General features: G+C 37.0%; 9 protein-coding genes and 1 pseudogene across 11 annotated transcripts; 4 read left to right on the forward strand and 6 right to left on the reverse strand.

Annotated features, from left to right (window-relative positions):
- Positions 1-667: 667 nt before the first annotated feature.
- LOC125194410 (cytochrome P450 81Q32-like) lies at positions 668-2,934 on the reverse strand. Its single transcript, XM_048092604.1, has 3 exons — positions 2,400-2,934; positions 1,706-2,072; positions 668-1,364 (listed from the first exon to the last, which is right to left on the reverse strand). Exons 1-3 carry the CDS (start codon positions 2,891-2,893, stop codon positions 750-752), a joined length of 1,476 nt encoding a protein of 491 aa, XP_047948561.1. The 5' UTR covers positions 2,894-2,934; the 3' UTR covers positions 668-749.
- Positions 2,935-15,575: 12,641 nt separating this feature from the next.
- LOC125196540 lies at positions 15,576-17,477 on the reverse strand (annotated as a pseudogene).
- Positions 17,478-27,742: 10,265 nt separating this feature from the next.
- Positions 27,743-30,120, forward strand: LOC125196148 (U3 small nucleolar ribonucleoprotein protein IMP3). Its single transcript, XM_048094540.1, has 4 exons — positions 27,743-28,019; positions 28,092-28,199; positions 29,022-29,096; positions 29,682-30,120. Exons 1-4 carry the CDS (start codon positions 27,886-27,888, stop codon positions 29,911-29,913), a joined length of 549 nt encoding a protein of 182 aa, XP_047950497.1. The 5' UTR covers positions 27,743-27,885; the 3' UTR covers positions 29,914-30,120.
- A 135-nt stretch (positions 30,121-30,255) lies between these two features.
- LOC125196147 (proline-rich protein 4) lies at positions 30,256-31,852 on the reverse strand. Its single transcript, XM_048094539.1, has 2 exons — positions 31,482-31,852; positions 30,256-31,383 (listed from the first exon to the last, which is right to left on the reverse strand). The coding sequence occupies exons 1-2, from the start codon at positions 31,636-31,638 to the stop codon at positions 30,545-30,547; spliced, it is 996 nt and encodes a 331-aa protein (XP_047950496.1). The 5' UTR covers positions 31,639-31,852; the 3' UTR covers positions 30,256-30,544.
- Positions 31,853-34,228: 2,376 nt separating this feature from the next.
- On the forward strand, positions 34,229-35,264 carry LOC125195130 (cytosolic sulfotransferase 5-like). The gene has a single exon (XM_048093324.1). The coding sequence runs from the start codon at positions 34,229-34,231 to the stop codon at positions 35,177-35,179; it is 951 nt and encodes a 316-aa protein (XP_047949281.1). The 3' UTR covers positions 35,180-35,264.
- Positions 35,265-39,262: 3,998 nt separating this feature from the next.
- On the reverse strand, positions 39,263-47,981 carry LOC125195808 (AUGMIN subunit 5). Its single transcript, XM_048094042.1, has 10 exons — positions 47,193-47,981; positions 46,426-46,962; positions 45,474-45,615; positions 44,999-45,175; positions 42,994-43,203; positions 42,311-42,496; positions 41,497-41,656; positions 40,891-41,086; positions 40,555-40,687; positions 39,263-39,742 (listed from the first exon to the last, which is right to left on the reverse strand). The coding sequence occupies exons 1-10, from the start codon at positions 47,654-47,656 to the stop codon at positions 39,623-39,625; spliced, it is 2,325 nt and encodes a 774-aa protein (XP_047949999.1). The 5' UTR covers positions 47,657-47,981; the 3' UTR covers positions 39,263-39,622.
- A 3,717-nt stretch (positions 47,982-51,698) lies between these two features.
- On the forward strand, positions 51,699-55,462 carry LOC125195862 (E3 ubiquitin-protein ligase At3g02290-like). 2 transcript variants are annotated; one of them, XM_048094124.1, is made up of 5 exons: positions 51,699-51,849; positions 52,444-52,778; positions 53,127-53,556; positions 53,921-54,030; positions 55,156-55,462. In XM_048094124.1, the coding sequence occupies exons 2-5, from the start codon at positions 52,662-52,664 to the stop codon at positions 55,180-55,182; spliced, it is 684 nt and encodes a 227-aa protein (XP_047950081.1). In that variant the 5' UTR covers positions 51,699-51,849; positions 52,444-52,661; the 3' UTR covers positions 55,183-55,462. The 2 variants fall into 2 exon arrangements, with proteins under 2 accessions (XP_047950081.1, XP_047950082.1); XM_048094125.1 differs by having other exon boundaries at positions 51,844-51,978.
- A 139-nt stretch (positions 55,463-55,601) lies between these two features.
- On the reverse strand, positions 55,602-57,769 carry LOC125195861 (uncharacterized protein YwbO). 2 transcript variants are annotated; one of them, XM_048094123.1, is made up of 8 exons: positions 57,649-57,769; positions 56,846-56,987; positions 56,612-56,731; positions 56,487-56,530; positions 56,281-56,406; positions 56,102-56,186; positions 55,978-56,034; positions 55,602-55,889 (listed from the first exon to the last, which is right to left on the reverse strand). In XM_048094123.1, exons 1-8 carry the CDS (start codon positions 57,693-57,695, stop codon positions 55,809-55,811), a joined length of 702 nt encoding a protein of 233 aa, XP_047950080.1. In that variant the 5' UTR covers positions 57,696-57,769; the 3' UTR covers positions 55,602-55,808. The 2 variants fall into 2 exon arrangements, with proteins under 2 accessions (XP_047950080.1, XP_047950079.1); XM_048094122.1 differs by having other exon boundaries at positions 56,846-56,990; positions 57,649-57,756.
- A 1,467-nt stretch (positions 57,770-59,236) lies between these two features.
- Positions 59,237-60,000, forward strand: LOC125194324 (non-specific lipid-transfer protein 2-like). Its single transcript, XM_048092487.1, has 2 exons — positions 59,237-59,678; positions 59,793-60,000. The coding sequence occupies exons 1-2, from the start codon at positions 59,332-59,334 to the stop codon at positions 59,800-59,802; spliced, it is 357 nt and encodes a 118-aa protein (XP_047948444.1). The 5' UTR covers positions 59,237-59,331; the 3' UTR covers positions 59,803-60,000.
- A 4,483-nt stretch (positions 60,001-64,483) lies between these two features.
- Positions 64,484-67,550, reverse strand: LOC125194323 (protein COBRA-like). Its single transcript, XM_048092486.1, has 6 exons — positions 67,237-67,550; positions 66,639-66,718; positions 65,875-66,331; positions 65,516-65,675; positions 65,163-65,443; positions 64,484-65,081 (listed from the first exon to the last, which is right to left on the reverse strand). Exons 1-6 carry the CDS (start codon positions 67,313-67,315, stop codon positions 64,798-64,800), a joined length of 1,341 nt encoding a protein of 446 aa, XP_047948443.1. The 5' UTR covers positions 67,316-67,550; the 3' UTR covers positions 64,484-64,797.
- Between the last annotated feature and the right edge of the window lie 1,993 nt (positions 67,551-69,543).

The raw sequence follows: 69,543 nt of genomic DNA on the forward strand, positions 1-69,543 counted from the left end.
GCGCATAGGCTCCTAAAGTGGGGCAGAGGGAATATAAACGAATCAAGCTCCATTTCTTAATCTAGTCAAATGTCATTTAATTAGTGTTTCGCTGTTAAAAATAAATAGTTCCGTAAAAAATGGATCAAATTTGTTTCGTTTTTATTTGTTCGGGACTCAATAATTTAAAAGATAATATTTTGGACCACCTTGGCTTTTACTCCAATATTAATAGTGGTGTAGACTCTACATTATTAAAATTCCGTATCCTCAGTTGGATGAAAGACATGAGTTTTAAGGCAAAAATAATATAGTATGCATGATAGAGAAAAGAAAGTTGGAATACCGTTTTGAAGAATTTGGTTCACTTCATCAAAGAGCTACTAAACTTAAAAAAAAAAAAAAAAAGATACTGTAATTAATATTTGTGAATGATTGAAAATGAGAAAAAATATGTGACCATGAATCATGTACAAGTGGAAATATTTACAATTACTAATGATGTCTATTAGTTACATGTGAAATCCTACGAGTTACGTTCACACGATGAGGACCAAATGAAATTGATATGAAGTAAAAATACTTTATTCTTATGTTCTTCATCTAAAAATAATAATGCAAATCGTCCGGATAGAAGAATTCCACCAGAGAAAGGGAGAGGATTATGGAGCTAGAGACAATTTTCGAATAGCAACAAATATTCAACTCTGTCATCCATTTATTTGTTAACCACCAAAGAGCACATAGACAAAGGGACAAAATGATCACTCCTATAGCGCAAGAACGCGTCCAAGCAATGGGCGTGCTCTACACTTAGCTTCCAAAGGCACTTGTTTTGATATCGACACCCCTACTTTCCCTTCCCTCATATCAACCAATCCCTCATCAACTCTCTCCCAATAAAAGCACTGCACAAGGCATCCCAGCGTCAGCCCCACGATCCGCTGGGCCAACACATTCCCGGGGCACGACCGCCGCCCCATCCCGAACGGGAGCAGCTGCGGGGCCCTCGGATCCGCAGCCTCAAACCGCTCGGGTTTGAAGCTCTTGGGGTCGTCCCAGACGCGCGGGTCCCTGTGAATAGCCCATGCGTTCACCTGCAGGATCGTGCCACGCGGGATGTCGTAGCCGGCGATCTTGCAGTCAGCTGCGGCCTCGTGTGGCACTAGCAGCGGCGCGGCTGGGTACAAACGGAACGTCTCATTGATGATGTTTTGGAGGTACGGGAGCTTCGGCAAGTCTGACTCGGTGAGGAGACGGTCGCTTCCGATTACTCTATCGATCTCTTCTCTCGCCTTCTCTGTTTTGTCGGGGTTGTTTAGGAGAGCAGACATTGCCCACTCTATCGTTACTGATGATGTGTCCGTCCCAGCAAGAAGCATCACCTAAAAGGGAAATTGGTCAAAAAAATACTCATAAATTATGCGGATTTTCCACAACAAAGTTTCCAGCATAAATTTTGCATATGTAGCTTGCCAGACGCTACTTCTCGAATGTTTATATCATCATCAGTCTCATCTTCCTCACAAGATAGAATATAGCTCTGATTATTACACGTAGGTTTTTGGCATTCTACCTAGGTAAAGTTTATGTTGGAAACTTTACTATGGAAAATCCGCACAATTTAAAAAACTGGTGATTTATAAGACCATTTTTAGAGATTATGTGAAATATCAGATTTTTGTGAAAGTTTTCTTGCCACGTTGATTTAAAGTAAAGAAGTTACCAGTATGATTGACTTGATGACTCCATGAGTATAGTTTTGAGGCTCCGACTCCTGCAAAGAAAGCATGTGGTCAATCATGGTGTTTCCGCCATTCTTGCTTCTATGCTCCTCAATCAATCTCTGCAGAAATGCATCCAGCTTTGTCATAATCCTACTCAAATTCTTCTCAAAATCCATGTAATCAATCCATCTCAACAGCGGCAAGAAATCCCCCGGGTTCGCAACCCCTCCGTACTTGAAAACCTCCTTCAGAAGCTCCCGGAACTCCCTCGCCTCCTCGTCATCCTCCGCCCCCTCCACCCCGAAATACCGCTTCCCCGCCACCATCCTCATGATGTTGTTGAACGTCAGCACCGACAGCAGCTGTCTGACATTAATACACAATACACGAAATCTATAACTATATAAAAGGCGCGTTTTATCCATCATTTTAAATATTCATGAGTTTTGAGTTAAATTTTTAATATTTAGGAGTTTTGGGGGGTGATTATAAAAGAGTTAAGGACGCCTTTTTTATTCAATTTTGGATCTATTTTTGTTTCTAAATATATCACACAATTTTAAAATAAAAAGTCTGAAAATAACGGTCAAGACGCTTTTTTATTTAACTATAGACCTATTTTTTATTTCTAAATATATCATCTACGACTTCAAAAAGTTGTGTGCCACATAAAAGTTACATGTTCCATGTCACCTGATCTCAACGACGCAGGAGCCTCGGCGCGCAAGGCTCTGGAGCATGAGGCGGACCTCATCGGCTCGGATGGACTGGAACACGTTGAGGCGGGCGGTGGAGAAGATCTCGACCGTGGTGAGGCGGCGGAGGTTGCGCCAATAGTCGCCGTAGGGGGCGAGGACGACGGAGCTGAAGTTGTAGCCAATGTACTTGCCCGAGATGAACTGGGGCCGGTTGGCGAGAACGATGTCATTTTTCGTGAAACACTCCTCAACAGTGGCCGGGGAGGAGACCACCACCATGAGCCGGTTGCCGAAGCGGAGGGAGAAGATGGGGCCGAGCTTTAAAGAGAGGTTGTGATAGGTGCGGTGGAGAGGGAACTTGAGGAGGTGGAGGTGCCCTACAAGAGGGAGTGTGAGGTTAGGGCTAGGTGGGATTTTTCCTTTTTGTTTGGTGAAATATTTGATAGCAATGATAAGAAGCAAGATGATGTATATCCAGCTTGTTTCCATGCTTGATATATGATAGTGTAAATGTGGATGAAGATATATATGTGTGTGTGTGACTTACCCTATTTATACGTGAAATCAAGTAAGTGGCTGTAACGCATCAATTGATGAAGTTTGTCTTAATCGTGGTGCTATGTCATTGTCTTTGAAACATTTGGATCTAGGTAGCAAAAGCTTGATTGAACAAGTACTCTCCCTTTTTAATATAATGTATTTCTTTCAGAGTTGTTCCATTTAGAATAAAATATTTCCTAAAATATAAATACTATTATCTCTATTTTATTTTTCTTTCTCACTTTATTCTCTTTATATTAGTTAACAAAATAATATTATATAAAATTTTATGCTAAAAAACAAACGTTTCATATTTAATAATACGGGAGTACGTCAATAAGCTATTGTCTATCGTGGACGAAATGTGATGATGTAAGCAGTGACGTTTGCAATTGGATATAATTTGAGTGTGAGTTATCTTTCTATATCATCAGTCTATCCTACTCTTCGGGATAAACACGAGTGTTCAACAACAAGTGAGTGGCCATTGGCCATTGCATGTCAGACCAAGTTTTTTTAATCTATAAATATATTCATATCTCCTTGTCCTTCTCTTACATTATTATGGAGTGATTAGTTTTACTTTTTACAAAATCTCTTGCATAATTTATGGAGTAATTGGTTACTACCACATTTGAGTCCATTTAATAGGAGTCCACATTTAACTCGGCATGAATTTTGAGAAATGTAATAAAAAAGTGAGATGAAAAAGTTAGTGGAGTAAGAGTCCCACTTTTATTTATTAATTTTATAATAAATATGAGTGGAATAAGTTAGTGGAAAACTTACAGTTTATAGTAAAAATAAAAATGGACTTTTATTGTGGGTCGGACTAAAATGACAAAAGTGGACTCTTATTATATAACGGAAGTAGTACTTTTTACAAATCAATCAAATGTCGGTTGAAATTTCTCAATCAATTAAATACTCACTGCGTGCAATATTAAACGTTACACTTTGACTCGACACAAATTTTATACTCCCCCGTCCATAAAATATAGACCCATTTGTGGACGGATAAATTTGATAAAGTAAGAGTGAATGAGAAAAAGCAGATAAAGTAAGAGATATATGGAGAAAAAGTAGGTAAAGTATGAGAGAGGTGAGAAAAAGTGGGTAAGGTATGAGAGAGAGAGAGAGTTTCTATATATAGAAATGAGACTATTTTTTGTAGAAAACTCAAAATGGCAAAATGAGACTATTTTCTTGAGCTGAGGGAGTAAAATGTAATAGTAGAAAGTGAATTGTAAGAGCATCCTCAATGGATGCCCGATCGCGCGTCCGATCGGCCGAGCTCGGGAGTGGTCGGGCATCCATTGCAGGCGTCGGTCACGCCCGAACGCGACCGAGAGTTCGGTCGCGACCGATCGCCCGCCCGATCGATTGGGCGTGAGATCGGGCGCCCATTGCAGAGGCGCGCCCGAGCACGAGCCCGATTTTTTCGGTTTTTTTTTTTTTTTTTTTAATTATTTAACCCTAATTTAAACCACTATAAATACTCCATTTTCTTCACTTTTCACCAAACCTTTCACTTTCTCTTCTATATTCTCTAAATATCCACACTTTCAACAATGGATCTGAGTCAATACCCAAGCCCGAATAATGTCGACGACGATATACCGATGTTTGGAGGAGGCGGCGGCGGCGGCGGCGGCGGCGCCCGGTGGCCCGGCCACGAAGACTACCGGGTTGAGACTCCCGGATCTGTAGAATCCACTTTCGTCTCCGACTCTGAGTTCGATCCGTTCTTCGGCATTGAGGAGTATCGGGTTGAGGATATGGAGCCTAGTTGTGGGCAACCTCCTGCCCCTGTGCGGCCGCCGCCGAAGAAAGGGAGGAAGAAGATGGCACGGAAAGAAAAGGCGCCATCGGTCCCAGTCCCACTCCCACACGACGAGCCAAACGAGGAGTACGCAACAGGGCGTACTGGCTACGAGTTGGATGAGTACCTGAAGGTGGCTCATTGTTGGGTCGATGTATCGGAGGATTCGATATCCTCCAACAACCAGACTTCGGCCAGGATGTGGGATCGCATTGAGGAACGCTACAACGAGGTGAAACCGAAGTGGGCGTTCAAGCGGACCAAGGTTCAGCTGCGCAAGTGTTGGGATCGGATCAAGGTCCACATCAACAACTTCTGCTATATCTACAACAGGAACAGGGACGGAAGGGCTAGCGGTGAGAGCATAGAGGATGTCGGGCAGTTCAAGCTGTACAATGTTTGGCTGATCATGAAGGACCAGGGGAAGTTCACCGGAGGGATACCGGTTGGATCCTCGGCTCCGAAGCGGACGAAGAACACCGCCGGCCCAAGCGATTACACGAGCAGCGGCCCATCTCCTGTGGATCTGAACGCTGAGCCGGAAGGGAGTTCCGGCACGCCTACGTCTACTTTTAGACGTCCCATTGGTACCAAGGTTGCCAAAGCCTAGGCCAAAAGGAAGGCGAAGGCGGGCGCGTCTGGATCAGCGGCCCCCCGCAGGCTGCGCCTCCTCCATCTGTTCAGCTCATGGACAGGGCGATCGAGGAGTTCGGAGGTTATCGCGAGGTGGTTGAGTATAGGTTTATACTTGACGCCCAAAACAGCCTTCGTCAAGAAACCGATTCGGAAGCCCGACAGAGGACTAAGAATATGATCAAGAATTTGGCGCAGAGGTTGAATTTAGATGACTAGTTTGTTTTTTTCTTTTTTTTAGTATTTTAGTTTTAATGTAGTTTTTTTTATCTAAGTATGATGTAGTTCCACTTTTCAATTAAGTAATGTATATTTTTTTTTTTTTTTTTTGTGCATTTGTGGTGTTTAAAATAATATATTTTGGTATTTTATAGTAATTAAAAACAAAATTAAAAAATGATGATTTAAAATTGAAATGAAAAGTGGATAAGAGATAGGGCATGCACTAGGGCTCCACCATTGCAGAAAGATAGGGCATGCTGAAGTGGCAACCTCTAGGGCTCTCACTAGGGCTTCCACTAGGGCATCCATTGTGGATGCTCTAAAAAATAGTAGAATGTGGATCTTACCTTTAATACTCCCTCAATCTGCCATTAGGAGTCTCATTCCTTGGCAACACGGATTTTAAGAAATGTTAAGAAAAGTGGGTGGAAAAAAGTTAGTGGAATATGTGTCTCACTTGTATATATTAGTTTTAAATGAAATGTGAGTGGAATGAGTTAGGTGAAGGTGGGACGCTATTACCATTTATGGTAAAAGTGAACCGGGACTCCTATTCGCGGACGGACTAAAATGGAAAAATGGGACTCCTATTCGCGGACGGAGGGAGTAATTACTAGTTTTATAATAAAATGTAAAGGGAATTAGTTAATGAAATACTCCCTCTGTCCCACTTTAGCAGTCCCGTTGACTTTTCTGCACTTGTTTTATAAAAATCATAAATAGTTAAAATGAAAAAATGGTAAAGTAAGAGAGAGAATAATACAGAGAAGTCTTAATATGGGACGAAGGAAGTATTTATTACTATCATTTTTATGAAACGAGTGTCATATTACCAAAATAAGCAAAAGTAAGTGTGACTTTATATTTAAGTGGTCATATAATATCCATCACGTTCAGGTCGATGTCCCTATGTAATTATTAACTAGGGGTGTGCATTCGGGTTTCGCTTCGATTTTTCGAAACCCGAAAAATTGAATTTAGGCTAAAATTGAAACCGAACCGAACCGAAAAACTGAAAACCGAAAAATTGAAAACCGAAAAAACCGAAATTTAAAAAAAAACCGAAAAACCGAAAAAAATAGTAGGAGTATATATTAATATATATATATATATATATATATATATAGAGTTCCATTATCCACAAATCCACTCTTAAAGACCGAACCACCGAACCCTACCAAATTAGGGCTTTTAGATCTAGTTTTTTATGGATAAGATACAGAAAATTTATAAATTATTTTCGCCTTCATCACGAAGAGATGTGATCAATGTATAACTAATTTTAAAGACATAACTAGAGAATAAATCTCAACCACACAATATGTCAATCCAAAGGCTAAAAATAAAGGAAACAAATCTTTCCTATTTAATTAACAAAAATAGAATAAGGGCATTATTGGAAACCAAATTTTATGGTAGAACCACACAATCTCACGCAAAAGTGCTCACACAAAATCAAACTCGGCGATGCCCTCTTCTGCTCCGCCACCGCTCGCAGCACCGGCAGACCTCCATGCCCGCGCCCTTGCCTTCTCTTGCTCCTCTTCCGCCTCCTACAACTTCTTATCCCTCACATCCATCACCGCCAGCCACTAAGAGGTCTCCGACGCCGTCGACGTGGCGCTGCGTTGCAACAACAATATAACCCCCTCTTCCTCGACTAATTTCAATGCTTCAACAAGATATAGCAAGACAGATGCTGATTTGTTGCAATCTTCATCGTTTATGCTCACGCTCAGCAATCTCCATTGTCAATTGCGAAATCTTCACTGCAAGAGCTGATTTCTTCATCTCACTTGTTGATTTCACGATCTACTATATCTGTATATCATTGCAAAAGATGGTTTCTCCATTGTCAATTGTTGACTTCATGATTTCCTAATTCAATATTTCATCACAAGAGTTGATTTCACCATCTCATGAATTGAATTATGTGATGATCGAAGATGGTGTACTTTAAGAAAAAATTAGTTCACTTTATTTCACTAAAATATCAAACATCATATTTACTTCACTACAAACAATATTTACTTCACTATAAACATCATAGCATCACTATATGATCAATATGCTTCACTGAAATGAAAAAAATAGTACTACACTATAAGGCATGCAGAATATACTTCACTATGTGCACAATATACATCACTATATACTTAATATACGTCACTGAAATGATAAAACAATGCACTATAAAAAATATTCTTCACTCAAATATCAAACATCATATTTACTTCACTATATGCACTATATACATCACTATACTTTCATTATACTTCACTGGAATGAAAATCGGTACACTATAAACAATATTATTCACTGAAATATCAAGCATCACATTTACTTCACTATAAACAACATGTTAAGTGAGTTTATTTTGTTGCAAACTTGTTTTTAGTTCACTTCTTACATACGTGTAGTTCACTGCATACTTGTTTTAGTTCACTACTATAGTTGTTCACTTCATACCAAAACTTATTAGATCACAATTTTAAGTTGTGAACTATATTTTGTTTGATAATTAACAAGTATTCATATGTGAACTAAATAGATTGAACATAAAGTGAAGTATATTGTGCATATAGTGAAGTATATTGAGTATAAAGTGAAGTATATTGTGCATGTCTTATAGTATACTGTTTTTTTAATTTTTAGTGAAGTATATTGTGCATATAGTGAAGTAAATTGAACATGCCCTATAGTTTACTATTTTTTCACTACAGTGAAGTATATTGTGCATATAGTGAACTATTATATATTTATAGTGAAGTATAATAACTTTACAGTGAATTATGCTCTGCAGTGAAGTAAATAGTCTAACATAATATTGAATTTTATTGAAACGGATGAGTTTTATATTGAACTAAATGACACATATTATGAACCATATCAGTTTCATACAAATGGTGATGAACGCTTGTAGTTTACAATCATTTTTCCACATCTGTATTCATGTTGTTGCTACATTCTTGATAATGTTTTGATGTTGTCGCCAACTTATTCAATGAATCATGGTTTGCTTCCAACAACATTAATGCGCTGCAATTCTTTGCTCTTAGCCTTTGGAGTATTCCCTTGCTGCTTCTTTTAGGAAATATATTTCCAATCTTGTTCCCGCTCACCATAGAAACAATCATCATATACTTCACTCTAAGGTATATACACTTCACTGAAATCAGAAAACACAAAATACTATAAGACATATATCGTATACTTCACTCTAAGCATAAACTGGTTCACTGCAAAGGTAAAACACTTCACTCTTAACATTTATTAGTTCACTTTAAGCTCTATACACTCTAACCACTGAATACTTCACTCTAGCCATGTTTTACTTCACTGAGACGAAAAAATAAATCACTAAAAGCATGCATCACAAACACTTCACTCTAATTATGAAATACTTCACTCTATGCACATTTTAGTTCACTGAGATGAAACAATAGAGCAATATAAGCATGGATCACAAACACTTCACTCTAACCATGAAATACTTAACTCTAAGCACGTTTTACTTCACTGAAATGAACAAATAGTGCACTATAAGCAAGGAACACAAACACTTCACTCTAAGCATGAAATACTTCACTCTAAGCACGTTTTACTTCACTGAGATGAAAAAAACAGATCACTATAAGCATGCATCACAAACACTTTACTCTAACCATGAAATACTTCATACTATGCACATTTTAGTTCACTGAGATTAAAAAATAGAGCACTATAAGCATGCATCACAAACACTTCACTCTAACCATGAAATACTTAACTCTAAGCACGTTTTACTTCACTGAAATGAACAAATAGTGCACTATAAGCAAGGAACACAAACACTTCACTCTAAGCATGGAATACTTCACTCTAAGCACGTTTTACTTCACTGAGATGAAAAAACAGATCACTATAAGCATGCATCACATGTTAGAGTTTGTATACTAGAAATCACCTTTCGAGTGATTGAATACTGTTAAAACTCTTATTTTATTTTCCAAATGAATAAACAGATTATTTTTGTCATAATGTTGTTATGTTTTACATTTAATGGATGTTTATTGCATATTTAAATGTATAAGTAACTTAACAAAGTCTAAGTTTTTGTTTTAGTAGACCGGTTGTGGGCGTCGTTCACTTTAAGGTAACACGGTCAGTTCTAAACAAAGAAAAAGAATAATTTCACAACCTAGATAGGCTTAGACTACCTATCGTGAAAGGTTGAAATGTCAGTCCGATTATTTCTAAGCCTTACTGAAATAAGATGACATTGGTGTGGTATAGCACTGAATGGATCTAACAGCGAGACAGTCTTTATGCTATCTACTGAAAGACGAGGTCTCGTAAATTATTTCTCAATCAATGTACGTTAGCATTGAGCATATGGTATTGATTATGCACTACTTTGACTTACCAAATGGTGCGGGTTTTTCGCAACCCAATAAGCCTGGTATATTGGGTAGTGGTGATTAATATCTAGCGGTGCTAGGATTGCTATTATGTTGAATCGTGCGCGAGGTGAGTCTCGTTTGATAACATCCTCAAGAGAAGCTTGAAATAAGGTTTTATTATTCGGAACCTAGCTAGTTGGAGTTTAATTACTTTATGAATAATAAATAAGATTTTCTTGCTGAGTCCTCTCTTGGAATAAATAAGATATTAATTAATTAAGTCCATAGCAGACAATGATTAATTAATGGATGTTTCTATCTTAAGCGCGGGAAATAAATATAAAGTATTGGAAACCCGAAGTACTTGTAATTTCGGATTTGGATGGGGAGTGCAATATTACTTCTGTAGTGGCTGCTCGTAATATTCCAATTTTAAGCTTATATTAAATTGAGTTTAATTTAATTAGTAAAAAGCTAATTGGAGGAGCCCATATCCAAAGCCTTCCATAGATCTCCTGTCTGGGCCCAATATGTGACTTATTATAAATAGGAGAATAAATGAGACAAAAAATACACTTGTTTTTACTCTCAAATTTTCGGCCCCCCTGCTCCTAGTAGAGGTCGAATTTTTCTCCTCCGTGGGAAGGATTTCTGTCTTCTCTATTTAAGTCCTAGTGCACTGGTGAGATCAGCCCACCCCGATATCAGTTCACAGTTCGGGAACCAGTCAGAAGATCCGTGGTTTTGTACTAAAAGATCTTCACGTGGAGAAGGCGCTAGCCATCTTCGATTCTTTGGAGAATCATCAAGGTATAATGGCTGAACCTTAGAAAAGCATGTTTTAGGTTTCAATTAATTTAAAGTATGTTATTATTTGAGTTATGAGCATGATACATGTGATAATTACGCGAATAGAATTTGTCTAAATAATCCGCTAAATAGATCTGAATTATCCGTAATTGATTTATGTGTGCGCTTCCGCTGCCAGTCCCTTCATCACAAACACTTCACTCTAACCATGAAATACTTCATACTATGCACATTTTAGTTCACTAAGATGAAAAAATAGAGCACTATAAGCACGGATCACAAACACTTCACTCTAAGCATGTTTTACTTCACTGAAATGAAAAATAGTGCACTATAAGCAAGGATTACAAACACTTCACTCTAAGCATGTAATACTTCACTCTAAGCACGTTTTACTTCACTCAAATGAAAAAATATATCACTATAAGCATGCATCACAAATACTTCACTCTAACCATTGAATACTTCACTATGTGCTAGGGGTGAGCAAAAAAACCGAAACCCGAATATCCGAACCGATCCAAGCCGAAAATTTGAAATTCGGTTCGGTTTTTTCGGTTTTTCGGTTCGGTTCGGTTTTAAAATTTTGAAATTTTCGGTTTTTCGGTTCGGTTCGGATGAAAAAAAAAACCGAAAAACCGAATTATATTTAATATATTAATTATATATATATATATATATATTACCTATAAAATACTTAAAACTCAAACCCTAGAATAATTTCTTCCGCCTCCATTCTGCTTTACTCTCTAAACCTAAAACTCTTCATCTTCAATCTCCCAAGTCCAAATCGACGGCTATCTCCTCCAGATTCCAAATCGTCGCCTCCAGCCCATCGTCTCCGCCCTACAGCCGTGTTCCAGTCCGTCGCCTCCGGTCAACAACCGTCCTCCAGTTTGCCGCCTCCCGTCTCCACATCGTCGCCTCTCCAGCCGACCATCCGTCACCTCCGCGGCTCCGCCTTTCAGCCATCCACACCGCCTCCGGGAAGGTACAAATTCAGACTTATGTTTAGGAATTAATTAAAGTGTAATATGTCCAGATTTATAAGTTTTCGATGTTGGCTATGTGTTATTTTTACTTTGATTGTTGAAATTGTGTGTTGTAATTTTGATATGTTGAAATTGAGTTTAATTTTCTCCAATTTACTGAAATTCATATGCACATATGGTCAAATTGAGAATTTTTCCTCTACTATTATTTGCATTTTCTATAATTTATAATTTATTATTATAATCTTCTTAATGTTTGTTCTTGCAGATGTTGAATAAAAGGGAGTACTTGAAGTTTGAGCAAGAAGAAGTTATGAAGTCTTTAGATTCTTGAAAAACACAGTGAAATCTCCATTAGTTAATCATGTTGCCTACATATTTATATATTTATGAAACTTTATTTTGATTGATAGTTGTAGCCTAAATATTTGTTTTTTTGTTGTTTGAGATGTTAATCTTGCTATGGTTTTGTGAATATTTGTTTTTAATTTCGGTTTTTTGGTTTTTTGAAATTTTATAGAATTTCGGTTTTTTTGGTCTAATTCGGTTTTATGGTTTTTCGGTTTTCTGAAATTTTATAGAATTTCAGTTTTTCGGTTTAATTCGGTTTTTATAGTTCGGTTTTCGGTTTTTCGGTTTTCGGTTTTTCAATTTTTCGGTTTGGTTCGGTTTTGATTTTCAAGGAAATTCGGTTTTTCGGGTTCAGTTCGGTTTGGGCAAAAAACCGAACCGAAACCCGAATGCACACCCCTGCTATGTGCACATTTTACTTCACTGAGATGAAAAAAAACATATCTCTATAAGCATGCATCACAAACACTTCACTCTAATCATGGAATACTTCACTCTATGCACATTTTACTTCACTGAGATGAAAAAATAGTGCACTATAAGCACGGATTACAAACACTTCACTCTAAGCACGTTTTACTTCACTGAAATGAAAAAATAGTGCACCATAAGCACGGAATACTTCACTTTAACCACAATATACTTCACTATATGCTCAATATACTTCACCGAAATGTAAAAACAGAACACTATAAGGCATGCATCAAATACTTCACTATAACCATAATTTGGTTCACTATAAAGGTAAAATATTTCACCGTAAACATTCACTATATGCACAATATATTACTAGTTCACCATAAACAAAATATACTACTAGATCACCTCACATACTTCACTATAAATAAAATATACATCACTATAATCATATAAGCACTTCACTGTAATCATGTTATCACAATATAGGTAAAATAGGCTTACATACTTCACTATAAACAAAATATAAATCACTATAAACAAAGAATAGGTACTTCAATTACACAAAATATACTTCAGTTTCTACCGTTAAACAAAATATAAATCACTATAAATAACTATGCATTTAGAATCACATTTTCTACACAGAAATATCGTAAATTAAAATTTAAAATAAAAAATAGGAATGACTCATGATCGAAGCCTTGGAGTATTCCGTCGAGACCTCCGGTTGCATTTTCTTCTAACGTTTAAAACCTACAAAAAATGGAATCTGAATCCGTTGAAGAAATAATAAAAAATGAATTCAAAATTGGTAGGACAACTTGCATTTTGAAAAAAAAATCTGATTTGAATCCGTTATTCGATGACGGAATGAGAGAATTGGATGTTGAGGAAAACGGAATGAGGCGACGACGACGACGGAGTGAATCGGCTTTTTGTGAGAATTTGAGGTTTAGAGAAGAGGAGAAGAGCGATGGAGGGCAAAAGGAGAATTTGGAAATGAGAGAGGAATTCAAGTTTAACCCCAATTTCATTTGTTAAATGACTATTTTACCCCCACCTTCTTATAGTGAACCAATTCATTCTTATAGTGAAGTAAAATCTGGATCAAATACATGACTAAGTATCAGCCTTTGATTTCTTGATCTTGTGGCTGAGATTTGTTCTCTAGTTATATACTTAAGGGATATAACTTAAGGGGTACTTGCCCTATATCACTACTCTATATATATATATTTATAATTTATTTTATTTTATATATACTAATAGAATATAAATATATATAATATAAAATTAATAGAATATATATAATACTATGTATTATATAAAAATATATTAAAAGAATATATATTATATATATGATACAATATACTAAAGTAATAGAAAAAATATATTTAATATTATATTTAAAATATAATTCGATTTTTGGTTTTTTTTCGCCAGAACCGAACCGAACCGAACCGAAAAATCGAAAAAACCGAACCGAATTTTAAAATTTCGATTTAGTTCGGTTCGGATATTCGGTTTTTGGATTTTTTGCTCACCCTTATTATTAACTATTTAATTCGTTATTTATTACTTATAATTTGATTTATTAGAAGTTATGATTTTAAATAATAAAAAAATGAGAAACATAAAATCTAAAATCTAGGTGAATATTATAGTTATTCAATTTTTTTAATATCAAGTGATTATAGATAGTACTAAGAACACATGAATAATACCCTCTCCAGCCATTATAAGTAATGCATGTTTAGTGGAGTAAGATTGAAAAAAATGATGTTTAGTGAGTAAATTATAAAACATAGAAAGTACTCCCTTCGTCCATAAATAATAGATCACTTTTGTCATTTTGGGACGTCCACAAAAAATAGATCACTTTCTTAAAATGGAAAGTTTATCTCTCGTACTTTTCCCACTTTTTCTTCCCTCTCTCCCCTACTTTACTCACTTTTTCTCCCTATCTTCCTTACTTTACCTACTTTTTCTCCTCCTCTCTCTTACTTTACCAATTATACATTAAAACTCGTGTCATACACAAAGTGATCTAGTGTCATACACAAAGTGATCTATTTTTTGTGACCGAAGGAGTATAAAATAGAGTAAATTAAGACTTAGAAGAGATAAAATTTAGTAAATAAATAAATAAAGTAAAAGTGTTTCTATTTGCTAAAAGAAATTATTTATAATAAGACAACCAAAAGTAGCATGATTTTAGCTCAAAAAGTTTGAATGATATTCAGTCCCATATGCTTTAATCGAGCGTTTGTTAGGTGGTAATACAATCTTGTTCTTTCTCTTTTTCGTTTTCCCACTTTTATTTTACATTTTTCCATCTTTTGTTGCGTCTTGTTGTGTTTTCCCATAAGAGCATTCACAGTAGGGCCTAAAACCAACCGGCCGCGTGCGGCAGTGTTTGGGGGCATGGGAGTGCGTCGAGAGGTGCCGCAGCCGATGCTCTTGGGCTCGGCGGTCTCAACGACGCCGTAGAAAAGGCGATAGTGCCCACCGGACCTAAAACTTTTTATATTTATTTAATTGGTCAGGAACAATGCCTTCAATTTGAATGTCGTCCCATTGGCCAAAAAAGAGGGCAAAGGGAAGGGGAATGCAACCGAGCCACCACTCGCAGCGTTGCGGCCCAACGTCAACATCCAAGTGCTGGTAAATGCATCATTGCTGAGGTTGTTGCTCGACTCCACGAGGGTTTGAAAAAAATGTACTAGCAAATGATCGAAAACCTTCACACACAATGGTGAAATAAGTTGTGGCAGATTTTAGGTTGGCGCCATTGCAGGTGCAGAGGCTCCTAATGCTTCACTTAGAATGGGGCGGATGGAGTATAAAGAAAAGAAGCTCCTAATATTACTTATCTATTGATCTTCCATCTTTGCGAGGTGTTTACACCACTACCATTACTCCATTCAGTATCCATTATTCAACCACATCCAAATATGTATCTCTTACTGGTAAAGATTCAAACTGCTAACCTGTGCAAGTCGCCAAATTATATGTTGAAATAAACAGACGCTAGTAATAAGCAATCTCAGCTTGTGTTTGAGGGGGCTGCTGCTGCTGCTGCTCCAGCCCTCCCCCAAAGCCCCCGAAAAAATCTATCACATTACATTGTACACATTTCTGCTACTTTCCCTAATCAATCACCAAACTCATCTTCATAACACAAGTAAGAAAACAAAAACAAAAACAAAAACGAAAAAAAAAAAAACTCATCTCTCCATTCCTTTTCTTCAACGTCTCAATCCCTTCCTTCAGCGCAAGAAATCAGCCCATTCCTTTTCCTCTTTAATCCTCTCCATAGCCCCATCAAATGCAATATCAAAAGCATCCTTAAAGCTCTTGATCCCTGCATTTGGTTTCAAATAGATGATCCTCGGAATCGTCTCGATCACTCTCTCCCTCTTCTTCTGAATCTCCTCCTTGCTGTACCTCTGCAGCACCTCCTTCACCGCCACCGTCCCGTTCCTCACCTCCTCCTCCTCTATAAAAACCGAGTAACTCTCCGGCTCCCCCGGCAAGAACCACTCATACTGCTCGTACGACGTCTTCACAAAGAAAACCGGGACCGAGCCAGCCACCAGGCACTCGAAAACCGCCTTGCTTGTGTAGCTCTCCCCCTTCGGCTGCAGGCAGAATTCCGATTCCAGAAGCGGAATCAGCGTTGCAGACGAATTCTTCGTGCAATCGCTCACGCCGCAGTCCACGGAGAAGCAGGAGCTTGATTCGCGGCGGCAGTAATCAGTCATGAGGCGGCGGAGGTCTTTTTTCCCCCAATTTTTATCGTCGGTTGCAATGAAGGAGAAGAGCTTCTTGCGCTTGTAATCGCGCACGAAGCTCTGCCATTGGATCAAACTCTCCGGTGTTTTGGGGTGGAATCCGGTGGGGTAGGGCACGCTGAGGTCCATGTCGTCGCCGGGATACTTCTCGACGATGAATCGGATCACTTTCTGCATCGAAGGCATGTTGAGGAAGCTGGAGCCCCAGGATTTGCCGGGATCGGTCAAACGGCGGAAATCCCAAGTGATTCGGGAGATGGTCATGAAGTGATCGGAGCCGTTCATTTTTTTCCAGTAGGGCTGCGATTTAACCCACTTCAGCATCATTTTACAATGACGATCCTTGGCTGACGTGTCGTTACCCCATAGGTGCTTTCCCACGGCGAGCCCGGCGTAGAAGGGGATGTAGAAGGCGGTGGCGAGATCCGGATCTAGGGTTCGGCAGTTGTGCTTGAGGATGCGGTGGTGGAAGAGGAGCTCCAGGGAGAATGGATTGGTGTGGTACCAGGATTTGTGGAGATCGCCGGGGAGGGTGCGGCGGAGCTCGGAGGCGGCGCGGCCGTAGCCGTGGTTGGAGATGATGCCGCATTCCCAATTCCAGAAGTCGAGATCGGTGCAATTGGGGACGACGAGGTCGCGATTGAAGGAGGGGGGAGGTCGTAGGAGAAGACGCGGCCGGAGGGGCAATCGTCGGTGTATAGAGCGGGAGGAGGCTCTGGGAGGGTGGCGGTGGTGGAGTGGATCGGGACGTAGCGGACGGAGGGGGAGGGGGAGGAGGAGGAGCGGTCGGGGAAGCAGAGGGGAGGAGTGCGGGCGATGGAGATGATTAGGGCTTGGGCCCAGAGGAAGGCGATGAAGAGCCAGAAACGGGGGTGGGAGGAGAAGTGGATCTTGATGGAATGGAGAGTGGACTTGATGAAATTGGAAGGTTTGGGGGGTTTTTTGACGGTTTGGGAATCGGAGGGAACCATCGGAGCAAATGAATGCTAAGGGGGTAGCAGAGTGGAGCAGAGAGTGAAAAGGGATTAAAGAGGGGAATGCTGAAGAGACTCGCCACCGACACAAAGTGGTTGGGTTGGGTGCTGCCCCCACCCACACCAGATTTGCCCACGATTTTACTAAAATAATTATTTTACTATATAATCTACGACTACAATCTTTTATTTAGTCTTGCTATCTATAAGCTAGCCCCCATCACGAATACTGGAAACTACAGAACATGATTTCCAAAATGGAGGAGAAATGTCAATATTTCCTTCCAATAACAAACGTTATTTTGTACTAGTACAATTTTATACATTAATACCCATATTTTATTAAAAATATAATTTACTTTTTATTAATTTTATATTATAATCTGTGATGTCCCAAAAGTCTCTATTTTTATAGAGCGAGAGAATCTGATAATATCATAACATTTCTCTTAGATTTATAATATTTTTGAAAATAACTTTATGGATAAAAGTTACACATAGATGACTTATTTAGGGGGTCATATTCTAATGCTTATAGCACTCTAATCCAAAATTAAGACCAAATCTCCATCTTTAGATTTTAAAATGAGTGGATAAGATTAAATCTTACGAATCTCAATAAATAGTAGACAAAATATCAACAAAAGGGTAATATCGTCATTAAGTTATCATATGATAATTTTCGTGAATATTTTTTTATATCAACATAGTGTATTACAAATATCAACAATATGACATATAGCCAAAAGAATATCAACATTAGTATCTGAGAAAATATCAACACATATTTATTTAGATTTTTACATGGTTTTATTGAGATTTTTTGATGTATTTGTTGATAAAAATCTGGTTATCAACATTTACGAAAACTAAAATAAAAAATATCAAATTTCATCATCCAAACGTCGTCAGAACATATGCAATTGAGATCTCGTTGGAATCCTTACAAAATTATCTTTAATTTGATATATTTTTTGCGAAAAAATAATTTAAATCGAGAAAGTTACGTAAATTTAAGTTTTAAGATGATTTTAACGAGAGAGAATTGACATTAATAACCTCTAATTTTATTTAATTTTCTTAAATAAAAATATAATCTATGTGGCATTATTTCAACCACTAGATCGTCTAATTTAATGGCTAAGATTTAATCTTAGTTTGGGATTGTTAATTAGTTAGCAATTGATCACTCCCCTACTTAGGGGTGGGTAAATATACCAAAAAAAGATATATCGCTCGTGTCATACTGAAAAATACCAAAAAATATCGAATTTTCAGTATGCCGTAATTTTCGGTACGATACGATATTGTATCATAAGTTTTTGATACAATAACAATATGAATTTTCTTTTACCGCGTTATACCAATGCATATTAAATATGCGGTATGATTGAATATTATTGGTATACCGAAATATATTAAAAATAATACTTATTGAATTTTCGGTGTATCGTACCAAACAGAACGGTATACCGAAATATCGATGCGGTAACGGTATTGATATAATCCATGCCAAAAATTGAATGGACTGGTAGCGGAAGCGTGCGTTGGTTTAATGCACAACAAATAAATCAGATAATCAAGATCTATGTAGACGATTATTTAGACAAATTCTATTCGTGCAATTATCACATGTATCATGCTCATAACTCAAATAAATCATGCTTTAAATTAATTGAAACCTAAAACATGCTTTTCTACGGTTTAGCTATTATACCTTGATGATTCTCCAAAGAATCGAAGATAGCTAGCGCCTTCTCCACGTGAAGATCTTTAGTACTAAACCACGGATCTTTTGTCTGGTTCCCGGACTGTAAACTGATATCAGGGTGGACTGATCACACCAGTATACTAGGACTTAAATAAAGAATATGGAAAACCTATCTCACGGAGGAGAGAAAATCGTCCATTTTCTATGTAGAGAGGGGGACGAAAATTATGAAGTGTAACAACTCATGTTTCTGTCTCCTTTATTCTCCTATTTATATTAAGTCACATATTGAGCCCAGACAAAAATCTATGGAATGTTTTGGATATGGGCTCCTCCAATTAGCTTTTTACTAATTAAATTGAACTACAATTTAATATAAGCTTTTAATTGGAATATTACGAGCAGCCACTACAGAAGTAATATTGCACTCCCCATCCAAATCCGAAATTATAATTAATTCGGGTTTCCATTGCTTTGTTAGAGTTTGTATACTAGAAATCACGTTTCGAGTGATTGAATACTGTAAAACTCTTATTTTATTTTCCAATAAATAAAACAGATTATTTTTGTCATAATGTTGTTATGTTTTACATTTAATGGATGTTAATGCATGTTTAAATGTATAAGTTAACTTAACAAAGTCTAAGTCTTTGTTTTAGTAGACCGGTTGTGGGCGTCGTCCACTTTAAGGTAATACGGTCAGTTCTAAACAAAGAAAAAGATGAATTTCACAACCTAGTTGGAATTTGACTATCCATCGAGAAAGGTTGCAATGTCAGTCCGCATATTTCTAAGCCTTACTGAAATAAGATGACATTGGTGTGGTATAGCACTGAACGGATCTAACAGCAAGACTTGCCTTAGGCTATCTGCTGAAAGGCGAGGTCTTGATAAATATTTATTTCTTAATCAATGTAGGTTAGCATTGAGCATACGGTATTGATTATGCACTACTTTGACTTATCAAATGGTGCGGGTTTTTCGTAACCCAATGATCCTGATATATTGGGTAGTGGTGATCAATATCTAGCGGTGCTAGGATTGCTATTATATTGAATCTTGCGCGAGGTGAGTCTCGTTTGATAATGTCCTCAAGAGGAGCGCGAAACAAGGTTTTATTATTCGGAACCTAGCTAGTTGGAGTGTGATTACTCTATGAATAATAAATAAGCGTTTCATGCTAAGTCCACTCTTGGAATTAATAAGAAGTTAATTAATTAAGTCAATAGCGGACATTAATTAATTAATGGACATTTTAATCTTAAGCGCGGGAAATGAAAGATAAACGGAAACCCGGATTACTTGTAATTTCGGATTTGGATGGGGAGAGTTCAATATTACTTCTGTAGTGGTTGCTTTCGTAATATTCCAATTATAACTTATATTAAATTGTGGGTTCAATTTAATTAGTAAAAAGTAAATTGGATGAGCCCATATCCAAAACCTTCGATAGATCTTAATATAAATAGGAGAATAAAGGAGATGGAAATAACACAATTTTCATTATTGTAATTTTCGAAAATTCCCCTCCCCAGCTGAGGAGATTTTCGAATTCCTCTCCTATTCCAAAAAGGATTTCTTATGTCTTCTTTATTTAAGTCCTAGTATTCTAGTAAGATCAGCCCACACTGATATTGGGATACAGTTCGGGAACCAGAAAGAAGATTTGTGGTCTAATACTCAAAGCATCACGTGGAGAAGAAGCTAGCCATCTTCAATTCTTTGGAGAATTAATTAGGTATTTTTCTGCTCCGTAGAAAAGCATGTTTTAGGTTTCATTATTCTTAAAGCATGATTAATTCAAGTTATGAGCATGATACATGTGATAATTACGCGAATAGGTTTTGTCTAAATAATCTGCTAAATAGATCTGATTATTATGTGATTGTTATTTATGCGCCCGCTTCCGCTGCCAGTTCCAACATGTTCATCATCACAGTCGCTCTTAAAGTCATTATGTGCGTTGAATCCCACCCCACTACGAGCTAGGATAGTTGAGAGAGAGTAATAGTTCTTCTTCCATGCTGTGATTTTTGACTTAATGTGTGGTTCTACTTTAATATCAGTGGTAGAAAATTCACGTTTCAGACATTCTTCAATTCGCATTAAGTAGCCTGTTCGGAAACCATTATTCGATTTCCAACCATGTGCCACCAAATCCTTCAAGTCAACAATAAGAATGGCTTCTTCTCGATCAGACCAGCAACGATGCGACCGATCGATTCTCTCCAACCTGCCCCTGCCTGCATTCTGATGTTCTAAAGCAACAAAAAAAAAAGGTTTAAATGCTATGACTTTTTTTTATTTCTATTCATGTGAAAAACAACAAGGTTGATTCTACACTTACCATCGCTAAGTGGGCTACCACTATCATTGCCATGAATATGGTCTCCCATGATGCCGTAAATCACGCAGACAGAGCTATAAAGCAATTGGGAGATGAACGTATTAAAGGCTGGCAAATTCAGTTCTTAAATTTTGAGTTGAAAGAACAAACACATTACACAATCAATAAGAAAGCATGACACACCCATATGAACCACTATATTTATTGCACGATGAGTTTCAATAATAGATACAAATATTTTGGATTTATACATGTAGTCGACTTCCTCCGATTTTCCGCAAGAGCTAATTGCAAGTTTCAAAGTGAGATGGATTGCTTGTATAAAATGGACGTCAAGTGGCGGCAAATGAAGATGAATTATTTGGTATTTGGTGCCAATAAGGGTTTCATAGGATAAAATTGCAATTTTATTTTATAAAGCAGGGTCATTGATGTCAATTCAAAATCTTATCTTTTGGTATGGCCTGCCTAATCAAACACATATATTTAATTGAGATAGTATCAACTGGACATCCACACACTAAAATATGATACGTAACTATATCTAGGAAATCAAGAAACACCACAATATATTACTATCTTGCTATATCCAAAGATTGCCAACAAGGCGATCAAACAAGCCCGAAAAGTGAACCATGACTCTTAATACAAACTAAATTGGTAAATCTAGACTCCTAATGACGGATGAAGGGAAAAATATCTTCTTTTCCTTGTTGTACTAGATTTGTTTAGGGTGTGTTTGGTTGGTCAGTTAGGGCTGCTAACTGACCTATTTCTTAAGCTATCCAAGTTTGGTTCGTCTGTTTCGGTAACTCCAAAGCCCAAGTTTTGGGCCAAGGCCCGGCAAAAACAGATTGTTTCTTGAGTTACCAAAACTTAGGGGTTCACCTCATTTACCGTTTCTGCATCCGTGAGTTACGTGCATCTGGAGATGAAATATCTCAAATAAACCCAACCTTCCCTATTTTCCCTTCAATTCACAATCTGAAACCTAATTGAGCGTCTTCATTCTTCGCGATGGAGAAGACAAGGGAAGAAGGTTATCGGAATATGACGACAATGGAGTTTGTCACCGAAAATGGAGATTTGCAGTTCTGCGCACAGAAACTAAGGGAAGAAGATGATATATGAGTGGGCTGGATATGTTGGGCCTAATAAATTAATGGACAAATATAATACTCCTTCCGTCCGCCATTAGGAGCCCCATTTATGGGTGGCACGGGTTTTAAGAAATGTTAAGAAAAGTGGGTGGAAAAAAGTTAGTGGAATAAGGGTCTCACTTGTATATATTAGTTTTAAATGAAATATGAGTGGAATGAGTTAGTGGAAGGTGGGACCCGGGTCATGATAATCTACAAACCCTCTATAATACAAACTATACAAACTTTAATCCTACCCACTTAATACAATTAATGAACGGTAAATATACTTTACATCAATAATGTCAACATTCCATACAAATCTGTCAACAAAGGGTAATATAGAGAATTAATTAATCAGTCAAAATCATTAAATTTGTTGAGATTATGCAATCCTAATAATTGTGTCTCTTCAACCTCCGACCATTATTCACATCTCATTTCTCTTCTTTCACTACATTCCAACTTTTCATCTTTTCTCTCCAATAAATCGGCAATATTTGAAGTGGCGGACTCAGCAATTCCTCGTCGCTGTTGACGCGACTCCTCTCCGGCGGCGAAATGAGTTCTGTGAAGCGACGTAGGCAAGCGGCAGCAGAGTCATCCGAAGGTGAGATTTCCGGCTGAAAACCCTAGTTTTCAAAAGTGGTGACATTTTTAAGTCATGGGTTTTTGTTTTTTTGGTGACAATAACTATTTTTCCACTCCTTATTGACATCCAATTTCTTTTTTTTTTACGTATGATTGGCCAAAAACCTAGAACATGTTGAGAAACTCACATTTTTTTTGTACCAAGTAAAATTTGTTTAGTAGAACTCTGAATTTTGGTTGAACTCGAAAAATTGGTTGAATTTTGGTTGAACTCTGAATTTTAGTAGAACTCTGAATTTTGGTTGAATTCTCAGCAAAATTCGTATAGTAGAACTCTGAATTTTGGTTGATGTTGTGTTACTGACATTCTGGAGTGTACATGAGCTTTTGGCTGTGTGTTGGAAAAGTTTTGTTGAAATTTCTTGTGAATTTTGGTTGCTTTGTTTGTCAATGCCGAATGTAATTTGCTCGTATGTGTAGTGCACTGTTTCGTTTGTACGGTGGCAGGTTAGGTTGACATTGATATTGCTTTGGCTGGTTGTGTTTTGGTAATAAGATCTTGTTGATATTAAATTTGAAAATGATATCAGCAATGTTTTGTCTTTGATCCTACTGAGTTCTTGGATGTGACTATGATAAGATCCCGTTGACATTAAAAGTGAAATTGATATTACCACTTTTGGTCTGTTTTCGTTGACATTTGTACTTGACATTTGGTCTTTGATCCTGTTTTCATTGACATTTGTACTTGATCCTGGTGACATTGAAATTGACATAGTATTCTCTCGTTGTTTGGCTGATCATATTGACTTCATCATTGCTTGTTTTGCAGTATATGTTTTCATTACTCATTTTTTTTATGATTTGGTGCATTCGATCTCTTAAATCTACTATATTCAAAATAAATTTTGTAGTGTTTGAGTGCTTTCCTTTCAACAATAAGCTTTTATTGTTTGTGATACATCATTCGACATGAATACCTACTGACATTCGTGTTGACATTTATGTTGACATTTGTGTTGACACTTGTTGCTCTCATTGACATTGCTTAACTTGGTCTAGACCTGCCCAAGGTTTACATAACCGGTGGTTAAAACCGAAACCGTAACCGGCGGTTACGGTTCTGAATCGAAACCGTGAGAATTTACCCAAACCAAAACCGTCAATTTTTGAACCGTGGTTCGGTTCAGATTCAAAAAATTTCTAAGCGAAACCGTGCTGGAACAGCCGGTTCCGGGCGGTTCTAAACCGGAACCGCGAAAAACTGCCGGAAAACCGTGAAACCAAGCCGGAACCGCAAAAAACCGAGGTTCGGAACTGTGAAAAACTGTAAAAAACCGTCGGTTCAGAACCGAAACCGAAACCCGCGGTTTTGGAACCAGAACCGTAACCGTGAAACACCCTCGCGGTTCGGTTCCGGTTTAAGAATTTCCGAAACCGGAACCGGCGGTTCCTGAACCGTAACCGCCGGTTCCTGAACCTCTAACTTGGTCTACATATTGACATAGGAATGAAATACTCCTTCCGTCCCTGAAAATTTGTCACCTATTTCTATTTCCGTCCGTCCCTAAAAATTTGTCACCTTTCACTTTTACCATTTTTGGTAGTATATTCCACTAACTCATTCTCACTCACATTTTATTATAAAACTAATATATAAAAATAGGACCCTCATTCCACTAACTTTTTCAACCCACTTTGTATTACATTTCTTAAAATCCGTGCCGGGTCAAATGGTGACAAATTTTGGGGGACGGAGGGAGTAATTTTTTTGGTGCTCTCATTGATCTTTTGCAACTTTTGGTGCTTTAATTTGATCAACAACACGTCAATCTAAGAGAAAAGCAGTAGCAGATGGTGATAGGAGTGGGGCGCGATCTAGCGCATCTAGTAAGCAATCGGAATCTGTAGTGGATGTGCCGATACAAGCCAAGAGACCGCATCTACGGATTAAGATAACTACAATGTTCATTTTGCACCTTCTTAAATCTCTCAACGAAAAGCAGAAATCTGTTGTTCGGCAACTTGGATTTGGTGGTCTTCTCGAGTATGACGTGGCCTCTATTCCAACGACATGCTCCTTGCACCGTTCAACATTGCCAGAGAATGACATGTTGAACTCCCAGCAACGAGCAACACAATGAGCCCGCAAGGAAGAAAAACAAGTTGAACTGAGATGATTTGAAATTGACTATATGTTTTTTAAATGTTAATGGTAGTTTTTGGATATTGATATTGGGATTTTTTGGCTGGAGAACCTGTCGATTTTGTTAAATGAATTATCAACATTAGGAATTTGTTTCAAGTTATGAAACCTGGTATTGGTATTCTCTCCATTGTGATTTCGTTGAATGTATTTCATTTGAACAGGTTTCATTATGACATGGTGTTGATTTATTCAATTATGACAGTGTTGATATTCAGGTCGATTCTTTGTTCAGTGTGTGATTGTGGAAAAAAACCTTGGTGAGAAAAATTTAGTGAAACAGCATAAGTCAATAATATTTTGACATTTGATGCTTAAAAAATTGGAAAAAAAATTGAAACTGCATCAATTTGCAGACATTTGTAGAAAATCGTTTCAGTAAAAAACTTGAAAAATTTGCAGACAGTAACAACCCGTAGACGTGTTTGTATGTTGGCGAAATCAGTGAAAACATCCGAGTAGATGTTGTTGTAGACGTGTTGACATGGTATTGATATCAATGAATAATGTAGATATTGTTATAGACATTGAGATTTGTTGTTGACATGTGAGAAAATGTCTAAAATGTCAACAATGGAAAAAAATTTGGTAGATAACTAGATTATATGTAAAGCAAAATGAATGTGTTGGAGATAATAATGATGATAATCTGGTAGACAACTATATTACGCTAATCTCTTTCCGAAAATGATAATAATGGTAGTTTGGGAGGTTGGAGATAAATTAGGGACGCATAATTGACTTTTCATCGATTAAACTGTTACATTCAATTATTATTTGTAGTATGGCAGATTGGCATGAAATTAGGGAGTGTTGTAACTGATGAAAAAATCAAATTCCATATACACCCTTTGTTGACAGATTTGTAGGAAATGTTGACATTAGAAATGTCTCATATATTAACCGTAGATTAATCGTATAAAGTGTATAGGATTAAAGTTTGTATTGTTTGTATTATAGAGGGTTTGTATTTGATCATACTTCAGGTGGAGCCCTATTGCCATTTATGGTAAAAGTGAACCGGGACTCCTATTCGCGGACGGACTAAAATGGAAAAACGGGACTCTTATTCGCGGACAGAGGGAGTAAACTAGAGGGCAAGTCGGCTTATTATTAATTAATTACTCCACTTCTCAGTATAGTTTTTCATAAATATAATTATTAGACTTATTGCTAGACACATTTGCTACTTCAAGTCTTAAACAATGAATGAATTTACATACTCCCTCCGTCCGCGAATAGGAGTCCCGGTTGGCCATTTTCATCCGTCCGCCATTAGGAGTCCCGGTTAGACATTTTATCTTGGGAGTATAAAAAATGACCCCATTGTTCCCTTAATTTAGAAGGTGCAATTAATTTTAATCCACTTTGATTGCAATTTCTCACTCTCTCTCTTAATGTTAGATTTCATTATTCCAAAGAATAAAGCAAATAATAATATAAATAGGTCCCACATTTCACTATCACACACTTTAATTATTACACTCAGACTTATCTTAAAACCCGCACCCAACTCAACCGGGACTCTTATTCGCGGACGGAGGGAGTAATAAATAAATATTTCTATGAGCATGTATTAAATATATATCATTATATTTTATTGAAGTTCATTTAATATAAATTTAAATTATAAGCTATATTTTGTAACCATTTTATAGTTTCATAACTAAGTTGAGGTTGAAAAAAAAACTTTAGCAACCGTATTTCTCAATATGAATTTTGACAGAATTGTAAATATTTGAATTAAAAGTTAAACACACTTGATTTATCTGACCAAATATTTTTTTGAGCAACATGTATAGGATTACTTTAGATTTTAGTTTATCCGATATATCAAATATAGACTCATAAAACGGATGGAGTGAAAAATTAATTATCATGAATTAGGTTTTGGAGGATAAAATTGTAAACACATAAAAATTTCATGGGCAAAAATGTATTTCCATATCTCACTTTTGCTATATGGGAAACCAAACATCATTTACCAAATCATCAAGAAATGCTAAATGAGAAACCAAACAAGGATATTAGTTTTTGTAACTAGAGAAATGATTTACCATTTCTTGCCCAACACCATTTCTTAAGAAATCCTAACTGACTAATCAAACGCGCCGTTAGTGTTTCGGGCAAATCATGCTTGAAAACTTGAAGGAGAAACTAAACAAAAATATTGTTTGGTGGTTTGGAATGTTGTTGTTTGCAATTGTTTCTAGTACTAGTATTTTCTAATTTGGTTTTCAAAATTTTTTAGTCGAAGAATATGAAGAAGCCGTTTTTGTTGTAAATTGATTTGTTTATGCCTTAATTTTTTCAGCTTTAGATAATGAATTTGTGTTATCAGTGGGTTGGAGTGGCCCAGAAATATTAATAAGTGTGATTCAATCCGAGCTGCTTCACACATGGGCCTGAGCGGTACTGAGGCCTGAACTTAGTAGGGCGTCGCCCAATACCGATAGAAACTAAATCGATTCCCAATTTCTAGGGTTTTATCACAGGTTTATCTCCGTTTGTGTATCTCTACTCCCATACTCGTCTCTCCCCTAGAAGATGAGGAAGCTAAAGTTTCACGAGAAGAAATTGCTAAAAAAGGTTAACTTTTTAGAATGGAAGAGAGAAGGAGGGCAGAGGGAAAACCTTGTAATGCATCGTTACCACGTTACTGGCAGAGACGATTACAAAAAGTAAAATCATTTATCATATTTTACGTATTTGGATCGGTAAGAAATTTGTCGATAACTTTTTCTTTCTTTCAGGTATTCACGTTTGTGTAGAACAGTGCAGAAGCTGGTCAGCATTCTTAAACAGATGGATGCGCGAGATCCTTATCGAATTGAGATGACTGATAACCTTCTTGAAAAACTGTAAGTATTTTAAATGGAAGTTTGTTTTTTGACCACCTCCGCATTTGATTGTGTTGTTTAGATATTGGTTTGTGTAATTCAGTCTTTATTTAAGATTTTTAACAACGCTGCAGTTCAATATGAATGCGTAAATTTGCTTCAAAATGCTAGGACTAACAAATTCTTTCGCTGCCTTTTCGGAGACATCTTAAAGTAAATATATCTTTTTTTGAGATCCCTTGCAATCCTAGATCCTCTTCGATACTTATAAGACAGCCAACTTACTCTGTAGTAATTTGCCTCAGTTTATTGGCCTGGAAGATAAATTCTTATTTGGTCCCTGCTATAGGAAAAGTTAGAGGAAACAACGAAAATTATTGAACAGTATCAGGTTAATATTAGTGGAAGTGTGAAACAAGTAGAAGTAACAGGCATTTCGTATGTTCTTCCTATGGTTTGGTTAAGGAAGTTGTCTTTGCTGAGGAATTTTGATATGTATCACACAGGATTACACATGGATGTTGATAATATGAATAAGAAGCCATATACTCCCTATGTGATAGGCTGAAAGCCAATTGCAGAGTAAAGTAAAGATGCTGATATTTTATAGGTGAATTGCCTATGGGTACTTATGACATGCTCACTTGCATGATTTTAGTGATTTATCAAAAATTATCTTGCATGATATGGCTACTTATTCTGCTGTTATTGGAAGAGTGCTCTGATCTGTTATCACTGTTTCTTTAAACTTCTGCGTTGTAGTACATTGCACAGTAGCACTGAAGAAAGATTGGTTCAGTTTATGTTATTGGCGTCTTATTTATCGATATTTTTTTGATATAGGTACAACATGGGTGTTATACCATCTCGTAAAAGTCTGGCTCTGTGTGAGCGCCTCTCTGTGTCATCATTTTGTCGGTAAGTGAGGGTGAAAATGCAACACATTTATGCGATGTTCTGTATCAATAAATCCTTTAGTGTAATATGCTCCACAATTTTAATTGGCATAAGAAATCAAATAATGCTATACAGAAACTCTATACTACTACTACTACTACTACTTTTATAGCAAGAAGATAACAACCTTCCCAAATGCTTAGGGGATGCCCAGGACACTGGATTGTATTAAAGTGTTATCAATATATATACTTATTTTGGATGTATTTGTATCATAGTTTTTTAGAAATGGACGTATTTTTAGCCTGTATCATATCATATTCGTATTTAGTACCTGTCCCAGTGCTTATTAGCTAAATACATTTTGTCACAATTATTCTATCAGAATCTTACTGCAGATTATTATTCTCCACAGGTTTTCCTCATGAAAATCTTGTTGGGTTTTGAATCTTTTTTCCTGATGGTTAATGCTTATAGAAAATAACAAACAATGGCTTTGGAGTACCACAAATGTTGACATAGTGAAACTACCAGTAGAAAGCTCTCAACAAGCAGAGGAAATATTGATAATGCTAACAGTGCTTTATTGGTGTCTTTTTTCTTCAGACGTAGGCTTGCCACTGTCTTGGTCAGATTGAAGTTTGCGGAGCACTTGAAAGAATCAGTTACTTATATTGAACAAGGACATATTCGAGTAGGACCTGATACCGTCACCGATCCAGCATTTCTTGTAACAAGAAATATGGAAGACTTTATAACATGGGTAGATACATCAAAGATAAGAAGGAAGGTCTTGGAGTACAATGATAAACTGGATGACTATGATGCGATGAACTAAATACTGCAAATATGCCCGTGTAGACCCCAATATTACCAATCATTTGGAACTCATTGATTTCCTAAGTATTGTATGCTTTGCTATAGTGAATTTTGTTGTTTTGGCTCGCTCAGTTTCAATTTAAAAGAAGTCGACCGCTTATTAGTTTTATGTATTGATAGAAAGTGATGTTTTGAAATATTAATTTCCTTTTTTCTCTCTCTTGAATTTTGAGTACTCAAGACAGTTTTAGCTATTTTAAAGAATCTAGATATTAGGTTTAATGCATCTGTTTTGTGCTGTTATAGTATAGAATCATGACAGAAATTGTTCATATGCTTGTGTATCTTGTTAAGCAAATACTTCAAGAAAGCATGAATTATTATTCATTAGTAACCAGGAATACCAATGGAAACAAACAATTTCTGGCTACTGCTAAAACGTATCACTTGGATAGCATCTCGTGTGAGGTACAGATTTTCCGTTCTCTTCTTGTGTTATGCAGACATTGCTAAGTCAAAATCTAATATTCTGTGGTAAAGACACATTTGATAAGAAACGGTACACTAGTATAAAATGTGTGAAGTTGAAGGTTCAAGGGTGAGTGTACGGCTATGTGATTATCATACATTGCAGCTATGTTAAATTAAAATCAAGGAGAGCTTGTTTCTGATAGTGCAGCAACCTTAGCAGGAGGCACTCCAGGAAAACCAGGGGTTGGCTGGAAAGGAAATGAGGGCAGCTGGACTGGAGGTGGTGGTGGAGGTGGAGACGGAATTAAACCAGGAATAGGTGGCAGGTTGAACAAAGGTGGTGGTGGACTGGGTGAAGGTAAAAGAGGAGGGATAATTGATTGCACAGGGGAAGGAAGTATCGGAGGAATTGTAATAGGTGGTAACTGAAGAGGGCTTGGCGGAAGTATATTTGGTAGGTTGAATGGATTTGGTGGAAAAGGAGTGCCTGGCAAATTTTCTGATAAATTTGGTACATTAGTTGCTGCTTGCTTTCTAGGTAGTGCTGGTGGCAGAAATGGGATTCCGGGCAGTGGTGGTAGGCGGGGAAGCTGCGGCAGTGGTGGTAGTCGAGGCAGCGGTGGGAGGAAGCTGCCAAAGGATGGTTGATCTTGAACTGGTGGTACAAATGCTGGATCACTAGGATTTGATAATTTATTGAAATTAGTGATGCTTGGCTTCTCATTACATACTTGTGGTTGTTTGAGTGGCCTGAATGTGAAGAACCCTGCTGAGAAAACATGTGTCCCATCTTTTCTTGACTTGAAATGAAGTTCTGAAGAAGTTGCAGAAGCTGCTACAGCACAATATGGTTTATTACTGCTGATTAGTCTCACAGAACATCCTCTGATTTTGGTGGTATGTTTGCTGACAGGGAAAGGGAGGTGCACTTTGAATTCTCCATGGCTGTCTGTTTTAACTTGTTTCCGGAACCTCTTTCCTGATCTCGCGTCCTTGCATTCTACAGAGACAGATGCACCTGAGGGGCGGAAAATGTTAGAACCGGGTTCATCTGTAAGTAACGTAATAGGAGTAGTTTTGAACATAACTTAGAAATAGCATTTGATGAAACTAAACCTGGAATGAAGTAGTGGTTGGCTTTTGGTAGATTCTGCTGGAAACATGTGTCGCAGTAGACTGTCCCAACGACAACGGCAGATGGCTTGTGACGTCTAGACTCTGAATGGTTGATGATTGCAAAACTCAGAAACATTATCGTCCAAAACCAAGACATTCTTGAAAAGGTATGTAAAATCTGTTTTCCTTCCTTTTGTTGTTGGTTTGTTTGGAGATGAGAAGTGGGAGTTTTGTGGAACCTTTTTATACTAGGAAAGAAGAAGGCTACTCTTAATGTCAATCATGAAAAAACAAGTGAACTGCAAACTAGCAGCATTATTTCCTAGGTAGTAGACAGACAGAGAGATCGAACTAACTATAACTGCATAAGAGATTCTCTCTCTGTCTTGTCTCTGTGTGTGTGTGTGTGTGGAGGTATTATTCTGGGTGAGAATTAGGTGAAGGGGCAGTTGAGGTCGCAGTTGGTTCACGAGAGAGAGGTGCCACAAACTGAATTGCAGAGATGCGTCAGTTGCATGGTTTTCCCATCTCTTTCCTGCCTTTTTATCAACTCTTGTTCTCTTTTTTGTCATGATAGGAGTAATATGTATGTGATGCGCCTTATAGAAAAATGCATATTTTTAATTTTTACAATTTCTGCATTATTATATATGTATGTGAACTTTCCATATAATTATGATAAATAGAGACGATATACTACATATTTTTACTAGATTGCAAAGATAATTGTACATAAAGATTTTGCAAGTACAAATTGAAATCGAAGAGTCACAGTCGGACGTTGCTCTTAGCAACTTAAAATTTAGCGATATAACGCACCCCTTACCTAACAATATTAATTATTTTAATATGCAATTCAAGTCCTTTCATGTAATCTTGGAATCTTAGTAGGGTTTGACATTTAGCATCAAAAAAAATCTTCACATATATATGGAGTTATTATCAAAATGAACAATATCTTACATTCAAATTAACACTAAATATCAATCATATGATTAAAATTTAAAATATCGAACGACTAGGCTTGATGTCACAGTGAAATTGTAGTACTCCTTCCGTCTCATAATAGATGTCACATTTTCTTTTTTAATTTATCCCGCAAAAGATGTTACATTTCCTTTTTTGGAAAAAAACTCCTCTCACATTAATATAAATATACTATTTTCTCTTTCCACCTAACACGCATAACAACATCACCTAAAATCTCGTGTCAATTTCCAAGTGTGCCATGTATTATGGAACCGATGGAGTATTATGTTATAATACAAATTTCAGCTCTCATAATGTTCCGATTCTCGTGAGATTCAGTTATAAATTTATAACGATGTAGATATATGTATGTGGGTCATATTCTAATGCTTATAGCACCCTAATCCAAAATCAAGACCAAATCTCCAACCTAGATTTTAAAATGAGTGGATGAGATTAAATCTTACGAATCTCAATAAATAGTAGACAAAATATCAACAAATGGGTAATATTGTCATTATGTTATCATATGATAATTTTCGTGAATGTTTTTTTATATCAACATAGTGTATTACAAATATCAACAATATGACATAAGAATATCAACACTAGTACAAGAATATATCAACACATATTTATTGAGATTTTACATGGTTTTATTGAGATTTTTACATGTTTTATTGAGATTTTTTGATATATTTGTTGATAAAAATATGGTTATCAACATTTACGAAAACTAAAATAAAAATTATCAAATTTCATCATCCGAACGTCGTCGGAACATATGCAATTGAGATATCGTTGGAATCCTTATAAAATTATCTTTAATTTGATATAGTTTTTGTGAAAAAATAATTTAAATCGAGAGAGTTACGTAAATTTAAAGTTTTAAGATGATTTTAATGAGAGGGAATTGACATTAATACCCTTAATTAAAAATATGATCCATGTGTCATTATTTCAACCACTAAATCTTCTAATTTAATGACTAAGATTTAATCTTAGTTTGAGATTGCTAATTAGTTAGCAATTGATCACTCCTCTATGTATCTATTACTATAACATATGCTCAACAAACTTTAAATTACATATTATATAACTTTCTCGATCTAAATTACTTTTTAAAAATCATATACATAGAATTAAATGTAATAGGAGTAAGTGATTAAGATGACGTCGACCACGCACCCAATTTGACAAGGAAGTTCACCTCAAATTTGATATTTCATCATTGCTCGGCGACCTTGGCAGGGCTGATGCAGTGTGCCTCTTTAAGTCGACCAAAAGAAAGGCATTGTAGCTGGCATCAACAGCAAAATAATAAATACGTATAACTCAAAACCTTGCTGTTACGACTTCCTCCGTTTTGTAGTAGTGGAGTCACTTGACTATTTTAATACATTCCATAATCTTGTATTGGAGTCATTTCCTCTTTTGTAAAAATACACAATCTTCTAACTTACTTTATTATCTCTTACTTTATTCTTCTTTCTACCTTTTTCATTTTCTACTTTAATTTTTCTTTACATAGCTCACTTAACATAATTTTTCTTAAATTGCGTGCCGAAACACTTTCACTATTATGGAATGGAGGGAGTACTGTACGTATAAACACTTAAATTCCTAACAGAAGTACAATTAAAAATATCAGGAATGATGTAATTAAGTTGTCGCATGCGTGTTAGAATAACAATTTATCTTTATTTAATTAATATGGGGTCACAAATGCTGGTTCTATATATTACCCAACTTATAACACTTGAGATTCCAAAAGTAAAATGGAAGCCACAAATCCTGACACCAAACACAATGAGCTTGAAAAACAGAAATGGTGTATTCGTGAATCCCTGTATGAATTCCATGGCTTCTGGTTCACAAAAACATACCTCGAAGCGACAAAAGAAGTGGTAGAAACATTCAAACCACTCCCCACAGATATCATCTTAGCCTCTTTCCCCAAAACCGGAACCACATGGCTCAAGGCCCTTCTCTACTCCATCACCCACCGATCCTCCCCTCAAGACGACGCCGTTTTGACCCTCAACCACCCGCAGGAGCTCATCCCCTCCCTCGAGACAAATCTCTACGTCCGAAAACAAGCCCCCCTCAACGACGATGCTGCCAAGCAAGGCAGAATCTTGGCCACACACGCGCCCCATCAGATCCTTCAACACCTCCTAAATTCATGCGACTGTAAAATCGTGTACGTAACTCGAAACCCTAAAGACACCCTCGTTTCTCTGTGGCATTTTCTGCAGAAATCCAAGGATTTTGAGGATGATCCATGGGAACTGGAGGCTGCCGTGGATCAGTTCTGCGATGGGGTGGTCCCGTTCGGGCCCTACTACGATCATGTGCTCGGTTACAGGGAAGTGAGCATAAACATGCCTCAGAAAGTGTTGTTTGTGACTTATGAAGAGCTCAAGGAAGATACGAGGAGTCATGTGAGAAGAATTGGTGAGTTTTTGGGGTGTCCTTTTGTTGGAGAAAATGGAGAGGAGCAAGTTGAGAAGATAGTGAGGCTTTGCAGCTTTGAGATTTTGAGCAACCAAGAGGTTAACAAGTCCAGCGAGCTTCCCGAAAGCGGGTTCCCGTTGCCGTACAATTCGTTCTTTAGGAGGGGTGAAGTTGGAGATCATTTGAGCTGCCTTGGAGATGATATGATAAGGAAGATTGATCATGTTACTAAACTTAAGTTTCATGCTTCTGGTTTTCACTATGGGATTTGATTTTATCACTTTTACTTTCATGTTAATTTTACGTCTTTGTGTTTGTTTGTCTTGGACAATATAATAAGATTGTTGTGTTCACTTTTGTGTTTGCTTTCTTAAATTCTTAGTACTGTACTACATTTCTATACCTTCTCCTACAAAAAAAATCTCATGTTTGTAGCACATGTAATTACTAGTGCTATTTGTTTAGTTTTAATACCTACATTATTGAGATTTTATTGAAAATATATATTTGAATTTACATGTTGTATTGATATAATTATGTCTTTGTGTTGATAATTTTAACACAAAATATTGAAAGTTATTAGTTATTACTGTAAATTAGTTAGCACAGACGCAACCTCCTGATCATATCTAATAATAATGTCCTTAGCCGTACATAATATAAGGATTAAATAGAGAGAACGAAAATGTCAACGGTTCAATTTATCGTCATGAAAAGATTTCATGGCTTGTGACTTGTGAGAGATGCCGCTATGAAATTTAACGAAACTAGAAATACTAGATTATTAAAGCAACAATTTTCTGATAGTAAAAGTTTTAAAAAAACATTTGTATTTGCTTATAAGCTACACATTTTCATGACTGAAAATTAAATTTTGGAATACTTTTATTAATTTTCCTACTAGTAGAGCGAAAGAACTAATTGCAATTGTGTATTAGTACTACTCTACTCCCTTATTCTAAAAAATGGACTTTGAGGATGATACGTGTGTTAATGCGAAAATGGTAAAATTAAATATGAGAGATAGAAAGAAAAATTAATTAGTAGAATATTGCCAATATAGAATGAGGTTGTCCTAATTAGAGTTGCTTACAAAATATTGAAAGAGACTAAAGTATAAAATTTTGACTGTGTTTAATTTATGGAACGAAAAGAATATAATTTAAAAAATTTGCATTGAAAGTTGACAGAAATACTAATTGTCTCATTTTACTATTTTTTGGCTTTAAACCTTATGGATCTCTATCTCATTTTACACTCATATTATATTATAAAATTGATATATAAAAGTGAGAACTACGTACCATCAACTTTTTCAATCTATATTTTTTTATATTTTTTAAAATTTGTGCCGAATCAAAGTAGGACAATATTCGGGGCGAATGGAATATTAAACTGTAATTTTATAATTTGAAAATAATGCGGTAACTTACTGGTGATATTACGTGAAAGAGACCTGCGAATCTCTGACTGTACTTTGGGTGCTATCGATTTCTAGCTTCTAATTGATAAAGTTTCTGTCAATTTACTTTCTTTTAATCAGTCTTTTTGGAAAGATAAAGTTTGTCCTCACGTGAACTCCATGAAGCGTAATAGCATCAATGCTTACTGCTAGCTATTATAAAACATTATCCTGACGTGTTGTTTAAATACTTTCCCGATTTTATTCTCTTTTTTATGCCTTATAAAAAAGTTCATTTAAAAAAGATATACTACTACCAACTAGCATGCATTAGAACAAGTGTCAAAATATAAAGAGTAATAGAAAAACGATAAAATCAACGGCTGTAAAGATACATAGAAATGCAAGGAACAGTGGGACTGCTGCCGATAACAAAAGAAGGCAATAATAACCAATTAAGAATAAACGTTATAAACGTACGTACATATGCAAATATAATAAAATAAATAAGCATTATTCGTTACAGGTCCATAAGAGCGTCCACAAGGCTTTAGGCCAGTCACGACTAACTACAGGCTAGCCACTCTTCCTCCCTACCACATCATCAGCACTAAAATTCCACCTGACACATCATCATTTTAAGCAAATAGGCTAGCCGCAATAAAAATAATTCAAAAACAACTACATTTACAGAATTAAATTTACGATAAATTACGAAATTAAATTTACGAGACATATACGGGAAAATTCATTCATTTCATTTGAATAAAAAAAAGGTCCATAGATAAAAAAAAATACATAATAATAAATAAAAAACCGAGCATCCACACACGAGCCCCGCCTCTCTCTACTCCTCATCGCCGTCGCCGCCGTTGCCGCTGCCACTCGGGACCTCCACATCGGTGGCATCTGAGCCCGCGTCTGAGCCCTCCATTTGTGCCCTCGCGACATCCAAATCGACATACATGCTCTCGAGCATCGAGTGAAGAAACCTCTTCTCCGTGAGGTCAGTTGCGGCCCTCCAATCTTAGAAGACCTTATACATCTGTTCCCGCGTTTTTTGACGCGAGAATAAGGTGTACGCGGGTGGGGGAAGGGGGCGCCGACTGGACCTCCTGGGGCGATAGGGGGAGGATCCCCTCGCTGCCCGTTGCGCCCGCTTTTAGCCAACCGGGTGAGTGCGGCGAGCAAACTATGGAGGGGACGGAAACATCTCACTGCATCAGGGGGAGGTCGTGGGAACCGCCGCTAGCTGCCGCATTCGTGATCGCCGGAATAGTTCGGCTTCACAACTTCTTCGGGCACCCAGCGTCGACCCCCGCCCGGAACTTCTCGGAGTCCTTCAAGCACCGAGATAGCGGTTCCGGTAGGTAAACTCCTTAAACTCCCGGCTTGGGGAACAGACTCTCCGCTATCCTCCGGCGGTCCTCCTGAGTCTGCTCACTACTCCTCATGCGGAGGCGTTGGCGCACAACCCCGAAAATCGGCCGGCTAGCGGCCACGATGCGTTCCCACCCCTTCCGGCACTCCTCCCCGGTGTAGTCCTTTCCGCGCGGCAGTTTCTCTTGTAGGCTGCTCTAATCTTAACCCACATGTTGACAATCCGCCGTTGTTCGCAGCCGGCGGATCGTCTGCAAACCGACAACCACGCCTTGGTCAGGGCGACGTACTCCTCTTCCGTCCACTTCCTTCGTGTGGTGGTGTTGTCAACAGCCGGTTGCGATGACTCGCCGACCACCTTGCTCTTCCCCCTGCTCTTCTTCTTCTTCGGCGCGGCCCGACCCCCCTACTTGGAATGGCAGTGTCCGCCTCCCCAATATCGATCATCATAGGCTCATGTAATGAGAAACGGTCATCCCCAGTGAACTGCGTCTCCACTGGGGTCGATGTGTGAGACGAAGCCGTCAAAAAGTCAAGTGTGGGACGATAGACCGTATCCCCCCCGCCCCGTTGACCCCTGCACCCCGGGCTGCATCCCCCCTGCCATACCGGCATCATCCCCATCATATGTTGTATCATCTGCGGCGTCATCTGCGTCATACCTCCCCACCCCGGCATTGCTTGCCCGCCGCTGGCCCCATGCCCCCCGCCCGGCATCGCCTGCCCGCTCGCCCTCAATCCCATTAACTGTTGCAAAGGGTACATGTTGTACCCCCCACCCATCTGCCCGCCGCCCACCGGCCCACCACCCATCTGCCCCCATCCAAACCCCACGGGTACCGTGGGAGTCTGAGACCCGCTCGTCGTCGGAATGGACTCGTTGTTGTTGTCCATTGCTCGATATTGCTCTTGTACGAGAAAGTTAGAGAGAGAGAAAACTCGTTAAAACAAGTGGTGCAAATAAAAATGAAACTAAAATCACGTATATTAGTGTTTCAACAAATTTCAAAAAATAAAAAATAGCGTTGGACGATCGCTCGCCGATCGCCAGCCTGCAATGGCGGCGAGCGCATCGACCAGCGCCGATAAATCGGCTAGCGCTCGCCAATTTTTTCGCCGAAAAGCCGCTGACCGATTACAATGATTCGACTAGCCGACCAGCTAGCGACGCGAATCGGCTAGCCGGTGCGCTAGCTGCCATTTGTGGATGCTCTAATCAAGCATTGCTACTAATCAAGTAAAAAAAATTACTAGAAGAAGAAGTTTCACTATTTAATAAATTAATAAAGGCTTCTTTACTGTAAATGTAGACGCTTCTGATTTTCTTTACTGATAAATGTACACATTTCTTCGACTCAGAATGACAGCTAGGCCGCATTCCCCCATCATTTCCTAGCTTTTTTTTAGATATGTAAGAGATTAAATAAAGAACTAGTCACCAAATAAATTTACTAATTCTGAAACGATTTTGAATTTAGATCAACATCTTATATGAATTACAGTACAATAATGAAATTATTTGTTCATTTGTAGCAGAAATATAAACGCACCACATAACATCAACCAAACTATAGAAACAAATACAAAGAACTATAGATAAATTTATCAATGTAAAATCAGTCAGTAAGTACATATATATATAAATCTGATACAAACAGCCAGTAGCCTTCTCTATAGCTGTTCTCCCTTCTTCCATATAATTTCTGAGCAATCAGTTGCAACTCTCATGGCTGATCAAAGCATTAACAGAGGAACCAAGATACCATTTTCGGCCTGGATTCGACTAGGACTTCAACCAATGTTCTTGATCAACTGGTTTTGGTATCAAACTCTTGGCCAAGATATCCATCTTAGTGTGAAAGAAATAGGGGAACTAAGATAAACTATAGGATGATAACATTTCAGCAGCTGAACAATATCTATTGAGAGACATTCACTTGTCATAAAACGCCAGAAGCTGCTTCACATGATTCTGCCATGCAGCAACATTTTCTCCATCTACAGCAACCCAATCGACAACAGTAGATGCTGGTTGTTCCCACCATTCGTCAAGCTAAAGAAAAACAATGAACACCATCAATAGGTCATGAACAAGCAGACCGTCACAAGCCGAGTAAACATTTTTTTCTGTGGTCGTCTAATTTGGGCCAGCCTGGGGAGGTGGGTAATCAATTTATATTTTACAGATTAGTACCTACATATGATTAATACTACTTGTTAATTGGTCCCAACCCTTGGCAACTTGTGTCGCATTGGATTGGGTCACCCTTTTATCTGGTTGCTCAAATGAAGTGATACAGCATAAAGGGGAAAATAGCAAGCATTCACATTCTATGCTAGGGAAATTCTTCCCTAGTTCTGCTGATTTCAGTCAGATGGATGGTGAAGTATACTATACTCACATTTGATCTTTGAATGAAGGGTAATAATAGGAGCTAACAGCACAAAAGAGAGATGACTTTTTTTATTGTTTTGATGTGACTTCTGTGGTTATCAGGTTTTACAAACTATTCATAAACTAAGCCCACTACAAGACTAGACATGCTAATCTGGATAGTTATTGCAGGAGAGCATTAAAAAGCAAAAACTTCAGTCTCATGGGCATGCTGATTATTATCTAGCAAAAATTACAAACATGGAACAAATATATATATAGTGTTAGTGGATAGTGGGACCACATTATTATTAGTGTTTAATGGTGGGCCCTAGTGGTATAAGTTGTAAATAAATTGATGTATATGGGTAATGAGTTTGGGAGAACTTTCCATAAATGGAAATATGCTATTTTTATGGGACGAATGAAAAATGAAGTGTCCTTATTTTTATGGGACGGATGGAGTATCAGAAAACCAGCAGAGTACTCACCAACCCTCTCACATATGTGCAGTCCTCGACACACTTTTGAGCATTTGAAACTGCATTTGTTAGTTCAGGTAACCATTTTTCTGAAACAGTCTTCTCTTGATCAGTTGCTACATTCAAGCAGTAATTTGTTGTCCTGCAAAACAGGTTTCATGAAATCAATAATTCAAACCATGTACAATCTACAACCAAGGAGAACCAAATCAGAGCATCATAATTTTCTACTTGTTCTTCTCATAGGGATATAGAATCCCAGCTTTTAGCAATTATGAAGTAATCACCCATTCACACTTCGAAGATAACAAAATATAAAATAAAGCATAAATAGAACCCATGTACCTATCATACTCTTGCTGGGCACGATGAGCATGATTTAACAAAGCATGACCGCTTTCTACAAGATTCCGCCGTACATGAACCAAATCAATTGCTTTTGCCAAATCCTCCAACACGCAAGCCTCAGAACCGCGGAGCTTTAAACAAAACTCCATGGACTCCAGAACTGATGCCAAACCAGCATCAAGACCATCAAAACCTACACAAATAATAGTCCAAATAAATCCAGGCCTGGACACAAGAACTGTGGCTGCATATATTAATTAAAGGGATTGAAGTGAGTTTTCTCAAAGAATTAGTCACATTAATCATCATGAGTTTCCATAAAGAGGTTATATTGCAAAAGAAGATGCATTAATTAATTAAAGAGCATGTTCAGGAAGAAAAGCCACCAGAAAGTGATTCCGGCAAACAACAGAAAATTTAATTATAGGGGATTGAAGTGAGTTTTCATTTGTCACGTTAATCATCATGAGTTTCCATAAAGAGGTTATATCGCAAAAGAAGATGCATTAAGAAATTAAAGAGCATGTTCAGGAAGAAAAGCCACCAGAAAGTGATTTCCGGCAAACCGAAAATTTGGAAATACTACACTATGAAAAAGCTCACCAGCAGGATACTGTAGGGCAGCAGAAATGCGACATATGGAAGGAAGTGCGGAAGGATCTCTGTTACCAGCTCTAGCTGTCAGCACTGCTGCATTCCTCTCAGCGGTAGCAACTGCTTCGGGTCCTGGAGAGGCATTTGCACCCATTGATTCCAAGAGTGCCTGAACGGAGAGAAGAATGCAAATAAGATCTCCATGATATACCAGATCCATGTAGTCTCATGAAATTAGTAGAAATTTAAGAGTCCCATCTCGGAAACAAGCTCCTTATCCGATTCTAGAGGTCCTTTCCATACTTCAAGGTTTGATTTAGCAACAGCCTAGAAAGGAGGATCCCAGCAGTATGAACATGTTTTACCGCTCTTAACATTAAAATTTTAAAGCGCACACCAGCACGACAGTCAAAGATTCTGACAAAATTAACACATAAGCAAGTTGCAAGGCATCCACTGATTGATACCCAGGCATACAGGTAGAAAAAAGGTATGGCGCTACTGCAAACGCCTAATCACTTATCACCATATGAACCATGAGTTGACATAAGTAGAATTTTATAAGGAGGAATTTCAGAACATCAATTGATAGAGAACTTCAATTGGAAAACTGTGTCCTCCTAAGTCCTGATGTCTGATCAAACTAGAGTAGAAAGAGAACACGGTATAACTTGAAAGTCAAGATCGTTGTTTGCTGTAATGATGGGTACACAGGCATGCAAAATTTAGTGATAGAGAAGCAGCAAGTTACAGCACTCAGTTATGTAGTGGAACCCTAAAATGCTCCAACTCAAGCAATAAATATTGCACTTTGGCCACAAACCTGAGGTGTTGATGGAAGCATGTAAAGGCTATTGTCAGGTGTTCGATAAAAGGCTTGAACTTCCTTATCAATGAGGTCTTTTGATCTGTTTGATAAGTCCATGACAATATTGCATGCAGGAATTACAGTGTTTGATGCATATTCCCTTGCAGCTAATGGCTGCTGACTCCAGAATGAAGCGGCATCCTTCAATTACAAGGACAAATAATTAGTGCTTTGCCATAGAGCTACATAAAACCATGTATATCCAAGATTCTTAATAACCGAACTACTTAGGAGCCTAACAAATGCTTTTTAGTTCCACAACGGACGCCACACAACCATAAATGTCAGCATCCTACACCCAAAACATTTATGAATGATATAACTTTCCAAACATTGAAGCATTATGATAATTCTGTAATAAATATTTATAATCAGTTAATTCTATATAGTATGACATAACATCAACTCTATACATGAGTTTTACTCAAATTTCACCACATGCATATAAAGCATGCTGTATTTTTGCAGACACATTTCTAATCACCTTCGAACAGCAGAATCTAATTGTATATTAAAAGCTGCCCCTTCAGATAACATAATAATGCCTAGCAAAGCCTACTGCAGTTTATTCAGGTAGCTAATATAAGGAATGATATGAGTGCATGAGCATGTCTGCATGCGTAAGAGGGTTATCCTACCATGTTTGCCTTAAGTAATGCTTTGTAGACCGATTCCAACTCAGATCGGCGTGCATCAAACTCTTCAATCTTCTTCCACTTTTTCCTTAAAGAGTTCTCGGCTTCCTTCCTCTCGGCACATAATTTATCCAAACGATGTACTTCAGACACCAATGTGTTCAAACTAGCACGGAATCCAGCAGCTTCCCTTTCCTTGGCCCAGACCTCTAACTATAACAGATGAAGAAGAGAGCATAGTAAGAAAGACATAGCCACCCCCAGAGTATTTACAGTACAGGGTTAGGGGTGAAATTTCAGTACAAGCAGGGGGATAAAAATGTTGTTTGAACAAGTTAGACAGGATCGGTATACTAAATAAACACAACATATAAATCGTACTCATTAAGGAGAATCTAACAGAACCAACCAAACCACCCTTGCGGTAAGAAGAAAACACATAAACTCTAACACCAAGCGGTAAGAAAATTGAAAAATATATGCATGCGTCATAAATCATAATGAACCACTCTAGAAGCCAAAGAATGCAACCAAAAATGTTGAAAATTGGAAATTTATATGTGACAGCAAACATTCTAAGGAGAACTCTTGGAAGTATATTGCGTTCAATATTTTAAAGGCCAAATACAGCCTAGACCCTCTATTTACTTAATCACATAAGCTCCAGGTTGTGTGTTATATAGGTGACATCCAAAATGGTACACAACATACACTCAGCTTTCCTCGAGAGTCGAGACGAATGATCACTTCATATTTCCCTTTTATGCGCTAAACTGAGCACCTTTAAATATGGAATTGGAAAAAATGATAATCCTCAATTATATACTTCTAAGCTCTTGACGCAACAAATGTAGATTGCTTCTCCAGTTTATATATGCGACAACAATAGTGAACGGGACTATTCAATTTTCAGATTAAAAAATCACTTAATATGGCATAGTACAGGCATGGCTGAGAAAAGGAGTGATTTGGTTATCTGAACCAAATCACAAAAACTGGAAAACCCTTTTTCAAAAAAAAATTAGGAGAGAAGTCGAAAACTGACTAAATACATAGTATATCACAATTGAACCAAATGATTGTGCCTAGGAGGCTATGGGCATTCCATGCATTATTTGCTATAGTTTTTTCCTCTCTTAACATAACGTTGTTTTGGTTTTTTATTAATCTTGAAAATATATCAGTTGATAGTTTGATAGTACTATTTTATTTTTCAACAAAACTCACTATAGCTCTTCTTTACCTCATCTAGCACTATTGGTGACATGACTTTGATTCAACCTGAAACATAAAATAAAGGGATTATGGTCTCTAAAACTACGAACTTTGACCTAATTTTGGTATTTCCCATGACCTTTTAAATTTTTCTAGAATATTACAAACATTACATTTCGTGTGTTATTTCACAAGGCAGGTCAATCACCATATCTGACTAACGCACATGGCTTTTTGATCCTAGTTGGCACAACTAAATCAACATGGTTTTCTACGTGGTTTTTCATCCTACTTGTTACAACTTTAAAAAGTGGTCTAAAATATCACAAACGTTACACAGTTTCCCACATAGAATAAGTTTTTGCCGAAAATATATTATTTTGATCGGATTGTGAAATAACACAAGGAATGTAAAGTTTGTGATATTTTAGACTAATTTTAAAGTTCGTAGCAAATACCAAAATTAGGCCAAAGTTTGTGGTTTTAGGGACCATCATCCCTAAAATAAATGCATGTCGACTATCAAATTATGTAAATTCATATATATAATGTCTACGATGAGATGTCAGCACAATAACTAAAAATATTACAACTATAAACTTACATATTAGAATAAAAATGTAAGCCACAAAACTATTACTTCAAGACTCTACTTGGGTCATTTACGTTAATCATTATCACAGCACTAGGCCCAGTTTGCCACCCATCTAGCACCAGGGGCCTTCTAGCAACCAGTTAGATTTTAACTCACCATAACAGAATGGACATAAGATTTGATAAAAGAAAATATCACCTCAAGTTGCCTAAGGCTGCTCATATTTTGAGACGTTCCTGCGGTGACGAGGGAATTGGAGGAAACTGTATCACCACTTCCATGGAGACGTTTCAAAAGTAATTGACCTGTGTTTCTAGCTTCTGCAGCCTTGTTGAGTGCATCTTCAGTGGCCAAAAATTGTTGTACATGTGCTTTCTGTAGAAATGTAGTTCGACATAATAATTAAATAAAAGAAGAGAGCTTGTGATAATGGAGATGCATAAGCCTCAATAGCCACATTATGAAACTAAATTTTTGAGGCACTTGACATCTGCAGAACTAACTATAAGTACTTAGAAAAGGGAAACTCCAACAAAATATATGCCATTGGATTTCTTAGAGAAGTAACCAGCACAATACAATCCATGATAAAATAGAAGAAACTAATGTTGGTCAGGAAAACATGAGAAATGATGGTAAAGAAGAACTACAAAGCTGCACTACATTGAAATACCTGTCTCTCCAGGAGTTGATTTTCTGTCCCTCTTGAAGGAGCATCACCCCCGAGCTTCCCGTTACTATAAAGATGATACTGCAGTGGAGAGCCTATATCAGTAGACGAAGCCTCAACTATTGTGTCGTTCTCGTACTTGTACCTTCGCAAAAGAGAATCATTTATTTTGGAAGAACCACAAAAAGAAAATGTTGAAGAGGAAAGAACAGGTGATGCAAGGCAGTGCATAAGAACAAAGTGAATAGCATGCAATAAATAAATAAGTCAAAGATACTATCAAAATATAAATTTAGTTAAAAAGGTAGTTCTGGAATTTGAGTCCTGAGAGAAGTAAAAAGATAATTGTGATCCCCCAGGGGTCAAGAGATATAACAAGAATATTCCATGAAATGACACACGGCTGAACATACAAGACTTTAATTTGAGAGTGCATATCTTGGTGCTGCAAGGTGTTTACAACCAAACAGAGCCACTATTTGTATCATATCCACAGTAATAACTAAAAAAATAAAAATTTATCACAACTTTTAGTATGTGGATGCTAGAAACAATCAGCAAGCTAAAGCTGGTACAGAATTCACACCCATCAATGAATACATTAAGTAAGAGAGCTGGGAGACCGATGAGAAAATGTTGGTTTATAAAAGTATAAATGTACGTCCCAGATAAAAGTAAAATGGTTTGTGCTCTAATACAAATGCCAATGTGTCAGAAAGAATGGGATGATGTATACAGAGTAGCAGAGCACTCATAAAATAAGTAAGAACAAAGGTGTAATTAATCCGATCATCCTGTTTTCCTTATATTAAGCAACAGTGTGTGACATGTGGCAGGCACGATAAAATTATTGAGATGAATACTAGCTCCACCAAACATTCTGATATCAGAGAAATATAGCAAATAGTGCCAAAAACAGAAATACTACATCATTGGTGCATATTCATAAGAATACCTTAATGTTTCAGCATCTGCTCTTATATCAATTTTGTCTATTTCCTTTGTGATTTGAGTTTTCAACCATTGTGTGTATGAAGTGATAGCAAGAAGTAACTGAGGAGGGCTTTTCAGACAATCAGCAAGCATATCTTTAATTTCAGTAGGTAAATCAAAATCAAAATCAATTCCTAATTTTGCAGCTTCTGATTGAGGATTGACATGGGTTCCATTTCCTTCATATGCAGGAAATGAGCTACGAATTTTTTCAGCCATCTGAGTAGCAAGAGATTCACAAAGTTTGCGAATATTTTTTTCCCTTGCTGTTTCTATAAGAATTACATCATCTGCCGATTTTCCGCCTTTGACAGTTGAATAAAGTTCCTGGTCGCTATTTGCAGGGATGATGGTCACTGTTTCATTAGAGTGGGCACTGGATCTCTGAGCATCTCTAGCTTGGTTTACATAGCGCCTAAGACGTTTATGATACTCGGCAAATATTTTTGCTGCTTCATCACTTTGTTGATCATAAGCCTCCAACATCACCTGTTTGTGCCTACAATTAGAGAATCATATTTTAATTTTGCATTGCTCTGCAAAGCTTGAACTGTCATTTCAAAATTAGTGATCTTGTTTATTCTACTAAATTAAAGGAGAATTCAGTCTTCTTCTTCACATGGACAACCTCATTATCATATCAAAGCATATTATGGAAAGCTACTCTGGAGCCAAACCTTACTTATACCCAAAACCTCAAACAATTAATGGATCGGAGTAGGAACAAACCTGTAATTCGATCTCTCGTCGAGCATCCGTCTGCGCTCAGCCTCCTCCCTCGAGACCTCAATCATCCTGGCCTTGAGCTCCTTGCGCTGCCGCCTCACAATCTGCCTCAGCCTCTCAACTTCCTTCTCTGCCAACTCTCTCTCCTGCAATGCCATCTCCCTGCTACTGCCTCCCCCACTCTCCCCTTTCCCAACACCCGATTTCTCCCTCCTCCGCCCCTTATCACCGTCATCCGCTCCGTGGACGAGAATATTCCTCCTAATATTCTCCACCGTCTTCTCCGACTTGACCCTTTTCAGCAAGAAATCCCACACCGGAATCATGTTCCCCCGGCAAATCTTGCGGAGCGAATCCGCTGTGGGAACCGCCGCTTTGGCAGAAGAAGCGTAGGGGCCGAGAGGCCTGTAGCCCATCTCTTTCTGGAGCCATTCCAGGATAGCCTCCGGCTGCGCCGCCGATTGCATCGTTCCCGTTAGTATCCTAGGGTTTCGGTAGTGGAGCGCAGTGGATCTTCATCCAATTGAAGTATTGTAATCGAACTGTGAGCAAACTTTGAAATTCGATTGGATTAAATAATCGACGACGTATCTAACAATGCCGGCGAAGATGAATCAAAACACAAATTTTCTCCAAGTGGATTAAACTGTGACCGGTTCGCAAATGTATAGTGGTGGAGTAATTCAGATTCAAACAACAATTCAGAATTCAAAACTTAATTGTTACTCTAGAGTGTTGGAAAACAAAGTGGTGAGCTCACTTTTCAAATCACCGCCCCGCCCGATTACCTAATAACGGGTCGTCGGATCGAGCTCCATATCAATTTTCCCATTTATCTCTAGCTTCATTCTTTAACGTAAATTCATAGTCAAATTTCAAATACACGAGCAATTTTTTACTAGTATTTTTCTTATAAAAATGTAATGTTCTCTTGTGGAATCTATGCCCGGTCAAAGGACTTTGACCAATTATAATTTCAACGAGACATTTAATTTTATGAAATTAAATGATATAGCGTCGATTTCGGAGTAGATGACCGTGGTATATTCATTTTCTCAAATCCGATTCCTGGTGAGTGAGAAATAATGGATTAAAATTGTGTAAAATTGCATACTAAATGAGTTATGAGAGAAGCTATGAGATTAATTAAGAAGAGTTAATTATCTCACGTTGAAAGTAACAAGCTTATTAATCAAGTGTTTAATAAGAAGGATTATTACATGTAATAATTCTAGTGGACTAAGATGGGCTGTAGAGCCCACACGCGCGCCGCCGCCGCCCGCCCCGCCGCGAGCGAGCCCGTGCACGTGTCCTTGGACTTGGATCTTGGCAATTGGTCTTTTAGACCAACACCGTTTCCACGTCAGCGAGCCAAGCGGGATGACACTTCGTCAGTATGACGCGGTAATGCCAACGTGGCTGACACGTGATAGTTCACGTCGTGAATGAACCTAGACACGTCTAGATTCAACCTCTCAGCTCCGTAACGGCTAGTAACGCCTCGTAACCAACGACCGTTATAGTCTAGCAATGATGACAGCCATCATGGTTGTTGTCCCCTGCAGTGGACCTAGCCTATAAATAGGTTAGATATTCCATGCATTCCACACAACATCAAGTATTATGCATCATAAGCTCTCTCATCTCTCTGCATTGTTTTCCTGTCGAAAGCTCTGTCCTCTCCTCCATCCAGTTCGTCGGAGTTCTGCTGATAACAATGTTGCTTCATCAGAGACGTAAGCCGTTTTATCTTTGAGGACGACACGCCAATCCGAGAACACTATCAGGGTGTATCTCGTCTTGCGGAAAGAGGACTCCTCGACTCGGCTAAATTCTTTTATGGTTTTATTGTTTTGATTATTACCTTGTAATTCAGTTTCAATTATTTCTTTTGTAATCCTTTTTTGGGTTGTATTACGCCCAACTTTTTATCTCAATCCCCAACGTCTCTTTTATTATTGGTTTGCGGATTTGGAAATTCCCACCAAAGAATATTTTCCTTGGGATGAAACTCAAAATCATTTTCATAAATGATTTATGATTGGGCGTAATATCCTTTGGAAATTCCTTCCAACACATCGATCCCAGTGGAGACTCAATTCACTGGGGATGAAACTTTCTCCCTAGACGAGTTTGGGATAGAAGTCGATGATGCGGACTCTCCCATTCAAACAGGGGGAGTAGGTCGGGGCGTACCGAAGAAGAGGGGCAAGGGCAAGGGCAAAGGGGTGGTCGGCGAGTCGTCACAGACGACTGATGACGGCGGGGTGGTTAAGGCACGGAGGAGTAAGTGGACGGATGAGGAGAATGTCACGCTGTCCAAGGCTTGGGTGAGTGTTTGCGATGATCCCCTAAAGTCGAACAATCAAAGGATCATCAACTTGTGGGCTAAAATAGCAGCAACCTTCAAGACACTTCACCCGGACGGGAAGCCACACACCGGGGAGGAGTGCCGGAAGCAGTGGAATCGAATCAGGAGTGCGGTCTCCCGATTTGCAGGCTTGTACACCAACAACCTTCGCATGAAGACCAGTGGCCAAACGATGGAGGATGTGATGAGGATGTCGGAGGCCGCCTTCCCCTTGCCGGGGGTTCATAGGGAGTTCACCTACTGGAACTGCTATGAGGTGCTGATGGAGTCTGAGAAGTTTCGGGCGGGTGTCGAGGCTGGCTGGCCGAAGAAGCAGCGCCTGAACCTCGCCGACGATTACAGCAGCAGTGCCGGTTCCCACGAGCTCCTCGACAGTGACGAAGAGGTCCCGACCCCTCCATCGTTATCTAGCCGCACTCGCCCGGTTGGTCAAAAGAGGGCGCAACTGGCAGCTAAGGGACTCGCTGGCGGGTCCCAGGAGGTCCAGTCGGCAGCCCCTTCTGGTCAGACGGGTCCCGAGCTCGCCAGCCTCGTGCGTACACAAACGTATCAGAGCATGATCCAATCATACGTGAATGGCGTGCGGCGACTGTCCATGTGGAGAAGGGGTTACTTTTTGATCTCATCCAGAGTATACGAGCCGATTTGGGGATCCCGACTAGCGGCACGGCGGGAGGCGCCGGGGACTCCTATGTGGTCGGGTCTGGCCAAGGCGGCGACGAGGAGTGAGGCGGGGCCGCGTGTGTTGAAGTAGGAGGTTTTTTATGTAATTTTTTTAATTATGTAATTTTTTTAGGAGGTACTTTTTAAAATTTAAATAAAATGATTGCATTTTTCCGTATCTGTGTCGTAAATTTAATTTCGTATCTGCGTGATTGTAATTTATATTTGTTATTTTGTTTATTGTGACTAGTCCTAGTGCTAGTCTAGTTTCTAGTCCACTATTGTGCAGTTGAGTGTCCTAGTGATGTGTCAAACAGTTTCTAGTCCTGATAATGTGGCAGAAGGTGTCTAGTTTCTAGTCCAGGAGCCGTTGTGGATGTTCTTAGCCAAAAGAGAAATGACTCAAGTAACTTGGGACAACCCAAAATAGAATACGACTCAAGTAACTTGGGAAGGAGGGAGTATAAATAAGTGGGACCCCTATTCCACTAACTTTTTTCCACCAATTTTTCTAAACATTTCTTAAAACCCGTGTCGGCTATAAATGAGACTCCTAAGGGTGTCTCCGGTGGCGCCCCTCCCACTAGGACCTCCACTAGCCCTTCCCACAAAAAATGCCTGCCACGTCAGCACTAGCCCTTCCCATTCCACTGCCACATCACTAGCCCTTCCCACTGCACTAGGACTTCCCACTAGGACTTCCACTAGCCCTTCCCACAATTAGATTAATTCACAATTAAAATTAAAATTTACGGAATTAAAATTCGACATGAATATGAACGGGAAATACGAATATTTCATTAATAAAAAACATAGATCATTCGAAAAAATAAATAAATTATATAGTAGATAGAAAAAAAAACAATCACATCAACGTCCACCCCTCCGCGTCCAAACCTCTTCGATGATATCCTCCTAAAGTCGAATATGGGGGAGCCCTTATAGAGTTTTTTTATAAAAATAAATAAATAAAAAATTTAAAAATTGCGGACGTCCGACCGGGACGTCCAACCTTCGCCACAGTGGCGGACGTCCGGTCGGACGTCGATGCGAGGGGCGAGGCCATCCGACGGGCACTCGGGACGGGCGTGGGCGCCCTTCCCACCCACTACGGCGGACGTCCGGCGACGTTCTACCGGGACGTCCGCCACTGGAGACACCCTAATGGCGGACGGAGGGAGTATAAATCAATAAAAAAAAATGGAGTAGTGTATAAAAATGTGTTTGCACTCTAATAATTAAATTCACTTATTTTACGTTAGAAAAGAAAAAGGATGAATTAGTTCAATACTAGTGGCAAAATTCAATTTCATTAATGAATTATTGATGCTAATAAATAAATGCAGTAGATGACATTATATTGTTATATACAGTACAGTATTTTATAAATGTAAAGAAGCAGACTATAATGCTTCACCAACCACTACGTCGGTAAAGCGTGTGCCTTCAAATGCGCTTCGTTCCATTTTATATCTTTTTCTTTTTTACATCAAAAAAGAAGAAAATTGAATAGATGCAATAAATAAAGGATTAAATTTGTACAATTTTCGAGACATCATCACGCCTCGGATTTCTCGGCTTCTCTCACTCTCCAGAGAGTAATCATCTCCTTCTGAGTTCGGATTGGTATATATCCTTTGATATCTTCGATGCTCTCTTACACTTGCGTTACAAGATTCCTTTTCTTTCCGATGAAAAATTCAATCTTGGGTTTGGTCAGAACGTATAATCTGTAATGGGTTTTCTGGGTTCAAGGTATCAATGGAGGATTTTGTGTCCTTGAAGTGTTTTTCGTTCTAAAATGTTAGATGATTTTGCTTGCTTGATTTTGAAGAAAATAGAGAGTTAAGGGCTGTTCATGACCGATCACTTACTTTATGAAATCATGATGTTTCAATTTTGCCTATTGTGTTTTGAATGTCACATTATTGCATAAGCAATTCCTTTTCACAATTGAGCTCATATTGATTCTTGTTAATGATGGATTACTTACTTTCTGAATTATTGATGTTTCAGTTTTGCCTTTTTCGTTTAAGTGTTATAATAACCTACATAAACATAAACTAGAGACTGGTTATCCGAAAAAAAAATTCTCATTCACGTTTGAGCTCATCTTGCTTCTTGTGTTTGTGTTTGGGGCTGTTTGTTTGCATGATAAAGAAAACTGATGCTGGTTATATTCAAATTCTGGTAGTTTAAGTATCTTTTCTATTCTTGCAGGGGAAAATCCAAATTTTGATTTTGTGAGTCTGAAAATATTACTGAGACATTTGGGAGTTTCTGTGTGTTGTGGAGAGAGGCTGCTGGTTCGCGGAGTTAGTTAAGCTTCTGCGAGCTTGGGATCCTCTCTCATTAAAATTATGATATGAGGTCTTGATGATTACGTGACTGCATCCCGTTTGGAAAGGAAATTTCGTAGCTTGATTAACACTGAGGTCATGGGTGCTGCTTGTTGCTGCATTAGGGATGACTGGGATGATTTTGCTAACCCGAACAACTCAATATACAGAAACTGTTTATGCCCCCATTGCTTTGTTCAGAATTTCTTGTATCTGGTATGAGTTCCTAGTTCCATGATGCTTGCTTTCTTAAACTACCAATGATTTTCTTGGAACTTTGGCATGTCATTAGAGTTGCTTACAGTAATCAATGATGCTCCATTGGATTGACTAGTTGTGGTACTGCTACTCGTACTGTTGTTTTTTTGTATCAAAGTTACTACTTTATGAATGTAATCAATAATTCTTTTTATCCCATAAAAGAAGAGGTAGGGAAGTTTGTTTTTTTCCAAATTGAATTTTATAAAATTTGGCAGCTAGGAATGGCTTGTGTGTTATAGATTGCTTCGTAGATGGTTAATACATCACTCTCTGAAAGCTGAATACCTATTATTGGATTTGCAGTATGCATCACTGTTTCATCGAGGAGAAGAACGAACCTTACCCTCGTCCTCTCAAGGGACAGCTTCTTTAAGTTCCTCAGCATCGATTGATAACTCTTTACCCGATATGTTTCGCCCTCCTCCAAGACCTCTGCCTTATGATGCAGATCCAAGATATTTTCGCTTGCAGCGTGATGGCCTCGTCTCTCGAAAGGAGAAAGGGTCAAGCCATGCACATGAGGAAACTGAGCCGCTAAGATCAAGCGAAGTTGACGAGGAATCTGAGTCTGTGACTACCAAAAGCAAATGGAATGAATTTACATGTGAAGAAGCATCCAAAGAATATAGTTCAAAATCGTCCCTAAAGCCATCAACTGCCAAACCGGCTACAGGATTTGCTCATATTTATACTTCATCCGAAGATGAAGATGTCTGCCCTACATGCCTTGAAGGTAAGATCGTGTCCTTCCATTACTTTAAATCTATTGATGCTCTGTTGTTCAGGTATTAAAAGTTGATTAGGCGTTTAAACTGAAGTTAATACTCAGTTCTCCTGGGTTTTAGCACAGCTACATCTTTCTATTGCACTGAGTATGTTTTCATAAAATTATTATTACATATATAATCTCCATGTAAAGTATTTGATTTTCTGCATTTTTTTCCCAAACAAGAGTACTTGGTCTTGATTGACCATAACCTGTCATTCTAGGAGGTTCTTTCCTTGCTGATCTGAGTACATGAGTACTGCCAAAACTAATTGATTTGAATGGTTTAAGGTATTAAATGTCTACATTCTAATCCATCATTTTCTTGCAGAGTATACCAAAGAAAATCCAAAGATACTTACACAATGTTCTCACCATTTCCATCTTGGTTGTATATATGAATGGATGGAAAGAAGTGATAACTGCCCAGTCTGTGGCAAGGTAATGCCTGATCTTTTCCATTATATTTCCCTTTGGTGTAAGAGCATTATTCATTTTCTTGGCTGTTTCCGACATTTCTGTTGTATTTCTGTACGCAGAACATGATTTCATTAATAAAAAAGATCGATAGCTATGCCTTTATTTAATTGTACTTGCTATTCGGAAAGGAGTCTAAGGTTGTGCCTCTAGGAATATGCTTTTGCTGTGTATAGGACCTGCATGTTTAATGTGTTATGAATGCCTGTTAAATGCTCAGATTTTAAGTAAGTTTCTCATGATTGAAAGCTGTAACATACAATTCTTTGGGGTTCCCAAATTTTGTAAGATCTCTTTTTTTATGCTATTTCCAGTATGGTTGGTTAGTAGCACTCTTTTGTACCCAAGGCTGATTAGATAATTGTCATAAATTCCATTAGTGTGTTGTGTGATGAAGTGTGGTCGTGTTATGAAGTTTGAGTTTTTTACTTCTGGTTTTTAGGTTGTGAATTGTGAACTGCTTTAGTCAGTTCAACCTACCTTCTCTCCATAGTTAGATCAACATAATCCGACAAAGCTTATCGTGGGCATTTGCTTGGGTGGTATTCTGAATAGATAAAAATTCTATAGGCTAATCTGTCGCATGCTTTGATGGATTTTACAAAATTGAGCTTTTTGGATCATGTAAACAGCAAATCTTATTACTTAATTGTCAATCCAATCCATTTTTCAATGTAAATGCCCCCTTGGATATACAACGTGTACATGATGGATGCTAGTGATCTTGGTTTCATGCTGATTTGAATTTCACTGTAAATAGGAAGTTGAGTTTTTTTCTGCTGAACACCGACCACTAGTTAAGATCGAAGCCCTAATCGGGTTTTGGCGAATCAAAGAGTGAAGAAACTGCTAATGTCATTTAAGAAACATTGTCAATATGCAGATTGTGTAGCTCTTTGCATACGACAGTAATTTTCCTCTTCGAGTCTGGTTTGTACAAATAATGAAAATAATAGCGATGAATTTCTTGAAAACAGAAAATTGATGTTTCTTGGGAACTAACCATATCTGCCACCCCATCACTCCCTTGAGTTTGTCCAAACCCAAACTTGATAACTGAATATGACATTGTTTGTTTCCTATTGGTAGGTGATGGCATTCGATGAGACGACCTGAAGTCTTCCCTGGAGCAGTGGTCGTGGATGAAAGCTACCAGCTACAAGACAGAAGAATACATGTGGAGCTGGAAAAAGTGTAAAGTGATTGTATATATGATGGTGTCAAGAGAAATGTGTGATGGGTCTCTAAATGCTGATGGTGTTCAGCACAACAATGTTAGCAGTGCATCCTTCATTTTTCTTGCAGATACTTGTGCTTGTATTTGTCACAGTTGCCATTTCCATTTCATGGAGGAAAATTCCTCTTCAATTGGAGTACATATTTGCTGTTTGCATTATCTTTGATGTTTAATATCATATGTCTGTATGCTGCTCATGGGAAATTGTTGCAGAGTAGAAAAAATCAAGAATAACATCGAGTTGATTGCAAACTAGCTACAAAGATTTTTTGATTGTATACCAGTAAGCAAATGAGCATGATTAATATTGGTTCATATATAACCTTTTAATTTCATCATTGTACATAGACCATGACAATTTGATACAGAGAAGCAAGCAACACATTCCTTTATTCATCAACTGACGCAAGACAAGGACAGTCTTTTCTAGTATTACAACAACAGCAATAACAATGGTGGGCACAGCATACTTCTCTCGTCTGCGCCTATAACAGTAAACGAGGCGCTAAGTGCTAGCAGCAGACTGAAATGCTCTTAGGAAGGCCTCTGGAGGCTGCCCTCCACTTAACTGGTACTTGCCATTTATCTGTCAAAATATGTTTATGCTATTCAACATTTTCCAGAAAAGAAAAAAAAGCATTACTATGTTGTTGCATATCTGAAGCAGGACTTACCACATAATGAGGGACTCCATTAATATTGGATGAGAATTTCTTGAGTTCCTCATTAACCTAAACCAAATAAAAAAATAAATAAAGCAAGTTTAATCTTAACAGGAGAATAATATGGAAACTTTACCTCCTTCATCCCGTTGTTCGGATTTGCAAGAAACTCCTCTGCTCCTTCCACTCCAACTTTTTTAGCACTTTCAACAAGAAAATCCCTTCATTTGAAAACACTGCATAGTTTAGTCTAATGGCTTCTTTCTTGATTCCAAATGAGTGAGAAATTAGAGGGAAAGTAGAAGTTAGTCTGACCTGTCACCTATGTATCTCCCTTGTGTGAAGTAACCATGGAATAGCTCCTCAACAAGTTGATGCTGCTTATCTTGCCCTTGCTTTCCAGCAAAGTAGATTAACCTATGGCTCTCCACACTACTTCCCCTGTGATACCAACAATCATGCTACACTCACAAAATGCACATCACAAATCGGAAATGCAATTCTTCTATAAATTAGCTTACGTAAGTCCAGACATGTCGTAATCCAATCCAACACCCTCAAAAACCTACATAATGACAAACAAACTCTATTTACAAGCAAATGATCACATTATACCAAGAAAGAAATTGAAGGAGCAAAAGTGAACCTCTTTCATTCGAGCTGTTATTTGTTGAAACCGAGGGCCGAACTTCTTCTCAAAAATTTCCTTCTTAGCAACGCCCTCCTTGGGCGCAGAAGGGTCCAGCAAGAAAGGATGCCATTTCATCTGTAAATGTTGAAATATATATGAATCAAACCATGTTTCTCACACTGTAGCTTCATTTTAGAACATAATTAATTTAACTTCAAAATATAGATGCATGAGTAAAATTTGTGAAACCTCAAAGGAGTATTTGTGATTTGAGGAAGCAATAGCTTTGTCAAGATTCTTCTTGCCCACATAACACCATGGGCACACGCTGTCGGAGGTGATATCAATTTGAATGAGTTTCTTCCCGCTGCTGCTGCTCATCCTTGTCAATCTACTGATAAAGTTCATCACTAACACTGAGCTGAGGCTATTCTATTCCAAACCATTTCTCAAAAAATAAGTTGATTTTGAGTTTGATGAATTAGACAAACTTGTTTTTCAAACTAATGTCTGTCAACTCATAAAGAGGTCTATATATGTTGTCACATTCCTTGTGCTTTTACAATATGCCACTCATCTGATGTGCATCGTGATGAGAGATGATGTTGTTGTATGGACAATCAAAACCATTTTCTGGCCTATGGAAAATTGTGTGGGTGTAGTGCATGTTAAACTAAAAGCTACTACTATTAATTATCATGTAATCTACTAGTGTGTGCAAGGAACTTATGCTACACAACTTTATCTGAAGCTTCCACAATTACATGATCTCACAATTTACTTCCAAATGGATTTCCAGGTTCCTGACTAATTAATTGTGTATTTATGCAGCCTCCACCACCACAAAATTTACATTTAGATATATGCTAATATAAGATAGATAAACATCACTTCAATCATTTTAAGAACAGTTATAGTATGATTTTATTTTGAAAGCACATCGAAGAATCAAGCTTGACTTTCAAAAAGTGGAGTAAAACACATTGGAGCATAACTGTGGAATTAATTATTCAAGAAGGGAGGAAACATAAAGCAGAAAGAAACATAATAACCTGGAAAACAGAGGAATTTGGAGATTGCGGAAATAGTACAAACGCATATAACCTTAACTGAATCAACTACTTCTCGTTTCTTCTCTGTGGTGCGCACTTATATGAATATATAATGTGCAATATCTAAAATTCAACCGAATAAAAGTAATTTTCCAATCGAATTGTATTAGTTTGAATGTTGACTATACATATATTAAATAGCCTGCTTTCTAGAATAAGGAGTATTCAATTATAAAATATCGGCGAATCAAACATAAACTATTCGTCCTATACAATTTAATTTTAAGATATATAATCCTTATAGACTTCTTTCATATTAAGAGAGTGGATCGTGAATTATGAGCTAAAAATTTTAATTGACTCAATAGTATAGCTTGCATGAAATGGAAAAGTACTAACACAATAGTATAACTTTAAATTTGGTTAGTCTTATAACAAATTTCATTATCGATATAAAGAAATAATTAGAACCATTAATAGACTATTTTTCTTATCAATAATTAATTAATTTTAAAATGGAACTATAAATTTCAATTAGTAATTTCAAGCCGATAATTTTATGATAACAATTCTTATGATTATAATATGGTGACTAGAGGGGTTAATGCCTCGAACTTTAGCTTCATATTCTACACAGATCAATATTTGTATTTAATGTTGTGGAGTAGTTATTAAATAAGTTGATGGCATTTTGGGACTACTGTGCAATTAGGCCAATTTTTATTTTCCAAACTATTACTCCACCTAATAACTTTTTTATTTTCGAAATTGAAAATACACATATTATGATTTCAAACATTTTGAGTACTATTGTTTTAATACGCAAAAGGACTATCTAAGAACTTATCTCTAAAGTCTCAATACATTTATTGATTTTGACTTTTAAGATTGAATCGTGAATGAATGCCCAAAATTCAAATTTCAGTTCCAAACTCATGTAGAAAATAAAAGGAGGCGAACTTGCAATACAATAAAAGGTACTGACATTATTAAAACTCATTAAAACCAAGTCTCATTAAGATTTAAACTTTAATATGGTATAGTATTTAAATTGCATTGAACTCTCGTATAAATAACATGCATGCCTATATCATTGTTTATATGAAGCATGTCTTTTAAATTTTTATGTAAAGAAAAACCCCAGCTATTCCACATGTATTTCTATTCTCCTAGTTGTATTCAAGTTTATATATTTGCACTAGGAGTTGTGAATGTGTAATTTCGTTACAAATTTTAGCAAGCCCATCATTAATTCGTCCACCGACGAATGACACCCAAAGTAGTTTAGCTTTTGCATAATGGTGGAGCGAGAAATTGTAGTATCTTTCAAACAATACAATTATAGTATAGTACCATTGAAATAGTAATATAAATCTAAATATGTGCGTGTCACAATTCCATTCCCCATTTTATTTGACTAATTTGCGATACTGTTTCCGCAAATTAATTTGTGATTGAAATACACCGACTCCTATTTACCACCTATATTTTGCAATTATTAATTATATAGCCCACCCGGCTAACTACATAAACATCCGATATTAATTACTTCACAAAATCCCACACTATATAAACACTACACCATGAACAAAAAAAAAACCCATCACACCCTCGATCTAAAATTAGGATTCCAATCAAGCAAGCAAGCATTTATCATTATCACTTCACAAAATTGAACAAGATATGGGTGGTGTGATGAAGTTGATCGGCACGGTGCTCATTGCCGCTGCATTGATCGCGGCCATTGCTACACCAAGTGAGGCCGCGATAGGGTGCAGCGCGGTGGTTTCATACCTGAACCCATGCCTCCCCTATGTGAGCGGAAAAGGCCCCTTAGGTGGGTGTTGCGGTGGCATAAAGGGTCTCTATGGCTCCGCGAAAACGACGCCAGATAAACAGAGTGTTTGCAACTGCTTGAAATCACTTGCTGCTTCAAATTCAGGCATCGACGCCAGCAAGGCCGCCGGCCTCCCGGCCCAATGTGGCATCAACATCCCCTACAAGATCAGCCCTTCCACTGACTGCTCCAAGTAAGTAACCATGCATACATATATATGTACTCCATATATTCTCATGAACTTGTACGTGTTTTTAAAGTTGGAATTAATTAATTTAATGACATATATGTTGTTACTATTTTGCAGGGTGCAGTGACCTATCTTGATGGTATGATTATGGTGCAACATTTGATATGTATTGCCGACAACCAACGTAGATATACTATGAATAAAGAGAGGCTTATTGGTTGTGAGATTTAATGGTTTCTTCCCATTGGATATGATGTACCAATATTATGAATGCGAGCTACTGTTTGTGTCTTTTATTTAACTGGAGTGTTTTATTTTCTATTCATTTGGCTTGTCTGGCTTGTCATTTTTATTTTCATTTTATCGAGATTATTAATGATTCCACATTTACTGTGTCATAACAAGAATCTCTGATAGACATATACGACAAATAAGAATTATCTTACCAATTGAGCTATGTCTCTTCCTATATAGTTACCATCTTAAATTGTGATTAATAATTTTCTTATTTTTCCATTCAACAGTGCCGATAAAACATGCTCAAAGATGCCACGAAATATAATTTCAAGATGAAGGACACTTAATGTATATGATCTCATAGTAGTGATATTGGGCAACCACTACTTATATACATAACTAAAGAACACGAATTTAGTTTATTGTAAGAGCGATTTAGTTCATTATAAAGTCGTTTTAATTCACAACACAAATTTGAAAACACGCAGTAAACTGAATCTTTCACGGTAAATTATAATGAATTAAATCGTTCTTAACTAAATTCGTATTATCTAGTTATGCATTTTAAATTAGTTATCCTCTTGATAATCTCCCTATGATCTCATACTATATTATTATGAATGTTCAACTTGTAATATACTCACAAATAAAAAAAATTAAGATAATATTGATTATACTTGTTACTTGTACCATTTGGAAACAAGTTATGACTTTGAGCTTACCTATATCAGTTGAAGGTGTTGCCTGTATGGATCAAGGCGGGTGTGCTATCAAACTACTAGTCGAACATGATCCAAGCCCGATTGAAATGAAACCAGCATACATAACCTAAAATTCATTTGTTGTTGTAAATAACTTACGATTTCAATTCAAAATAATATATTTGAAAGCTAATGGCCTTCAACTTTATGAACTGGTCAATTTTTAAACGATAAAAGAGACCGATTCATTATAATTTGTGTAAAATTGATCGCCAAATTATAATTTTACCTTTATCTCTATTTTTTCAACATATTTGATTAACTTAACAATCAAATTTAATGAGGTTTTTAGAAATAAACAAATTAATTTATAAATAAGTTATAGGAGTACTACTACTATTATAAAAAAAAGAACAGATTGAAATTAAATATTGTCACATCAATTAGAACCGCATGATGTTATTAGTAATATATTTTCTCCATACTAAATTAGCTAGTGATGTAATATTGATATTTCTTCATATTCCAGTTAACTTTAAAATATTTTCTCTGAATTAAATTAGTGCTCTTTCAACAAATTTTAATAAATTACGTCCTACTACTATTTTGGGTCACTTATTTAGAAAATAATTGAAAACAAAAATTCACAAAGAATTGAATTTAAAAATTTCAATACTGGCATACTGTATTTTATTTATCAAATATGTTTGCATACAAAAAGATACTCCTCAAATCAAACTAAATCAAATCACATCCTAATATATACTTTGAAATAGTCATTAAAGATAATATCATAGTACTAATTACTAAAGAATATCTATTGATACAAATTGAAGATTAGGAGAAATAAATGCCGATATCAACTAGTATTTCAGTTTTAGAGAAACAAAAGGTTGAGGATTTTATAGCTACAATAAATATCTTTTTACAAAATTAAGAATATCCTGTAAAATAACGATTTTCCTGAAAAAGTGGAAATTTAAGTCCACAAGGTTAATATAGACAAAACATAATAAAAGAGGGGTGAGTACTAGGGTTTTTGGGGTCTATATAAAGAGAGGCGAAGCATTTAGTTAAATCTATCTTAGGCCTTTCTTCTTTGAGTGAAGTCGCGACTGCGGGGTGGGACGCACAGAAACGGCAGAGCTAAGCGTCGGAAGCCTTCGGTTGGGCGTTGTTGTGAAAAGGCTTTCCTCTTTCTCTTTGAGTCCTCTGCCTTTTCCAATGCCGCCCATACCGATTGCTTCCGATCTACTCTCCCCTTTCTCCCCTTCCCTTTTTTCCTTTTTCTTTCCGATCTACCTCTTTTTCTCTCTCGATCACCATGATTACTTCCTTTTTTGTTCCCTGAAAATATTGCGACTGTCTTATTTTAAGTTTTTTTTTTCCTGCTAAAAAGATGAGAACTTCACGCGGTTGCTGTTTTGTTTAGAGGGCATTAAATATTTACCAGAAATTAATTTTTAATTAAATTGAACATGTTAGCCGTGTAATTAAAAGTTATCCCTTCGTCTGGCTAAGATAATACATTCTTTAGCTGGCATGAGATTTTAGGATGGGATGAGATTTTAGGATTAATTGGTAAATGTGTTTAATTGGATTGAGAAAATGTGAATGGAATTACTAAAATAGAGAGAAAAAGAAAGATAGAAAATTTTAATAGTGGGGAAAAAACTTGTCATCTTAATTTGATTTTGATTTGCTAAAGAAAAGCAATGAGGAATAGTATACTCTGAAAATGTGAGAATTGGTCAATGTTAGAAAGGGGACTTGATTGATTGATGTTGATGGAGTTTATCAATTTGCCATTCTTCAATTTTTTTTGTTTTCTGTGGTCCTTTCTTTTCATTATGAATTTTTTATTCAAGTGTGGAAATATGTTACCGGATTACTTCAAAACGGGGTTAATTGAAATCTTTGAAATATGTCTTCCACACCACTAATCAAAATTCTAGTTTTTCTTTAAAATGTCTGCTGTCATTTAATCACGAGTTTAGCCGGATTCATCTACTGCAAAATTGGTAATGTGTTTTGTATACTTTGCTACTTTCATTTATAGTATACACTATTCAGTAATGATTTTCCTTCTAATTCTAACATTGCAAGTTAGAGTTTCAAAAGTTTCTAAACTAGTTTGCAATTGCCAAATTCTATAAATTCATGATTATCAACTCAAACCACGTTTCCTAGAAAAGAAAATATCAAAAGACAAAATCAAGTGTAGGAAGAGAATTCAGAGTGGTGGGACCAGATATGCAGAGTATTTCATTGAACACTTTTTTAAATAGATCTAACTTAGTTTGGAAGTAAGAATTTTAATTAATTTTTTGAAAAAGAATATTACCATTACATTTATAAATGTGAAATAACCATTATTATAGTATTTTTTGGAAATACACAATGGTTATAGACGTGTTTGAATGGAGGATGGATGGTCATTTGATCCTAGTATTTTAAAATAGGATAGGGTAATTAGATGTTATTCCAAAACCAATTCAATTTGTAGTTTTTGAGTAAAATATATTTATTTTTAAGTTTATACTAAACCAAAATCAATTTTTAGAAAAATATTTTATGAGTAAAAGAGGCATAATATAGAGAATATTTTTTAAAGTTTGAGTTTAGTATAAATAGTTGGAGTAAAATCATATTGGATGTGATATTTACAATAAAATGGGTTTAAGTTTATTGTAAATGATTGGAGATGTTCTTAGCAGAAACTTCATTATTTCAAATGAAATAGACCAATAATACAGAATTTCTACAAAAACACGATATCAATATAGACGTTTTCTCTCTCATAGAATAAAAAGTACCGTTTCCATCTGCAAATAAGAGTCTCATTCTTATTCGGTACGAGTTTTATGAAATGTTAAGAAAAGTGGATGGAAGAAAGTCATAGAAATATGAGTCTCACTTGTATATATTAAATGATATGTGAGTGGAGTGTCCTATTCGCGGACAAAGAGAGTATATAATTTTAATTTTTTCCCCTAAAATCAGCCTAAGAATTTTGTCCAACTAGTTTCTCTTAATAAAATTGGTTGGGTTAGTTTATATATGACCAAATTGTCCAAAATCTTGACTAAATATGAGTTCAAAATTCTTCATTGGATTACAATACTGACACTCACAAAAGACCAAGGATTATAAGAAGCTAATGCACGAATAATGGATTACTATCAAGCACCGTGCTCCAAAAACTATATATTTACTGTATTATTATATCACTAACTCGTTTGATAAAAAAGATGGGATATGAGAATATATGTAAAACAAGATAAGAAATACGGACTTCAAGTCGAGATATGCAAATATATGATTTTTTTCGTTGTTGTTTGATAGAAAAGAAATTATCTAAATTTGTATTGTATATTAAATAACATGGCTTAACTTGACAAATTGGTGGGATACATAAACAAGGCTAATGTTATAATTTTGGTAAGATTAGATAGGGCTCTGGTCTTATATTGGACTTTGAGTTAAACTTAATTATGATATCAAACAATTAGAAATGTCCATATACAATTCTCTATCTTGGTATTGCTAACTTATCAAACATGCTCAATAATATTCTTTTAAAAGTAAATTATGTACTATCTCCGTTCCTGAAAATTTGTCCCATTTTTCCATTTCCATCAGTTTCTCAAAATTTGTCACATTCACTTTTACCATTTTTGGTAGTGGACCTCATATTCCATTAACTCATTCTTATTCATATTTTATTATAAAACTAATATATAAAAGTAAGACCCACAATCCACTAACATTTTCAACTCACTTTCCATTACATTTCTTAAAACCCGTGTCGGGTCAAAGTAGGACAAATTTTGGGGGATGGAGGTAGTAACAAATATTGATAAAGTAACATTTAAGCAAAAAAGCGTTTTCTATAATTAAGCAACGTTTATACTCAACACTACTTAAAAAATCAAAGAGTAAAAATCTGACTGTAACTATCAAAATGTTGATATTCTCACCACAATCCTATACATAATAAAAGTATATATATCAACACCGACGATCTACATGTAGTAAAGAAAAAAGAGCCACAACTGAAGAATGAATTGGAACCATTTCTCAAGTTTTTGTGCACCTGAATCCACTGCGTGTTGTAGGATCTCGTCCCGTAGCAATGCCAAGAACATTGAATCCTCATCCTCCTCGATGATGCTAAATGTTTGTTAAAAACACCCAAACAGAAGAGCCAAGAGAGCAAGAAGCAGCTGAAGGAAGGAGACATTCTGGCGCGTGGAGGCACTTGGTAGATACGGATACTCATCAGGAGGTGGCATCACACAGTTGTCCCCGTTGAAGTAAATCCTCCTAGGGAAGGCCCAACCCTTCTCGAAAGTGAAGGTGGATTTGTCCTTGCGGAATAGGAACTCTGATTGCGCGTTTCCCAGAGGGCCGGCTTCCATCAGCAGGTCGTTGTAGTACTTAACGCCCCATAGCATCGCCGTGTCATCTGTCCCAATACAAAAAATATTGACTTCATGTGATCAAGAAAGTATTAATTAGTTGTTTATAGGTAAGTAGCATGACTTACTTATGTCTTGGTATGGATTGAGTGGCTTGTAGTTGAAGCTGAATATCTGTGTTAGGTTGTCGAAGTTGGGGTGTTGGATTACTAAGTTCCACAATGTGTAATTCATCCTGTAGTTGAAGTTTGTTATGGTGACCTTAACCCTCCAATAATCCTTGTAGTTCTGCTTCACGTGCCAGTGGACGCGAATGGGGCACATGTGGCTCGTGCATTGGACTAGAGGCGCGAACTTGTTGGTCTTCTCTTGTTGTGAAACGACTGAAGCTAGGTATGGTGAGTCCGGACTGCAGAGAGAACCAGTATAAAGATTAGTAACCGAGGGACACAGAGAGAGAGGAAATGATGAAAAAACTTACTTGACACAGCTTCCTGGATCTGTGGCGTTGTTTTGGCATCCACATGTGCACGTCGGGCAAGGAACAATGGTGTCATTGTAGAAGGATGAGAGCGAGACACAGCAAGAGGGAGTTTTTTGAGCTAGAAACTGTGAATATGTACATGTAACATTCCATGTCACTGCAAGAAGAGAAACGAGAATGAATATAAGCCAAACTTGCACAACTAGATTTTCTTTCTATTACTTATAAAACATGTCAATGATCCACTTTGGTACACTATATTCAACAAAAATGTCATTCCTTCATTGATCAAGAAATTCCCATTTTCAAATCATACCAATCTGAAGACCAACTGATTCCAAGGTGAAAGAACTTACTCATAGCCTGAGTGACTCTCCTTCCATCGGAAGACACATATTTAGTAGGCTTCACGATTTTGGCAGGTCCGCAGGTATATCCAGGACCGGGTGCTCTCAAGGTGAAGTTCCTGGGGACCCTCACAGTTTTGTTAGTGGTTCCAGCGGCGCCAACACTGACTTGGAAGGAGCTTGCTGCATTGGATGGATCCTGTCCCCAAGAACCAATCACCCCTCCTTTACAACAGTTTGCAATCTGCTGGTTATAGGGAGTTCCGGGCAATAGGTCCACGACTGTGGGATCTTTCTTGCAGCAATGTGGGACATTCCCTTTATACTTTGAGCAATCCCCTTGTTCTGTTGTTTGGCCTCCCATCATGCTCCATATCACCTCCTTCTTCGCCCACGTCCACCCCAGAGTCCAGCCCGGTGCTTGAATGTGACGATATTGTTGGAAGTTGAACATGGTTACTACAGCCTGGATATCCATTTACATTACATATGCCAATTAGATTCATTGTTTTAGGAATACTTTAGTAATCACCACTATCATCTCATAAGAGAGATCTGGTACAACATCTGGAGGCTCGAATTCATATGAACACAAACAAACATTAAGGAGCTAAATCCTCAACTAAAACCGTATAAGTAGGTCATATATACATCATAGACAGTACAAGAACCTGAATTTGGATTGATCTGAGCAAGATTGAGGAACTTAAAAATGACTAATGCTATACAATGGGTATATTATTAGGAATGTTTGAGATTAGTACAACGCTTACCACATAGCCATCGGGCGTCCAAGAGATAACGTCCCATTTTATTGTGATATTTCCGTTCGGGTCAAGTGCATCGTACGCTTCTGAAAGAGGATAAAACACAAGTTTAAATCTATGATCTTACCTTATCACAACAGTCTTGTATGCAGTTTTTAAGACATCATTAGTGAGGTCCTAAATTTAGAAAACTAGTCTAATTTCAAGATTATAGCAGTCTCAAATATTTACTTAATTTGGGAACAGAGGAAACAATATGATAATACTTGATGATTGTCAAGTAAAGATTCAAACAGTTGATCCTTCCTCCCTACAGAAACAAGAAAACTAAAGCTCTGTGCACAAATTGATCCCAGTATATTTTTTATGGAAAAATAGTTTCATTCAAGCTTGAACAAAATGTTCATCAAATCCCATTTCCATACAATCAAGAAACATACTTTTTCCCCTCAATTTTCATGCAAAAACCTCCAATTACTCGAAAATGCAACTGTTCAAACAAAATTCTACACATAATTACATCCCATTAATCCAACTTCATCAACAAGTAAACAAAAACTGAAATTATGCTCCAAACAAAACCAACAAGCAAATGGGAGATTACCTGTTGAAGGAAAGGAAAAGCAAGATAGCAAGAACAGCAGCAAAATGATGGGAGTTGAGAATTTGAAGCTGAATTCCATAGTTGCAGATTCTTCTTGCTACGAAGATCTGCAACTGAAGTGTGAGTGGAGGGGAGAGAGAGAGAGAGGGAGTAGGAACGGAAAGATGGCTGTTAAATCTTGTCTAATTAAGAAGGCCTTAAAACTGGATTTTATTAAAGCGTTTCTCAACCACTGGATGCAGCACATTCGTTTTCTGTATTTTCATTTCAGCTAACATCATTAATTTATTGTTGTTTTTTCTCAATAATACTCACGCTACAGAATATTCAATAAAATACTAGTATTAGTTATAAACTTATAAAAATTCTTCTATTAGTTACATGTAATATAAATGGTACTGTCATATTTCAGTAGATACAAATTGATAAAGAAAAAAATACTCCTCTTTGACATCAATTTTACAAAACAAGTTGTTCATGAATTCCTCTCTATCTTTCTCTCTTTGGTAGTTAGCTTGTTCATTTCTACCATATTATAGTATCAAGGCTATAGACACATATATTATAATACTACATGATACTGTATATATTATTATTAACTTATCGAATTGAGAAAGGAAGATGCGTCAAAATTTATGTATATTGATGAAGACGACACCCCAACTAAAGCCCTCAAGCGAAGAAAAGTTCATACATATAAATTGATTAATTGAAGGTGTGATTTGAATTTTAACTGCATGATGGAGCGTACTCATCTTGAATTCATTTTAATCCGGCAACCAATAAAATTTTCATTTCACCTTTAGTATAAATAGTAAAAAACTCACACGTTCTATTAATTTATTTAACTGATATTTTATTATAAAATTAACAAGATAATGTAAATGACTGAAATTTGACAAAGATTTATTTTATTTTGCTGATGAAGCTGATTTTAGCCAAATTTTGCCCTATATCCAAATTGATTTGGTTGTGCAATTTCAGTTAAAAATGTCGCTGTTGTAATAACTAACTTAAGCCGATTTGAACCCCTTGTTTTTAAAGGGCGGGACACGGCAACATTAAAACAATTTTTTTTATTTTTTTTTTATCATAAATTTTAAAAAAATCATTACTATAAAAAATTTGATCGGCACCCTCTTTGGAAAAATCCATGTAGGAAATATTATTCCAGCATTCGTTTTAGAAATAATCACTCTTGAACAAATGCCACTTTGAAAGGCAATAAATTCATGATTTGATTTAGGATATAAATCCTATATTTACCTATTTTGCTTAAAACTTAAAAGTCATGAAGACCAACCCATACGCCTTAGTAATACAAATTCCACATATAATTTAGAAATACCAATTATTTTAAAAGAAAATCTCATGATTCTTGTCTTGCCGACAAAGACAGGCACAAATACTAGAGAGAGAGTAGTTGCCGACACTGGTGTCCGGTGATAAAATAGTGGGAAAGATAAAGTATGCAATGCATTTTTGTCACGGACAGCTCACCATTAACTCATTTTTATTATACATTATTTTATATGTAAAATATGATTTCTAGTGTCGGTGAGTAGAGGATGTTCAATATTCCAAGAAGCAGAAAACAACTGGCAATTATATTATGGCCTCTCGTCTCTTCTCCTTGCTCGCTTCTTTTTAACTTGACTTAATATATTTTTTATTTTAATAATTACTATTTTATACTCCTATTTAATATAGGTCACACATCTTTACACAATTACACTATGATTTTACATTTTTAAATAATCAATAAAAAATTATATACTTATAATAGTAATATAAATTCTACTATTCACGGTGAATAAATTTTAGCTGATGATTGTGTCGATATATATAGTGCCAAAATATAAGAAAGGAATCAATTGGCAATTAATTGGCCAAACCAGTAGTTTCCAACTTACTTACATTTTTTTGTATGGACTGTCATATATACATATTCAATTATTCATATCCTTGGCCCACCTTAACCTATTAAGTATTAGTATTATTTGCTATTCAAAAGTCCTTACCAAATTAAAGATCTATAATAGTATTATGCACATGGAGTATTATAAATTCGTTATCGCACTTTTTACAAGAGATATGCATTTAATTTTATCATTTATATATTAATGGATTATGCATAATAATACTGCCCCACATATACCATATAATAGTTGATTATATTACCAAAATTTTATTTTCCTGTTATAATTTATTTTTTTTTGCAGATAATTAAATGATTAAATCCAATTTTGCTAAACATAATATCGATACCTTACGCAATACAAAACAAGATATCATTAGTCAAACATA

This window comes from Salvia hispanica, chromosome 6, assembly GCF_023119035.1.
Source record: "Salvia hispanica cultivar TCC Black 2014 chromosome 6, UniMelb_Shisp_WGS_1.0, whole genome shotgun sequence".
Lineage (NCBI taxonomy): Eukaryota > Viridiplantae > Streptophyta > Magnoliopsida > Lamiales > Lamiaceae > Salvia > Salvia hispanica.

Excerpts from the sequence above, each read along its gene's own strand:
- LOC125194410 (XM_048092604.1), bottom strand. The coding sequence starts at position 2,893 with ATGGAAACAAGCTGGATATACATCATCTTGCTTCTTATCATTGCTATC. Across the intron at positions 2,073-2,399 it reads TCCTGCGTCGTTGAGATCAG|ACAGCTGCTGTCGGTGCTGA; the intron begins GTGACATGGAAC and ends TATTAATGTCAG. Across the intron at positions 1,365-1,705 it reads TCATCAAGTCAATCATACTG|GTGATGCTTCTTGCTGGGAC; the intron begins GTAACTTCTTTA and ends TTTCCCTTTTAG.
- LOC125196148 (XM_048094540.1), top strand. The coding sequence starts at position 27,886 with ATGAGGAAGCTAAAGTTTCACGAGAAGAAATTGCTAAAAAAGGTTAAC. Across the intron at positions 28,200-29,021 it reads GATAACCTTCTTGAAAAACT|GTACAACATGGGTGTTATAC; the intron begins GTAAGTATTTTA and ends TTTTTGATATAG. Across the intron at positions 29,097-29,681 it reads TCTGTGTCATCATTTTGTCG|ACGTAGGCTTGCCACTGTCT; the intron begins GTAAGTGAGGGT and ends TTTTTTCTTCAG.
- LOC125196147 (XM_048094539.1), bottom strand. The coding sequence starts at position 31,638 with ATGTCTTGGTTTTGGACGATAATGTTTCTGAGTTTTGCAATCATCAAC. Across the intron at positions 31,384-31,481 it reads CAACCACTACTTCATTCCAG|GTGCATCTGTCTCTGTAGAA; the intron begins GTTTAGTTTCAT and ends TCCGCCCCTCAG.
- LOC125195130 (XM_048093324.1), top strand. The coding sequence starts at position 34,229 with ATGGAAGCCACAAATCCTGACACCAAACACAATGAGCTTGAAAAACAG.
- LOC125195808 (XM_048094042.1), bottom strand. The coding sequence starts at position 47,656 with ATGCAATCGGCGGCGCAGCCGGAGGCTATCCTGGAATGGCTCCAGAAA. Across the intron at positions 45,176-45,473 it reads ATCAACTCCTGGAGAGACAG|AAAGCACATGTACAACAATT; the intron begins GTATTTCAATGT and ends ACATTTCTACAG. Across the intron at positions 41,657-42,310 it reads TGCTTCCATCAACACCTCAG|GCACTCTTGGAATCAATGGG; the intron begins GTTTGTGGCCAA and ends CTCTCCGTTCAG.
- LOC125195862 (XM_048094124.1), top strand. The coding sequence starts at position 52,662 with ATGGGTGCTGCTTGTTGCTGCATTAGGGATGACTGGGATGATTTTGCT. Across the intron at positions 52,779-53,126 it reads TTCAGAATTTCTTGTATCTG|TATGCATCACTGTTTCATCG; the intron begins GTATGAGTTCCT and ends TTGGATTTGCAG. Across the intron at positions 53,557-53,920 it reads CTGCCCTACATGCCTTGAAG|AGTATACCAAAGAAAATCCA; the intron begins GTAAGATCGTGT and ends ATTTTCTTGCAG.
- LOC125195861 (XM_048094122.1), bottom strand. The coding sequence starts at position 57,695 with ATGCGTTTGTACTATTTCCGCAATCTCCAAATTCCTCTGTTTTCCAG. Across the intron at positions 56,732-56,845 it reads ATCACAAATACTCCTTTGAG|ATGAAATGGCATCCTTTCTT; the intron begins GTTTCACAAATT and ends CAACATTTACAG. Across the intron at positions 56,531-56,611 it reads TAACAGCTCGAATGAAAGAG|GTTTTTGAGGGTGTTGGATT; the intron begins GTTCACTTTTGC and ends GTCATTATGTAG.
- LOC125194324 (XM_048092487.1), top strand. The coding sequence starts at position 59,332 with ATGGGTGGTGTGATGAAGTTGATCGGCACGGTGCTCATTGCCGCTGCA.
- LOC125194323 (XM_048092486.1), bottom strand. The coding sequence starts at position 67,315 with ATGGAATTCAGCTTCAAATTCTCAACTCCCATCATTTTGCTGCTGTTC. Across the intron at positions 66,719-67,236 it reads CTTTTCCTTTCCTTCAACAG|AAGCGTACGATGCACTTGAC; the intron begins GTAATCTCCCAT and ends ATCCTCTTTCAG. Across the intron at positions 65,676-65,874 it reads GAGAGTCACTCAGGCTATGA|TGACATGGAATGTTACATGT; the intron begins GTAAGTTCTTTC and ends CTCTTCTTGCAG.